This window comes from Strongylocentrotus purpuratus, unplaced genomic scaffold, assembly GCF_000002235.5.
Source record: "Strongylocentrotus purpuratus isolate Spur 01 unplaced genomic scaffold, Spur_5.0 spur5_scaffold_17, whole genome shotgun sequence".
NCBI lineage: Eukaryota > Metazoa > Echinodermata > Echinoidea > Camarodonta > Strongylocentrotidae > Strongylocentrotus > Strongylocentrotus purpuratus.
In genome coordinates this window covers 247,656-319,744 of record NW_022145602.1, presented here as the reverse complement: position 1 = coordinate 319,744, position 72,089 = coordinate 247,656, and the positions used below count along the sequence as shown (strand labels likewise).

Here is a 72,089-nt window from a genome sequence, read left to right as displayed (position 1 = left end):
AGAATTACAAAATTTGGTAAGTGTATGAATAATTTAGTTTTTTGGCCAATTTTTCTCGATCAAACTTGGGCTAATGACAATAATCTTCTTGAAGAGAGTTCTCTCACTATGCTATGTTTGATTTAATACTCTGATCATGATGTGGGGTGTGAAGAAAGGTGTCGAAGATGACCATCCTCTTCACACCAAGTGGTCATAACAGGTCACAATAGTATTTCTGAACTTGGTCAACCTTTGCGATCCTCACAACTCTTTTACTGCAGCAGCAAAACTATCCCCTCTTCTTATAATAATAATACTGTCTGGTCTATTTATCCTCTGTGTCTCTCTCCTTATTTATCTTCTTTTCCTCTCTTTCACCCTTTCTGGCTCTCCTTCCCCCCCCCCCCTCCCTCTTTCTCTCTCCCTCTCTGCCGGGTGCCCCCCCCCTCCTCTCTGTCTCTTTCTGTCCGCCTGTCTGTCTGTCTGTCTCTGTCAAGTCTGTCTGTCTCTGTGTGTCTGTGTGTCTGTCCGTCTCTGTCTCTTAGTTGCTTTCAATATCCATTTTCACTTTCGCTCAGCTAACATCATTAATATCATCATTGGATAAAAAGAACACTTTCAACCTAAATGCAACTACTATAACCAGCCTAAAGCTATAGCCAGAAGGGCATTACCATCTATTGCTGAACCCAAGGTAACACCCTTCTGGCTCTCAACAGACAAATATTAACCCTTTGCTTACTGGAACCGGGAGGTCCCTGTGTTAAGCCTATGGGAAGAAAAATGTTAAGAAATCAGCTGGTTAAAGCTACAGTGTACAAGTATACCTGTAGGCCCTATATACAAGAATATTATTCATCTTTGTAGAGTTATGTCCTTTATTTCTCCAACCCTTTTTAGTCCCCCAGTGAAGCACATGTAAAAGAGAAGAGATGCTCATGGTCATCCCTGTTCTCAATCCTGTCTCCATGGTAACCACCTGCCATCCTCTATGTACAGTCTCTCACTTTCCATCTTTCTCTCTTCCTGTCCTCGCTCCCTCTTTCCAGCTCTCCGCTCTCTCTCTCTCTGCTCTCTCTCCCTCAATTCTTCTCATCTCTTCTTCTTCTCTTTTCCTATCTCTATCTTTTGTCCTTTATTTCTCTCCTTCACCCTCTTTCTCAATGCAATCTCCATCTCTCCTACTTCCCTCTCTTCTCTCATCTTCTCTCATCTTCTCTCCTCTAGCTTCCTCTCCCTCTCCTCTCCTTTCCACTCCCTCTCATTTCTTCTTCTTCTCCTAGCATTCCTCTCTCTCTCTATCTTTTGTCCTTTACATGTATATCTCTCTTTCACCCTCCCTCCTACCTCCCCCCCCCCCTCTCTCTCTCTCTCTTCTCTCTTCTCTACTCTTATCTGGCTCCTCTTCCTCTCCTTTTCACTCCCTCTCCTTCTTTCTTCTTCTCTCCACTCTTTACTCTGTCTCTTGCGCCCCTCTCTCTCTTTCTCTGAGATCTCCCTCTTTCTATCGACTTCACCACACACCTGTCAGCTTCCCAAAGAAATGACAGACATCTAAATCAAAGGCTGACCTCTACTCTACATGTACAGTAGATGCACAAACACACAGTAGTCAAAGCCGATGCCAAAAGGAATCGTTCTGGGAAGCCATTCACAACAGTATGGTCTGTTAGTGTGTCATCTTGATGAAATGTAATAATAGAATTCTCCCCATCTTTTTCATTTTTTTCTCCAAAGTGCAATAATCATAATCATAAGAATAAGAGACTTGAGACGCAATTTAAATGTATATTTCAAGTGCAAATGCCTTAAACTGAATCACGCCGACCCCCTCCTTCTCTCTCCCTCCCTTTCTAAAGTTCCCTATCTCTCTCCCCCCCCCCCCCCCCCCTCCCTCCCTCTTCATGTATCTTTCTCCACATGTATTTCTACCTAATGAGCTAATGCTATGGATATCTGTTGGTCTTTAACAGAGTATGTGTATTTCAATATTACTTTGACCCTTCCAATCAGCATGCACTTCACGCCAAGAGAGGGCGCTAGACTAGACATTCTGGTTTGGAAACTGGGCCCCATTTCACAAAGCATGTCATCAGTGACGAATGGCACTTTTTATTATAAGCTACTGAAATCCTTGCTTCTGATTGGTTATCAGCAGATTTGTCACGGCTTTTTGTCAATTTTCATTAAAAAAAGGCTTTGTGAAACAGGTCCATGGTCAGTACAACTCTGCTCAGTGTAAGGAATGCAATGAATAAAAAGAAATAAAATAAGTCTGTTTGTAAGATTATTTTTCATACTCCAATATGCAATTTTTAATGGCTGATATCCAATAGAAAGACCATGTAAAGCACACAAATCGAATGTAGCAAAAGGATATTTTTGTCCTTTCTTTTTATTTGTTCTACCCCTATATGATACATGTGTGTAATAAATTATCATACATTGCAATAAAAAGATACATATTGTCTACAGTGTTTATAATTTAAAATTAAGATTTCTTAGATAACAGAATGCACTACAAATGACCAAATGATCTTGTGTAATATTCACATGATTTTTGCTCTTTCAGTTAATATGAATCAGTAAAGGTGAGTTGTAAAAGGTCACAACGTTTTTAGTCTAGACGGTTTCTATAGTTACTGATCAAAAGGTTTCATAACATTTGTTGGAAATATTGATCTTTATATATTACAATGCACTGCCCAGGTCTATACAATGTACATCACACAATACTTTACAAGGCAAGCCTATTGTCTTTCCTCAAAGGCATTGATCCATATTACATTTGCATGAGTTAACACCCTTGTGACCCCAAACAGACGATGTGTTTAACTTGTCCATTAACATCGTCATACATAGAGGTGTTGTGGTCGAGTGGATACATCGCCGGACTGTCGATCACAAGGTACGCGGTTCAAATCCCGCCACTGCACTAATGTCCTTTGGCAAGACATTGATCTAGATTTGCCACACTCCACCCAGGTGAAGTAAATGGGTACCTGGTAGGAATTTGTTCCTTGAAATGCAGCGCGCGTAACAGCTGCACTGCTAAAGCCAGAGTAATTATGCTGCATTATTGTAGAGCGCTTAGAGACTTCTGACAAAGTAAGTGTTAGGCGCTATATAAGCACTGTAATTATTATTGATAATACATTAGGCCTGAGTCATGTCGGGATTTTCATAAACCGGGTCCCGACGGCCTTGCACCGGTCGGGACCCGGTGTCCCGAAATCAGCTCGCAGGATTTGTCACTTGCCTCTATAAAAAGCGCATATCATCAGTATGTCCCTTAAAAGTGACATTTTTATCAGTCAAATAAATCAACACATGCATACCTCGGCACAGATTGGTATATTCTTCCATTTGACATTATATTCATCCATGATTGGCGATGTTAAGTGCCATTATCGTGCCTCTTAAAAGTAAAAAAACTCGAGCAAAAATATAAAGACTACAATCGAGCCGCCATTTTGATTTATGCAGGTTGAATAAATCTGGTCAAAAAATATGAATGTTAGAATAATAAAACGGCTTTCTAAAAAATTCTTCTGTACAATATACCGATCATATAATATTTTGAAGACAAAAATAAATATTTATCTCTTATTTTAAACATCGCATGCTTTTTTTTAAAAGCTGAAAATTACTTGGTAATCACAAGAAGTTTCGATACGAATAGCTGTTGCAAGGCAAGTTCAGACTAGTCTCGGAAAAATGCGCAGTGCTCCTCGTTATCTGTAATGCGTGCCAGAACGAACCCAAACAAAGACTTGATCGTAACGAGAAAAAAATCATTAAAAACTACGAGAGCACAATTGGAAAGATATACTGCTCAAAATTACCATAATCAGATACATAACTTGGACAAAGAATGCAATAATCGCCCAAGAAATGCCACAGAAATTGTGATAATCGAGGAGTAACTGGGTACATTTTTATCGCAAGGGGCCTGCTGCAAATACTCGAATCCTTTGTTATACTGCTTTTTACCGTAGAGGGCGGTATTTGCCTCGTGTTCAATTTAAACACGTTTAGATATATTGCAGCAGGCCCTTCCGATAATGATTGTACCTATAGTAACTCATTAAATATCACTATTTATGTGGCTTTTCTTGGACAACTATTGTATTCTTCCTCCAAGTTATGTATCTGCTTACGATAATTTTGAGTAGTTGTCTTTTCAATTGTGCTCTCGTAGTTTTTAATGATTTTTTTTCTCGTTACGATCACGTCTTTGGTTGGGTTCGTTCTGGCACGCATTATAGCTAACAAGGAGCACTGCGCATTTTCCGAGACTAGTCTGAACTTGCATTGCAACAGCTATCCGTATCGAAACTTCTTGTGATTACCAAGTCATTTTCAGCTTTTAAAAGAAGCATACGGTGTTCAAAATCAAAGAAAAAATATATATTTTGTTTTTTAAAAATTATACGATCGGTATGTTGTAAAGTAGTACTTTTTAGAAAGTCGTTTTATTATTCAAACATTAATGTTTCTTTCAACCTGATTTATTAATTCTGCCGAGAGACCCGGCCAGTACAGTAGCTAGCTAGCAGCTGGCAACAACAACCCCATGGGGGGAACTGCTTTGCAACCCATATTTATATCAGCAGTTCGGATTGATTCTGGATGAGCTAGAATACGATTGGTAACAATTAAATACTGAAGTTTTAGGGTGGATTGATTTTAGTGGTGTGCAAAACTGCAATTTCTTACATATTTCATTATTTTTTTCGGAGCGCCGGTTCTCAAAAAACGAAACCGGGACCCGACGGCAACGGTCGGGTCCCGGTGTGATCGACCGTACCGACTCAAGCCTATAATACATGACCCTGGCTTTTTCTCTTTTCTACTTTTACATTTAAAAAAATATGGAACATCTACTATTACTTCCTTTGTTAAAGATAAAGACCAGTTATGATCATGCGATTGCATTGTGAAAAAAACGTTGTGGAACCGATCAGAAAAGGTTGATCATGTACCATATAAGTATTGGTGTGTACTGCAAGGTTCTGGAATCATCAAAATGATAAGAAATTTGGCCCAGTCTTGGTAAAGTTACAAGCACTGTACACAGAAAGATGTGTATGGGACTCGCGACACGTGCGCAATATCTATCAGGTCCAAATAGATATAATAATTTACCAAATGTATCAATTACATGTAGTAGGCGGTTTCTCTGCAAAATTTGTATCATTACGTATTAGTCAAAACATATTCTTTTACATGATTGGTAATAAGAGCTTCCATTTTATTTTTTGAGAGGGGGGCGTTTCCAAAACTGATCTTTACCTTTAATAATCATGGCTGTTAATACAGTAATATTGAAGAAAAGTCATTTGCAAAGAGAATAGCCCATTTAACTGTCTTGACATACATGCATCTATTAATCACGCACACAAATAGTAGATCATAATCACACACACAAATATCATTGACAGAAGCTCATATATATTGACCCACGCATTGTCTGCATCGATGAGTCCAGCTACCAGCAGCTACCATCCAATTATCTAGCTAAGAGATTGCCATGGTAACCAATTATTATTTCACTGCCTGTCTCATCACTAGAGACTTCTTTAGTTCATATCATGTGTGAAGGATGAAGGCAGCAGCCAGGCAGATATTAAGGTGGCAGGGTTTAAAGGGAAAGGTGTAATGGGACGACATCTTCTTTATTACTGGTATTGTTCCCTCCTGAATGGCTAGTTCACATCCACACAGTTAACTGTCTAGGTTAGCCACAGCAGGTTCTTTTTCTTAATTAATGGCATGTGGAGATATCTGTATTTTTATTTTGTTTTACAAAAAAGAAGCTTTGAAATCAAAAATCAATAAGCCAACTTTTTATGGGGAGGGGAGCCAAATTATTAACATTTATAATTATGACATTGTAAAGCAGGGCTCCCACTTAGCTGAGTTGGAGCCTCGAGTTGTGGCGACCTGGCTCGATCTTATTGCAAGCCGTTTTATCATTAAAATATATATCAAAAAATAATTTTACATCGTAAAGCAATGGTAATTCTTAATATCAAGAATTCAATTTCGTGATATCAAGAAATATGTTTTAATGATAAAACTGCATGCCATAAGATCAAACTAGCTCACCACTATTTGTAGCTCCAACTCGGTCAGAACTGCCTGGTCAATTTGCAAAATGTATCCCCCCCCCCTTCCCTTCTTCTCTCTCTCTCTCTCTCTCTCTCTCTTTTCTCTCTGTGTGTCTGTCTACCTCTCTCGCTTCCCTCTTGGCACTCTCTATTTCGTCTCCATCTGTTTGTCTGTCTAATTTCTCTTTCTCTCTCTCCCCCTGTCTATCTCTCTCACACATACATCCAGGGACTCAATCACATCATAGACCTATGATCACATCCATGCTATTATACTGCACAACAGGTGCATCTGCCTTCAACATTAATACATGCTCCACATTTACGACAATTGATGATCGTTGCCGTAGCAACTGACTCCAAGGCAACCTCACTTTGGACTCAGGCCATCATCATATAAACACAGAGTAGCCTTCACAAAGAAAGTGCCAGACGGAATAAACCTCAACCAGTTTCCAATCTACTTAAATATACAGTGTGCATGGATGATATATTATTTGTGATTCAAATATAGAACTGGAAGAAAAAATATCATTTTCTTTATTGCCAAACTATGCTGAAGGTTCCTGCTTTCTCTACAATAAGTGTACATGTTCTATTGCCTTCAACTGACATGTCGATAAAGGCCCTCATGTTTCCCACATTATTTTGACAAAATACATGTACCAACTTGAAATTGATACTATAAAAATTATTTCTCATTTTCTCTGCCAAATCTTCCATAATGAAATTCAATTTTAAACATTTAATGTTAAGTTCTGATCATGAGTCTGGAAGCGACTTGGAAAAAGATTGTGTAAATGTGTAGCACTTAAGAATTGGATTTGATAGTAGTACTGTGAGGTTTTGGAATTATCACAATGATATGACAAATTAACTATGGTAAGTCTCGCTGAAAGTCACGTTCACTAACTCAGGACTGTGTCTATGGGACTATACAAACATGTGTCATGAATGTGAAGTCCAAAGTTCCAAACAATTCCAACTATTTCATGTCATAATTTGAATCAGGGCATTTGAAGAGCAATCCTTTTTAGGGGCCATTTATGCCATGATATTATTCCAAACTACCATGAATAGAATGAAAATGCTCCACATTATTTCTCACCTTTTCAGGTACTCAATCTCTTGCCATTACCTCTCATGTCTCTTAGTCTATGGTAAGACGAGGTAGGCAGATCAATGCATTAAAGGTAACTTTGTCTCAGATTCTGAAACAAAATCCTGGATTTAAGCTCACGCTGCGATGACAATTATGAACCTTTAGGTCAGTCAGGAACCCCATGATGGTTACAAGCTGATTGCCTTTCAGATTATCAGGATATTTATGATTGGAAATCGAAACCAAATTTTGCGTTTTCCTAACACTACAGTCTATTGGGGAAAGCGAGTATGGTAAAACCGGTCATTCAAAGATTTTTACTTTTTGAGGCACTTCTTGATCATTTTGAAGCGCAATTTTTTTTAGGGCTTCAATGTTACACCTGATAACATGTAGGGCCGTGCATCTCAGATATAACATTGTTAAATGATGCCTTTAATCACACTTCCCCCTGGCTTCAATCCTGCAGCTAATTCGAGACGATCTCACGTCCTGCCCCTTACCTCATTTGAATCAGCGTGACTTCCGTGACCTGTCAGTAACTAACAAGAAACCGTTTGGCGCTCATCATTAACCCAGGAAAGACATGATGCAGTGACGTTAGGTAGAAGTTTGTGCATTGATGAGACTCTACTGTAATAGGCACTTGCTTTCATTTACATTATGCTACGGTCGCAAATGTTCGTACAAACTATAATTTCGTACAAATCTCTGTTTTTCCATTGTCTTCCCAAATTTCCATTGTCTGAAAATCGTTTGTATGGCGTTCGTAGCAGTTCGTAATGGCATTTGTGACCGAGGCTTTAAGTAACGCAAAGGATATTGAAACCCCTAGCGAAATGTTGATGTTGCGTGATTACTACTTACAGATCCAAATACATGTAGATGTCTAGATTCAACATTAAAAATCAGGATTGCCTGCTTATTGAAATATCTTTTAATAGTTTGAGTCCATATAGTTCTAAAGTGCTGCATAAAGCATTCCTACGTGATTCCGAAGAGCTTTGGAAAGGTTGGTGATATAGCTATGGAGCGCTTACAGTGTATCAACTCAGAGTGCATTTCAAGGAATATTTTTACTAGGCTGAAGGTGAAAAGGGTTGCTAAAATGACAGCGGCAGTAAATACTGCAGTCAAGAATTTTATCTTTCTTCAAGAGAGAAAAAAATAACAATTAAAACAGGTAGATCTCCAGATAATAACATGTGCACACAGTCAAATGTACCCTTCCCAAGCCACTATAGTTGTGAACAATAGTCCTAAATAAATATTCAATAGCCAAATTTAGGGTCTTAAACATTTGTTTCATTATCAAATCTTGCTTCAAGTTTAAATATTGTTTTACAGGAACTACCATCACAGTGTCTATATGCTGAACATGTACCTGTTTCTGCTTATGGACAAAACAGATAGCTTTTTTCTTCTCCGTCCAAGCAGAGCAAGAACATTCAAAGGTAAGTAGTAGTCCATTTAAATAGAAGATTGCTGGGCCCCTTGTACACACATAACACACCTCACTGTGAAAGAGATTAGAGGGCATTAATAAGTGATTTATTGTTGATAAAAATGAATAAATCTGCAACCTCACATTATGATAAGAGTTGATCATGCTACCTGCTTAGTTCTATCCTGTTTGTGAGGAATTAGAGAATTATACCTTAATCCCTCAAGTGGACTATTTTACTAGAAGCTTACATGTTCATAGTAGGCTTCTACAGGTTGTCACTCTAGTACATGTATCTCAAGTTTGGGAACATTACCTAATCACTTACTTTTGGTGTAGTGGCATATGAAGGGGGTTTCAGGGGTTGCATGAACCCCCTCCCCTGCTGCCAAACCCAATCTAGCATATTCTAAGTACTCATCTAGTATAAGAAAATGTGCCCCCCTCCACCCTCTCAAGTACTCAAGAAGTATAAGACAGAAAATGTGCCTTGTTTCTGTCTCTTGTTTGTGAGGAATTAGAGGATTATACCTTGATCACTCAGGTGGACTATTTTACTAGGAGCTTAGATGTGCACACCACAGCCACAGGCTTCTACAGGTTGTCACTCTTGTATCTCAAGTTTGATAACACTGCCTTATCCCTTACTTTGGCTACACTTGTATAACCAGTGGCGTATCAAGGGAGTTGGAATGTGCCTCCTCCCTCCCATTAAGTTAGACTTTTGCCTGTTTTCTTTTTGTTTGTTTTTTCTTCTTTTCCTTCAAAACTTTCAAAAATTTAAGCACCCCCCCCCCCCCACTACCACCACCAGACACCCCTGCATACATGAACACATAAACACCATAGAAGACAATGTCGTCTTTTCAGAACCAGAAGGCATTAACTCAGTAATCTGTATAAAGGTACAGACTACAGTACAGTAGAGTCTATGTGTTATTGCCCTTCAGGCGTCCAACTTCGAACAGACAATATACAGCACAACTTCCGGCGCTAGTGTAGTTCCGTATCCATTTTTTTTTAGCAATTTAATGTTCATTCTTAGCAAATGAATTTTAGCCCAATTTTTTACTAATTTTAAACAAAATTATACGAGAAGTCTGCATAATTTTGTACTTATAGCTTCAGTTTGATGTGCAGGACTACAGCGTAGAGACGGTACTGAGCGACGACGTCGACATTGAAGCCCTAAACGAAGGTTTCCCGATGTTGAATGTGATCCAGATTCAGGTGGAAAATGCAATATATGATTATGATTAAAATTAGTAAAAAATTGGGCTAAAATTCATTTGCTAAGAATGGATATTAAACTGCTAAAAAAATGGATACGGAACTACACTAGCGCCCAACTTCCTACCTAGTCCTACTTTCAATCAAGCCTTGTTGCACTTCCCCGATCACATCAAAAACACTCATAAACAATCAGAAGTCTTTGGTCATTCAAAGGCAAACAACGAAAAACTGCCTTCTGAATTTCTAGAAAAATAATACAAATTTTAAAGACCTAGACCTAGAAAGATCTAGAGTCTAAATTTTCTCAAAAAATAAACGATGATGGCACTAAAAGTAAAACTAGGGTCTAGAGTCTAGTTAGTTAGATCTAGGCCTAGACTCTACTCTATCTAGACCCTACTGAGTAAAAGTAAAAGTAAACAAAAACTGACTAGGCCTACCGCATAAAACCATAAAATGCAATGCAAAACGACGGCTATTACTAGTACTATTAGTACTATCCTTGCTGTGTATTAAAGCCTGACACTGAGCATTTGAAACCTGACCTTCTTACAGTAAAGTGACATTACATCATCGTCTTTGCGCTGCTAATTAACCTGCGCCGCACGGCCTGCGAAAGAGTCCGGCGCTAGCGCTAGCCGCTCACATCTAACTAAGGCCGGAGAGAACTAGCGTCTGATCTGGCTTCTTCAGTTCTTAATCTTAATATGCACAATCTGCAGACGTTCGAAAACAAAATTAATCCTTACCAGGTAGAAGTTTACCAGCATGAACCGTACAGAAGCTCTGGGAAATTTAGAATAGATGAAGACCATCAAATTTACGAAACAGCGGCAAGCACTTCTTGTCAGGTCCAAATCGAAAGAGTACAATGTGTACACAAACGACTATAGGCCTATACACAAATTGCATACACGGTTCATGCATACGGTACGGCGGACTGGTGGCGCCAAAGATCTTACATAACAACACACGGACATAAACCCACGTGCGTGCACTGTATATCGTGCAATGCATGTTTCTACTGTTTTCTTTCTTTCTTCCTCTCTTTCTTCTTTTTCTTTTTTTTTTTTTCTTCTCCATTCTATTATTCTCTATTCTTTTCTGTTTTCGTTCATTTCTCTTCTTTTCTGTTTCTATTTTTTATTTCCTTTTGTTCTTCTTTTCTTTTGTTTTGTTCTGTTTTCTTTCTTTTATCTTTTCATTTCTGATATTTATACAGGGTTGCACAGGGGCGGATCCAGCCGACGGCAATGGCAAGAGCCAAGGAGGGGGCCGAATTCGTGAGAAAATTTGAAAATCGCGCCGGCCGATATTTTTTTTTTGGGGGGGGGGGGGGGGGGGGGGGGGAGGGGGGGGGGGCACTAATTTTTTTAATTTTTTTTCGGCCCCCCGAATGTTAAGATCGCGCCGGCCGATATTTTGCTCAGTGGGTGGCGGGGGGAGGGGGAGGGGAATGAGCACTCATTTTTTAATTTTATTATCCACCCCTCCCCCCCCCCTTTTTTTTTTGCCAGGGGAGGGGCCGGGCCATCTTCGTTTTTTTTAACAAAAAAGGTCAAATTAACGTGTTTTTATCTTTTTTTTGCCAGGGGGGAGGAGGCCGGGCCCTCTGGGCTGGGTGGCACATCTCACCAATTTGTTGGTCTTCCCTGAGGCCCTGTTTGGTAAGAATAAAACAAATAACAGCTAATAATAGCTAAATACACAAGCATATAAACAGGTAAAAATACAAATTAATTAGTATCCTCATGAAGTAACTCATCATTCAAGAATTGTCCTAGATCAATTACGAGCATTATGTGAATGGAATTTTCGATTTAAATAGAAAGTACATTAAAAAATAAAATAAAGTTTTTAGAAAACATCCAGAGGCCCTCCTCAGGGCCCTTGGTGGGGTCCAGGGAGCAGAGCCCCTGGAAGCTGAGAGGTTTTAGGCATTTAATTATGGTCAGATGAGCATCCAGGGGGTGGAGCCCCCGTAAATTCAGGGTTTTCGGCATTTAATTACGGTCATATGAGCAAATTTTGATATCTCATTTGTGACATTGGTATAGGTCACACATTTTTTTTTTCTTCTCTCTGTTTCTTTCTTTTTCTCTTTTTAAAAAAAATGAGGGGGACTCGAGCCCCTGAGCCCCGTCGTTCTGCAGGCCCTGACATTGGTTGGTACCATGTCATGTATTCATATTTTATACATCATCAATGCACGTCCAAACTGGAAACTTGTCTAAATAGGCATCCAGGCTAAGTGACTAAACACAAGGATTCACGGGGGGGGGGGGGGGGGCTACGCGCCCGAGCCCCCCCCCCCCGGCCTTTTTATTTTTTTAATATATTTTTTTTAGTGATTGCTCACACTACTCCCCCCCCCCCCCCCCCCCCCCTACTGAGAAAAAATAATGGTCTGCGCGGTTTTCAAATTTCCGGGGGCAAAAAACGACAAAAAAATTATGGTCACTACCCAACACCACCCCCCCCCCCCCGCCCCCCCATGAGCGCAATAAGCTTTCTCATCAATTCAGTTGAATTAAATTCAGTTCATTCAATTCCAATAAAATATACAAAACAGAACACAATCATGACAGAATAAGAGTATAAATTGATCAAGAGTACAAAATAAGGTAAAATGATCAAACAATAAAGCGATACATCAGATAACAACACAAGATAGAGCATTATTGGAATTGGGTGGCCATAAAAAACCATGAGGATTTGTCGAGACGACCACCCTAAATTAAGGTAAAATAAGTTTAATTGAGAATTAAATATTATATAGAAAATTTAAAAGATAATAAGGTACTAAACAATTACGAATATATGACATATTTTATTTAAAAAACTACATATTACCGCACAAAACCCACCACTGGACAATACTAGGCAGTAAAATCAGCAATTCAAAATTTCAAACACTTGTGATTAAGTACGATTTGACTTTTCTTTCAAAGGTATTCATTGAGTTAAGTGACTTTATTTCTAGTGGCAGATTATTCCAGATAACAGGAGCATGATGTATAAAAGAGAATAGTGCGTAATTTTGTATTAACCGTCCATAGAAGAACAGGCGTATTTTGAGTTGAGTCATGTGATTGCATTGTGAAAGAAACGGTGTGGAATCTATCAGAAAAGGTTGATCATCTAGTATATAAGTATTCGTGTGTATTGTAAGGTTCTGGAATCATCAAAATGATAAGAAATTTGGCCAAATCTTGGCAAAGTTACAAGCAACGTACACAGAATGATGTATATGGGACTACACGAGCACATGGCGAAAAAAACCTACCCCGGATTTTTACGAGTGTTTCATTTCATATTTAGAATATGAAGGCATTTGAAGAGCCATGCTTTTCAGGGAACATGTTTAATCTGATGTTCTTCCACCCTTGCATATTAAAAATGATAACGCTCACAAATTATTTGTTACCTCTTCCCAGAACTCAACGTACTTCTCTTTAAGTAAAAGTTACAGATGCAAAATTCCGCAAGAATAGTTGAAATCATCGCGTTTTTAATGGAAGTCCCTAATAATGGGTACCATTTTGGGGGCAAAATGACCCTTAGAAATGGGTATGGGTTTAAACGATTCAGCCGCACACCTCCGTCCAAACCAAATCTGAATTCTCCACCGGGGGGGGGGGGGGGGGGGGGAGGGGTTGGGGGGGGGGGGGGGGGGGGGCTGCTAAGCTCCCATTTACCCCTATATCATTGAGATAGCATCATAGTGAAGTAGAACACTCAAATCTTGTTCTCTTCTACTTATATTCTGACGCTGCACAGGAGGCGTTATTCAATGATCGCAAAGACCTTCAGGAAATCAATGGTACAAAGCTATGATCCACCCGGCGGCAGGGGAGGGGGCCCAATTCGTGAGAAAATATTTAGGGGCGAAACAGCCTGCCGGTGAATAAGCGGGTGGGGGGGGGGGGGGGGAAGGAGCACAATTTTTTTTTGGCCCTCGAAAATTTGAAAAGTCGTAACCCCCCCCCCCCTTAAACGCCAGGGGAGGGGGCCCATCTGCAAAAAAAAGGTAAAATTAACGTAAAGGTTAGAGGGCCCGGGCGCGAATTTTTTTTCCCAAACAGGTTTACCTATCAGAGTAAAATCCTGCCTCCTGATTGGTTCACAGGTATACGCGTCATGAATATTCACGAGCTGAGTTCACAGCACTGAGGCTGAGCTGCAGTACCTAGTATATGTATTACGCATGCGCGTGGACTTCAGTTTTGCTGGCCATTTAGGTGTACAAAATGTATGTGAGCTAGCTGTGGTGCGAGGGGATTTTTATTGGGGGAAGGGGGGAGGGTCTGTTTGTTTGTGAACATTTCTGGTTATTCTGGTGCTTGGTTTATATAGTTTTACACTGCGGATTTTTTTTCTCAAAGAGTTCACTTACAGTACACACACTAATATTCCAATTTCACACATAGGCTATACATACAAACACTATCTTTCTCTCTCTCTCTCTCTCTCTCTCTCTATAAACACAGACCCACCCACCCTCATGTATTTACAAACACATAAGCAACAAATGCACACACTAGCTGTCAAGAATACACAATAGACACACACAAGGGGTATGAATTATCTTATCAGGATGGTCCGACATGAGATGGTTGGATGTGGGTCAAAGCCACTGTGTTGCTCTGAGCATGATATCTTGACAAACATTTAATATTATCACCCGTAACTGAAACCAACACACAATTAATATCACGGTATTAGTCTCTTTTTTGTTCCACCAAGCTAATTTTTGCACCTTGCACAAATGCACTTCTCAACACGAAATATTTCACTAAATTTGTTTTGTTATTTTCACTCAAAATTAATTCAGCCATGCTCACTTTTAATCACTTCACTTATATCTTATTTAACATTGAATACAATGCAGTTGCATGGGTTGTTCTTTTATTTTGTTAACTCGGCAGAGGCCAAGGTCATGTTCAAGCATTTACGCTTACGACATGTGGTCTCCTGCTTTTTCCTTTTGTATGAAAGTTTTATTTTAAATAGAAACAAATTTTGTCAAACTTACATGTTATTCATTATATTTATTTGTATGTTTCTTTGTATTGATATGACAAACAAACATATCAGTGGTTCTGGTTCCTTTGTGACAGATGAACCTGGCCAAAGAAAACAAAGGACATAAAGTAATATATACAGGCTCTACACATGTCAAAGACAAGCTTTTCCATGCATGCAGTGTATAGCCTACGTACTATAGCTGCGCTGCATCAACGAACTCAAACTTGGATTTCGATGAGCTGCATGAGCAGCTTCGCCTTGTGTCACGCGCATGCGTAATACTACTAGTATCTTTCAGCTCAGTCATGAATATTCATGATGCGTATACCTCTGAACCAATCAGGAGGCAGGATTTTACTCTCATAGGTAAACCTGTTTGGGAAAAAAAAATTCGCGGCCCGGGCCCCTCCGTGGATCCGCCACTGCCTTCCGGTACCCTGTGCTGTGTATGTCGCATTAGCCAACTGAGCAGAATCATAAATCTGCGTATAAGTCATTAAGAAAATATTATTTAATATTGACTGTTTATCAAAGAAAGTAAAATTCCAAACAAGATCTTTTCACTTGACGCGATTAGCTTCCTTCCCCCAGCCATTAATAGGGGTTTTTCGTTTGTCACGTTGACATAGTCGACGTCTAATATGTGACGTCATTTCCGCGATCTGCGCATGCGTCGGGTCGTCTGGCGTCGTCAGGCCACATTTGCGAACCCGTTCATCGATGATTTGAGGTTCGTCAGAAAACTAGTGACCCGTCGTCAGAATGACGTCATCTTGCTACATCGCAGCGTAAATCAGAAAGTAAAAACAGAAAGAGAAATTGATAGAATGATTAAAAAACAAAGAATAACATAAGGAAAGAGAGAAAAAAAGTGTGATAGAATGATAAAAACAAAGAATAACATAAGAGAAGATGATAGAAGGAAAAAACAAAGGCTAACATAAGGGAAGACAGAAAGAGAAGGTGAAAGAAGGGAAAAAAACAAAGAATAACATAAGGAAAGACTGAAGAGAAAGTGTAAGAAGGAAAAAACAAAGAATAACATAAGGAAAGGCAGAAAGAGAAGGTGACAGAAGGAAAAAACAAAAAATAACATAAGGAAAGACAGAAAGAGAAGGTAAAAGAAGGAAAAAACAAAGAATAACATAAGGAAAGACAGAAAGAGAAGGTGAAAGAAGGAAAAAAAAAACAAAGAATAACATAAGGAAAGACAGAAAGAGAAGGTGAAAGAAGGGAAAAACAAAGAATAACATAAGGAAAGACAGAAAGAGAAAGTGAAGGAAGGAAAAAAAACAAAGAATAACATAAGGAAAGACAGAAAGAGAAAGTGAAAGAAGGAAAAAACAAAGAATAACATAATGAAAGACAGAAAGAGAAGGTGGCAGAAGGAAAAAACAAAGAATAACATTAGAGAAGATGAAAGAAGGAAGAAACGAAAAATAACATAAGAAAAGACAGAAAGAGAAGATGAAAGAAGTAAAAAACAATGAATAACATAAGGAAAGACAGAAAGAGAAGGTGAAAGAAGGAAAAACAAAGAATAACATAAGGAAAGACAGAAAGATAAGGTGAAAGAAGGAAAAAAAACAAAGAATAACATAAGGAAAGACAGAAAGAGAAGGTGAAAGAAGGGAAAAAACAAAGAATAACATAAGGAAAGACAGAAAGAGAAGGTGAAAGAAGGGGAAAACAAAGAATAACATAAGGAAAGACAGAAAGAGAAGGTGAAAGAAGGAAAAAACAAAGAATAACATAAGGAAAGACAGAAAGAGAAGGTGAAAGAAGGAAAAAACAAAGAATAACATAAGGAAAGACAGAAAGAGAAGGTGAAAGAAGGAAAAAAACAAAGAATAACATAAGGAAAGACAGAAAGAGAAGGTGAAAGAAGGGAAAAAACAAAGAATAACATAAGGAAAGACAGAAAGAGAAGGTGAAAGAAGGGAAAAAACAAAGAATAACATAAGGAAAGACAGAAAGAGAAGGTGAAAAAAGGAAAAAACAAAGAATATCATAAGGAAAGACAGAAAGAGAAGGTGAAAGAAGGGAAAAACAAAGAATAACATAAGGAAAGACAGAAAGAGAAGGTGAAAGAAGGAAAAAAACAAAGAATAACATAAGGAAAGACAGAAAGAGAAGGTGAAAGAAGGGAAAAAACAAAGAATAACATAAGGAAAGACTGAAGAGAAAGTGAAAGAAGGAAAAAACAAAGAATAACATAAGGAAAGACAGAAAGAGAAGGTGAAAGAAGGAAAAATCAAAGAATAACGTAAGGAAATACAAAAAGAGAAAGTGATAGAATGATAAAAACAAAGAATAACTTAAGAGAAGATGATAGAAGGAAGAAACAAAGAATAATATGAGGAAAGATAGAAAGAAAAATGATAGAATGATAACAACAACAATAACATTAGGAAAGACAGAAAGAGAAAATGATAAAGAATAGACAATGGAAAGATAGAAGAGAAGATGGAAGAAGGAAAAACAAAGAATATCATAAGAAAAATAGAGAGAGTATAATAGAATAATAAACGAAGAACAAAATAAGAAGTGAAAGAAGGAGAAAATGAATAAGCGCGTGCGGGGCCATTACGTCATCGTGTAGAGAACGTGTGTCAACTTAAAACGAAAAGGGTTATAAGGTATACAGGACGGGTGTCTGACGTCAATTTGCATCGTTAGAGGACGTGAACGCCGTCCTCGTCCACACAAACGAAAAGCCCCTACTATCAACTCGCAAAGTTTGTTCCCGTATCTGTGTGTTTGCAATTATATAATTACTCAACTAAGCTAACCGTGAAGATTCGCACTATCGTATTTGAAAGAAGGGTCCAGGGTGATTTTCTCCACTGCTATCATCGTCTATTCTTTAAAACAAGCCATGATGTGAATAAATTGGACATAATTAAATTAAATTAAATTAAATTTCATTTTCAATTCAATCTATTCAGCCAATCATTAAAAACAATTTACAATCACACTGGTACTGGTACAATTATAACATGATGACAGGCTATGGACCCCTGAGAAGCAAAGCTTGTAAATTGGGCCCATTAATATACAATTAAATACAAATATAATAAAAACATAGGCCTACTATAACAAGCAAAACAAAAAAGAGATGCATGTATATTCATACTTATTACAAAACAATTACAAATATCTTGCAAACACACTAAGCCATACTCACTCACACACACACACACACACACACGCACACACACACACACACACACTGCAATGTACTTTAAAGCATATTATAAGAGAGAGAGAGAGAGAGAGAGGAAGAAGAAGAGAGTAGAATATTAAAAAGAAAAAGGAAGACACATGAAAAATGCGAAACATGAGATTAAAACTTAAAGTCCTACCCAGTTTTACAAAATTTTGCACGTCTCGGGTGACGTTAACGGCAACAGGAGTAAGAGACTTAGATTTGGATATCTTTAAAGCTATCGAATGACATTGGAACGAAAAGATAACCTATACAGTGCGACCCAGAAGAAACGAAACCCAGAATTATCGATGTTTTATCATAACTTAATCACAATTATAATTAATAAATGACACATAATTGTAAATGATGTCTGATCGAGGCTCAGATTAGGCTCAAACCGGCATATATCGGAGGGCTTATCCGCATAATACATACAAAAATGCGTTTTTACATTTTGAAGGCTTTTAAAACTATCGTATGACATTACAGCTGAATAATGTTTTACACCATTTGAAAGCTGAAACTGTGCTCTTTAGCCTCATAATATATGTCACATGCCACTTATGTCTGGGTCTTACTGTTTTAGATTTAAGTTGAGGCTTAAACCGGCATAGAGGGACTCTAATCCTCACTTTTATCTAGGAAATTGACAAAATGCGTATTTAGTTTTGAAGGCCTTCCTACGACATTTTAAATAAAAAATTAATGATGCAAATATGAAATGATGATTTCAGTCTATGCTCTTGACTTTCATATAAGTCACATGCTAAAACTAATGTCTGTGTCTTCCAATATAATATCTATGTTTAATTTTGTTATATCTAGGATACTGTTAGCAGGGAGGTGTAACCCGAGCAAAGGGTCCCTTCTGTCGTTACCAGCCATGGCACGTGGAGCCAGGCTTGCAGAGGAGCAGCAATTGAAAATCTCTTCTTTTGCCACTCAATTCCCCGCGTACCGCCATCACACAAGACAAGACAAGTACGTTTACCAGAACAACAAACAATACATAATCATTGAGTGAACCCTCAACCCTTGTAAATTGAGTATCAAGTAAATGAACCACTATACCCAGGGGCGTCGCCAAAGGGGGGGGGGGGGGGTGTGGGGGTGCGACTCAAAACTTCCGCGCTTCGCGCGAGAGGGGGGAACTGATTTCAGACAAATGGGGCTTATTAAGAGTCGAAAAAGGTACAACGAATCGTCTTCTTTCTCTAATAATTTAATGAAACTCAAAACTTCCGCGCTTCGCGCGGGAGGGGGATACTTCATTCAGAAAAGGATTAAGAGTCGAGCACGGTTCAACGAATCGTCTACTTTCTCTAATAATTTAATGAAACTTTAAAACTTCCGTGATTCGCGCGGAAGGGGGGAAAACTGAATTCAGATAAGTTAGGGTTAAGAGTCGAGAAGAGTACAACGAATCGTCTTCTTTCTCTAATAATTTAAGGACTACTGCCACTCGGCTTAAGACTACTGCGACTCGGCTTAAGACTACTGCATACCAGGCTCTCGGATCGTTCGCCCTAGGCCTCTTCTTGAGTACGGGAGTGCTGTCTGGGGATGAGTGATAGAAACATTTTTACGTGCATAATTGTACACGTCGTCGCGTCTCGATACTACGGTACTAGTTTATGATTAAACTCTGTACCTGACCGGTAGGCCTAGGACTTCGTTCATGCCAGCAATATTAGCAGCACTAGATCTATGCCACCGTATTTATCGGCGTTGATCTCCGAAACTTGCAAGGAGAGAATGAAGACATGATGGAACAAGAAGAGGAAAGAGACCTCGACCTCCCGGTAGAAAAGTTAGATAGGCCTTATAGGCCTACTAGGGAGGATCCTGAGGGTGAGAAGGACATCGGAGATGGATTACTGATCTATGATTGCCCACCTTCCCAAGACACAGAACGTAATTGTCAGTGGCATTATCCACTAGAGTTCATACCAGTTGGTTGTGTCGAATATGATGATCATTACTCCGGGGGCGGAAAGTGGATGTTGTTCTACCCAGTGACGGAGATTGATGAAAAATGGGAGATGGCAAAGGGTTTGTTTGATACCGGCGAGCTGAGGGGTGTGAGGGGAATGAAAGTCTCAACAGCTAAGAAATATCCAAGAAGTTTCGATAATACCAAGGCATTGCTTACCATGTATTGTGGCCCGTGGACTGATGAACCGCTCATGAGAAAAATTGGGGCAAATCTGGCATTAAAAACAAAGTATGAGAGTAAGACTGGTTGTATGATGTACAAAACAGACGACCAAACTAGAGGAGGGACAAGGGCAACAGGTCAAGCTGTAAACCACGTTTACAAGATGCAGGTGCCGATGCCTAACGAAGGAACTACTAGCTCAGCAATGCTGGAACTTCGGATGTCCAAAGACAAAAGAGACTATGGGCGGTGGCATCGTAAACCAGATGGTGTTGAATATGACCCCTCAACGGGCGGGAAGTGGATCCTCTTGTATCCAGCGTCAGAAATTGATGATCGGTGGCATCTGATGAAGAGTCTGTTCGACGCTGGTGAACTGCACGGAGTTGGAGAAGTACAGGTTTCTACAGCAAAGGGCAATGCTGGACATCCTGACAGCGGAGTCATCAACGTCTATTGTGGACCGTACGACGACGAAGAGCTCATGATGAGAATAGGAAAGAATCTTGCGAAGAAGATGCAGTATAAAAACAGAAATGATTTCATGTTGTACAAGACAGAGGGACAACAGATGAAGCAGGGTAGAGCGATGGGCCAGGGACGGAACCATCTTTACGAAATAAGTTTGCCATGGAGGTATTAATAACATGAGATACATTTGAAAATAGTTCAAATGCCGATCAAAACTCCGTTGAAACCCTCAAAGTGTTAGAGAATTGAAGGAAAGTGATGGTGGTGTTTCATTTTTTACTCTTTGATCATTGCCTCTCAAGTATATGAATGTTTATTAGAGTTGTCCTTTAAGGCCATTTTCAAAAATATACATGTTTAGCGTCCCGCCCCGCTTCCTTTTTGGGGGCTGCCTCCCCTTTTTTTTTTTTGAAATTGTTATCTTTATTTTTTTTTAAAGAAGAAAAACATGCTAAAATGGATCTAGACCTATTTCTGATTTTAAAAATTGAAAAAAAAAATTAAAAAATAGCCTGACTGTCAGGGAAAATGTACCGAGCGGCCATTTTGAACGGCCATTTTAAAAAGAAAGAAGACAAAGAAAGGGCCTCCTCCTTCCTATTTTTCCAAAAACCAGGACGCTAAACATTATTTTTAAAATAATATTTGGCTTAATTTCAATTTAAAAAAAAATGTTTTAAATGATTTTTAAGATGTACGCATATTGTATAGGAATGAGAAGGGTCTTTGAACTTTCCTTCATATTTCTCTGAATGCTTATAGAATGGTGCTCTTTAATCAAAAGGAAATACAAACGTTGCTTAATTAAGTAACCTACGGTAATTAGATTCCACTCCATCGGCATGTACATGTAAATCAATTGTGATAAGTTGCCTTGATGAGTTGTCCCTTTAGCTTATAACAAGTCTCATTCCGTTCAAGACCCCCTGTAAATGAGAGGTTACTACCTTTAAAGCCCCACTGTCCTACTTGTAGCTACTTGCTCCCTCTATATAGAAAACTTCCCCAATCGGTGCCTGTTGGTTCCCCCATGATCCTCTCTTTCTTATGTTAGTTGAGAGCTGAGTTAATGAGATAGCCACCTGTCAGTGACCTCGCTGTGTGGTCTAATCCCTTCTGGCCCAGTAGTATTGACGGTCTTTAAGCATGTTTAGAGAGTTTTCTTTCCACAGGAACTCATCATTTCCTTTAAAGTGCTCTTTAATATTTTGAGGATAAACGAGAAAAAAACAGTTTGTAATGTTGGATACATGTTTCAGAAATGAACGTATATTTTCCAATCAGAATGCGTTATATGTAACAGTGTTAGAATTCAATGAAGTACAAGGTGTATTATTAACATGTCATATTTCCATTTTTTTTCTAAAAATTAAATCTCATTTATTTACATGTGTTGATATTTGTACTACCAGTATATCCGATATTCTTACTCCATTTAGCACAGTGCAGCTCGGATTTTCTTCAGTTCTAACAGTTTTTACATAATCTTGAACAATATGTCGTTTTTATAAATGTAATGCTTCCTGGGAGAAATTTCAATAGTTTAAACATATTTTTTCTGACTTGTTTTTCAATTACAGATCGATCAATCGATCTTATTTACTGGGTGTAAGCCACACATATGTTTAAACTAATATGTCGTTTGTTTCTTGAAATTGAAATTCAGCTTTTGGATGAAAAATTCATATCTTTGCAGTGATAACAAGCCATTTTGAATGGAATTTATATGACAAAATAAATAAATATAGACAACATTCAAACAATTTGATGCATTCGTAATTCACTTTATTTTTAACAAATACAATGAAAGCAGTAATTATCTTGTTATCTGGACAATTTGTTATGAACATTCCATAGTTATCTTATTTACAAGTTTACACAAAACAGAGATTCCCCAATCTCAGATAAATCAATTCAAACAAATCACAGGTTAGTGTGGGTTTCAAAATGGACTTTTTATCAAAGATGGGGAAAACCAGTATGATATACACATAATTATGTCAGTGTACAATATGAACTTATCCAGGTTGGGTAAACTATCTACAGGATGGGCGGGAAATCCTTCATCTGTACAGAAGCTTCTAGCAACACAGTTTTTGGCTAAGGTTCAGAGTTAGGTTGGTACTCTGGGGGGGGGGGGGGGGGGGGGGGGGGGGGGGGGGGGGGGGGGGGGGCTGGGCTTTATTATAAAAGAATTATAAACTTTTGATATAGTATTGGCAAGCCTTGCTATACAGTGGAACCTCATTATTATAACGAGTACCTTGGAACCATCGACATTATATCAGGTATCTCGTTATAATTATCTCGGGCCCCCCCCCCCCCTTGAGAAAAAAATCATGTAAAAACACGTGATTTTTACCTTTTTGGGGGGTTGGGCCCCCCCCCCCCCTGGCGCTCAAGGGGGGGGGGGGTGCAAATTTTTAAATTTTCGTGGACCAAAAAAAAAATGTACTCACTACCCCCCCCCCCCCCCCCCCCCCCCCCGTTGAATATGTTAAAATTCGAATTGCCCTCTTTTGAAGTATTTTCATTTTGTTTAGATGAGATGAATATGAATTTCCCCACTCTATATTGCAGTAAGACAAATGGGGTAATACTATTGAGTTGTATAATAACATTAGCACATTTTGGGGGAACAGTAAATTTTAATTTTGATAATACCCCAATGCTTCAAGATACTTTAAAAGTTACATTTTTAATGTGGGTCTTTCAGTCCAGGAATTCGTCTACAGTAACACCAAGAAAGGATAGCCGATGTACACGTTGAAGGGCTATGTTGTTAACAGAAATGTCATTATTGTCTCGGGGAACTCTCCTGTTCTTTGAACGAAATATGATAGTTTGTTTTCTCTTGATTGAGAAGTAATTTATCAAGGAAATTCTTGGCAACCTGTAAAAGATAAGGAAAGGGGGGGGGGGGGGGTAAGTTTGAACATTAATTTGGAAAATGTGTCTACTTTCATCCCCTTTTATCCTACCTCTACTACCAGTATAGAATGTAATCTTTACTACTATACCTTTATTAACCCCATACCCTACACCTTCTATCAGCCTACACCTTGCCTTTCTGCATTCATACTTCTCATACCTTTCTACTTTAAGCCCCATCCTTCTTTCAACAACTATTCTCCCTTTTCTACCTTCCTGTTTCTACTACCTTCCAAACTCTTACAACCCACTATGATCCTCATAAACCTCTACCAAAACTTGTAGCATCCTTCCTTCCATCTCACTTCTCCTATCTCGACTTCTATTCTTCCTCTACTACCACTCTCCATCTTCTTTATATCTCTTCTACCATCATACTTCTATACCTATCATTCTTGGTCTATCATCCATCTCTATTACCAATCTACCTCTCCACTCATCCCTCCTTTCATGCTATTAAGTGGTTTGAAAAATGCCCTCAAGCACTATTTGTTGCAAACAAATCAGAATAAGTAGTTCCCCGTTTTTTTTCTTCCTTGTTTTTCCCCCGTAATTGGCCAAACTGGCCATTTTTTTACATCGAAACTGTGACTTGCATATGATTTGTATCCATATGATACTAATTAAAAATGATTCCTCTATGGCCACCATTTCTTGTTCTCTCCCTCTCTGTTTCCCTCTACCCCCTCTCTCTGTCTTCTTTTTTTCTTTCTGTTTTCCCCTTTTTTCTGTTTGTCACTCTCTCATTCTTATTTTCTTCATGATCATCCTTATCTTGTCATTCTGCTACTGTTTCTGATTTGTTTTTTGTCTCGTTTAATTGTTTGTTTTTATGCCTCCGTTACGAAGTAGCCGGAGGCATTATGTTTTCGGGTTGTCCGTCCGTCCGTCCGTACGTCCGTACGTCCGTCCGTCCGTACGTCCCGTTCTCGTGATCGCGTTATCTGAAGAACCGATTGATGGATTCCTGCCAAACTTTGGTCATGTATGTATCTTGCAGAGCCGATGAACTGATTAGATTTTGGGGTCACGAGTTCAAAGGTCAAAGGTCACAGGGCTCATTATGTATGCAAAAACAGCTCGTGATCGCGTTATCTGAAGAACCGATTGATGGATTCCTGCCAAACTTTGGTCATGTATGTATCTTGCAGAGCTGATGAACTGATTAGATTTTGGGGTCACGAGTTTAAAGGTCAAAGGTCACAGGGCTCATTATGTATGCAAAAACAGCTCGTGATCGCGTTATCTGAAGAACCGATTGATGGATTCCTGCCAAAATTAGGTCATGTATGTTACTTGCAGAGCCGATGAACTGATTAGATTTTGGGGTCATAAGGTCAAGGTCAAAGGTCATGCGGCTCATTATGTATGCAAAAATAGCTCGTGAACGCATTCTCATTAGAACTGACAAATGGATTACTATTTAACTCGGGACATCTTGTAGAGCCAATGAACTGAGTAGATGTTAGGGTCATGAGGTCAAAGATCAAAGGGTCATATATGTATATGAGAAATTGCTTGTAATCACGATATTCTGAGAAACTGTTAATGGATTACAATTGAACTTGAATTTGAAAAATTTCTTCTGTTTTTGTTTGTAAAATTGCTCTATGACGGAGGCATCATTTCGACTGCGCGCAGTTGAAGTTCCATCTAGTTTATTGTCTGTCATGTTTTTTTGATTCCGTAATTTTTTTCTCAAAATTAAGTTATAAATGTATAAAGTTTAATTATTATTGTGCAAACCTACACCTAACAAGCATTGCTTTCAAATAGGTTTGTTTTGCATTTCAATGACCAAAACAATGTCCAAGATATTTCAATGCTCATTTCTGTTATATCATTGCGTTTATTATAGTCGTCATTGTTTATATCATGTGAAAAGAAATGAAAAAAAAATTCGCTCTATATAGATCTACTACTACTATTCTACATCTCTTAGCATTTCCTCCTCTAATACATGCCCCATTCCCCTTCTTTACCACCTTGCTTCTACTACCCTCTAATACATGCCCCATTCCCCTTCTCTACCACCTTGCTTCTACTACCCTCTAATACATGCCCCATTGCCCTTCTCTACCACCTTGCTTCTACTACTCTCTAATACATGCCCCATTCCCCTTCTCTACCACCTTGCTTCTACTACTCTCTAATACATGCCCCATTCCCCTTCTCTACCACCTTGCTTCTACTACTCTCTAATACATGCCCCATTCCCCTTCTCTACCACCTTGCTTCTACTACTCTCTAATACATGCCCCATTCCCCTTCTCTACCACCTTGCTTCTACTACCCTCTAATACATGCCCCATTCCCCTTCTCTACCACCTTGCTTCTACTACTCTCTAATACATGCCCCATTCCCCTTCTCTACCACCTTGCTTCTACTACTCTCTAATACATGCCCCATTCCCCTTCTCTACCACCTTGCTTCTACTACTCTCTAATACATGCCCCATTGCCCTTCTCTACCACCTTACTTCTACTACCCTCTAATACATGCCCAATCCCCCTTCTCTACCACCTTGCTTCTACTACCCTCTAATACATGCCCCATTCCCCTTCTCAACCCTCTTACTCTTGAAACCATTCTGTGACCTCATTAACCCTGTTTCATCTTTGATTCTCACCTCCTTTCATTTCCACCCTCCACATTTTGTTCTTTTATACCTCACTTTTCAGAAAATAATTCAATTTTCATCCGTTTCCCCTCATGGTAACTCACAACCATCTCCCTAAACAAATATAAAGAATGTCGGTATGATAGAAAGCAGGGGAAGATTCATGAGGGAGTTAGGTGTATAAGAGGAAGAATTATTAAGAGAAAGAGGATGAGAGGAGGGAGTATAAAACGAGAATGACTGAAGTGAAGAAAGGGGATTTTGTTGTATCATGTATCAGCAGAGATACGTATTGTACAAAGTCGCAATAACAATTATTTTATTATCAAATATCTTTAATATTTCTCTTCTCTTTATATGCATTCATACAGTAACATCTTCAAAGTACTTTTGAATCTTCCCATACTATTTCTTTGACTACAGCTCTCAAGTATTCCATAGGAATACAGCATCTATTGATTGACCATAAATTCTGCTCTCAAGTATAATTTCCTTTATTCGTCTTTACAGTTATCACTATAGGTTTGCATCTCATACCATTGGCAATGTGAGTTTATAACATTCATACATGCATGCATTACAATCTGTGAGGTCTGCCACCTTTTCGAATGGGTTTCAAATAAGTTTTTAGAAATAGTCTGAATATAGCTTGATCGAAGAAAACTACGTTCTTAACTACCGGTATACAAATAATAATAAATACCTATAATTGGAAAGTAGTTAGAACTTGAATATTTTATACTAAGTATTTGGGTTCCAGACCAGCCTTTCATAACCAATCCAAGATTGTTAGCTTAAAGAAGAAAAAAATCCTTTCAAATCCATTTGATAATTGACAAGAAGATTTACTTTTTATGTTATCAGGCAATTCAAAGCTACATGCATTTTGTCCCAAACATTACCAACTGCTACTAAAATTTCAATTTATCTGATAAATGTATCAAGTTGATAGCCCTACTGAAAGCAGATATCAGGCATTATATGAGGTAAACTGACATAATTGAAGTCCATTTTTGTCCACAACTCCACAATACTTTGTAATGTATGGATCACCGAATGACCAAATAGCATGGATTGCCATATTAATAATCATTATAATTTTGCAACATCTTATACTGAGATAATTCTTTATTGGAATAAAAGTAAATAAAATTCATCACTACACAACTATCTTCTCCATTCACTAATTCTACAGAAGTAAATATTTCATCACATAATAGGAACATTTTATGATACAAGAATACTATCTCTTATACCTATTTCATTTCATACCTTATAAAGCAATTCTGCATCTACACTATTGATTTCTACAATGTGTATACTCGCCTGTATGCCATGGTTTGGTGGAAATATTTCAAACACTTTTGTTGGTGCATTTAGGAGGTCGTTAATGAAATTAACAATCTGTAATCTTCTTCAAATGGACTTGAAATTTCTAACAAAAATAATTTTGATATTCTGGTAGACTGGGAAGATATTTCTCTCTCTAATTTATTTACTATTTGAGATTTGTCAAAATTGGCCAAAATAATTAATCTATTTTTCAACCCTCTAACTCCATTACATTAAAAGAAGAAAAACTAAAGTAACAAAACAATAGGAGACAGTGAAACACATACAAAAAATAATTTGACATTAATTAAAAAACTATTGTGTGATTAAAAGATAAATGATTAAAAATGGCATTAAAATCATGTTCTAATTCAACAATAGGCTATAGTGCATTAAAATAAAATAATACAGCAGTTATCATAACAATTTTGTTGATATATAGACGATTAAATGCTATAATTTTAAGCCAATATACCTAGAAACTAAGCCTTAAAGGAATTCTAAATCTAATAATAACTGAGTGATTATTCAACCATGACCCCATTTCAGAAAACTTGTTATATAAGTCACAATAACTGCATTTAATTGGCTGTGAAAAAAATTGTCATGGAATTTGGCACAGCCCAGATTTGGTACATGAGTATATTGAGGGATTAAAGGAAGAAAAATACCATTAGGCAATGAAGGAGGAACCTTACATTTAATTGAACTTGTATTTCTAGTTAGAACTATCAAACTCAACTTATATCATGAAATTATAGCAACTTAAGTCATACATTGGCAATTGCACATTTTGAATACACTATAATGAAGATTATCTGCCTATATTCATATAATATTGCAGTAATTAAATGTAAGCATTATTTATTCAACATTTCATAAAACTCAATTTTCTGCACTGCTAAAATGCACCAAATAATTTTCAAATATAACAGAAAATTAATTAGCAAGCCCATTGACTACTAAATTCTTTCATTCCTATATTCTTCCTACAGGAGCAAACCGGTTCCTATCACCAATGGCTTAAAGATATTCTATTTATATTAACAATAATAACAATAATAATAGTTTGTTCTTTTATAGCGCATTTCAGGACCAAAGGCCCTCTCAAAGCACTTTACAATGTACAATGTACGTTTACACAATGTAACAATTTTCACATTTTCAAATGCGGATGCCCTTTGTTAACATTCATGATAGTATAAAAATTATGAGGAATATATAGATATATATAGATATAGATATATATATATATATATATATATATAGATATATATATATATATATAAGTGAAGGCCATCATTTATAATCCACATGCATTCGTAAGGAATGAATCAGAACGAGTTAGCATCCACTTCTTTTTCTGAGCCTATATATTTCTGGATTACATTTTGCAAGCACATTGTATGTCCATCTTATTCAAGTCTTATCCTATGATGATTTAACCTGTGTGTAGTGCACATTAGATCTCTACAGCAATGCACTAGTAAGCTGGATCTGAAGCTGTTTCCTATCTTCTCTTCGTTTATCTTCCATGAGGCATCAAGGAATACCATTTTGTCTGACTCTCCAGTCTACCTCTACAGCTGCGACAGCTCATTTGAAATAATAGTTTAGTTCTTGTATAGCGCATAATACGTTATGAAATAACATCTCTATGCGCTTCCAAAGAGCTTTGAAATTTATTACCCTAGCTCTAGCTCCGGCAGCCTTATCAGTGCACAGTGCATTTCAAGGAATAATCCTACCAGGTACCCATTTACCTCACTTGGGTTGAGTGTGGCAAATGTAGATAAATGTCTTGCCAAAGGACATTTAGTACCGCGACGGGACTCAAACCGTGGACCTTGTGATCGACAGTCTGGTGACGTATCTACTCAACCACAACACCTCTACACCTCATACTTATTTGCACTCCTGGATAAGGGGAGGCAATGACTTTGAAGTGCCTGGTTTAGTAATGAAACGCTAGTAGATAGAAGAGGAAGATATTAATCTCTGCAGCAATGCACAACGCAACATGAATTAGCTAAGAATGTCCTCTATCATTCACTTTACACTGGGTAACAAGAGGCAACACGGTTGAAGTGCCTGGATTAGCTGTTCTCATTTACTTTACACACCTGGGTGACGAGAGGCAATACGTTTGAAGTGCCAGGGTTAGCAATGGAACGCTAGGACATAGAAGAGGAAGATATGGATAGCTGCAGCATATAACACCATGAGAGACCTTGGCTGAATACCACTAGGCACTGCACGCATGAAGCTTCTGTGAGAAAAGACAAACAAAAAGAAGCATTTTAACATAAAAAAATGCTCCTATATTTCATACAAAAATTATTTTAGCATTTATTCACCATCAAAGAATTGAGTGTCCTACCCTTCACCTATTTAAAGAAAAAAGGTACAATAAGACAGTGAAGTTTCTCAACCAGATTTTGCTGAAAATCATATCATTACAAATAACTAACAAATTATTATTCTCTAGACTTGACCGACCAACCCATCATCCACTTTTAAAGCCTATCTGCACTAGCTTGGCCAGGAGGGATTATACCTCCCTGCGTGGTCACTGACAGGTGGTTATCTCATCAAATCAGCTCTCAATTAACATAAGCAAAAGGGGGCAATGGGGGATCAACAGGTACCACTCAGGCATTGTTGGCTATATACCTGTAGAGGGCGCAAGTAGATACAAGTAGTGCAGACAGGCTTTAAAGAACACCTTAATAATTAATTGAATCTAGACTCTTCTAGATCCTGGGTAAAAGAGATTCTGTCTTAATTGACAAACTATCCAAAGATGTGATGTAATGTTTGAATGTTTTGAAATAATTGTTTCCAAGATGAAAGTATTTTAAAGATGAATTGTTGCACTCACCCTCTGCCTTTGAAACACCTCCTCAGCTTATTGGCCACTGTGTTACCATGACGAGCTATAAACAGATAAAGAGAAACGATACATTTAAGCTCTTCTCATCGACTATTGTAGTAGTACCACAGTAAATGATGTACAAGTTAGATATTGAACTTTTTGAGATGTCCAGATTTACTTTCACCATGTAATCATTTATAAACACTTGTAATTACTGCAAAACTAGAAATAATTGTGTAAATGAAACATTTACAGATTTCATAATGATTCACATTCATAACAGTGAATGCCACAAATAATTGAATCACAGTTGATAAAACAGTTACTCTTGCTACTTGTGAAAGTCTTGCTTGGAAAAGGGACAACTTAACAATTCACAAATGTTTCTAGTTTTACAATATTACAATTATTTTCACTGAACCAAACAAAAAAAGAGTTTACTCACTAAAGATGTTGACAATATCATCACAACACTTATAATAATAGTGACACACTTTTACTACCATCACAATCAGATTCAACATCACCATCATAATCATCAAATAAAAACAGCCAAAGTTTACTCACTCAGATGATGTCCAGCTTTGTATGCCTTGACCATCAGCTGAGTGTCCTCGTCATCAGAATCAATATACAGGCTGTATTCCTTCCTGATCGATGATGAGGATGACGAGGGATGATGATGGTGGGATGTTCTCTTCTGTTCTCGTAGACGATCCTGGGTGCTATTTAACGCATCCTCTGCAAAGACCCTCTGCTCTCTCTCATAACGTAAAGATGCCTTCAAGAAGGAATAAAAGACAAATCATATTGATTATACGGATCCCTTGGTAGAATAGCTGTGCTCTTAATATAAGGCACAGCTGAGCATAGCTATACATCCGTACAAAAATGGTGTAGTAGAAGACTTCTGTTCGATTTCACCTTAAAGCACCCCAACATTTTATGTTATGAACTTCTACAGCATTTAGTTTGAATAAAATGGAAGCAATTCAGTGATTTCACTCATTAAGATATGTGAGAAGTTAACTCAGTTAGCCAAGCCCTACTCTCAATCCTCTGATATTCAATAGAGGGATATATTTTCATATTTCTTAATGTTTTTGTTTAGTTTTCAAATTAATTTTCTTATTTCCCCCTATTACGGTGTATTATTTTCCCCCCATTACGGTGCATTTACTGCAACAAATGTTGCAGTAAATGGCCACACCTTTTGTTGAATATGATGTAAGCATTACAAACTTTACATTTCACATATCTATGTCATAAAAACACCCAGTTAGAAGTACGCGTAGGATCTTCGTTGCACACAACTTATTTCCCTTCATCCCCACTTACCATTTATTTACATGTTAAAAAATGGATGTTTTGTTAGAAACGTTTTTAAATACAACTACCTCTGTTTGTGCACATTCTTTAACGAGCATCGCCCTCTCTTGTTCAACACTCTCCAACCTGTGAACAGAGTAGACAAATAAAGAATATAAAGGGTTTGAACAGACCTTACAAGAAGACCTAAAATAGACTTGGTATTTACATTATCCCTGAAGGTTATCACTGTATTTACTGCTAAAATGTTTAACTTGACATAAGTTTAAAATACCTGGCAGAAATAAATTCCTTGAAATGCTGGAGTGCTGTAATGGCAGCCAGGCTAAAGCCGGGGTAATAATAGGTGCATCTCGGAATAGAATTTCTAGATAGACTGCGATACAAATGCCCATTATTATTATTATTTATGTTAAAATTTGTGCTTAAAACATTTCAGGTTTACTATTGGGTATGAGACAATTCAAAATGAGGGGAGGGGACTCATAAATATTTTTTTTTTTTTTTTTTTTTTTTTTTTAAATAAAGAAATATGAATGAATTTACTTCTATTTAAACTAATCTTTTATTTCAATTTATGGGTTAATTAGTCTCTTACTTCTGTTTGAGCATTGTGACTTCTTCTTCCATGACCCCATGACCCGAAGGAGGGAGGTCAGGGGGAAGGGTCATCTGTTCCTGGATGGGGGCAGGGGGTAGGGTCATCTGTTCCTGGACTGGGGCGCTACGCTGGACCATGGCCTCCTCTACAATCATTGGACGTTCTTCAACCTGGAAGTAGAAGGATAACAAAAATAAGAAGTTGTTATTATCTCAAAGTATATAGAATGGTTGTGAGGATTAAGAGAGAGAGAGAGAGGTGGGGGGGGGGGAGGGGAGGGGGGGGGGAGGGAGAGGATCACAGGTCAGGGCTGGACCATGGCTTCCTCTATAACCATTGGTAGTTCTTCAACCTAGAGATTCAATGTAGAAGAACATAACTGTCTTGTTTTAAAGCTTACAGGATGTTCATGAAGAGAAAGGAAGGAACAGGGAAGATAGAGAAAGAGAAAGAGAAAAGAGAAGGGGAGAGGGAGGAAGGATGGGAAAGAGAGAGAGAGAGAGAGAACGAGAACGAGAGAGAGATGACAAGATAGGTGTAAGGGTCATCTATCCCAAATAGGGGCATTACACCGAGGAGCGACTTGTATTTGTCACAAACATTTTATGTCATATTTGTGACAGTCAAATTTCTATTTTTATGAATATGAGCAAAATACACATACAAGTACATGTAAGAATCCAGAAGTAATGCATATATTAATTGGATTTTAAAATTCATAAGAGCAGACAGAGTACTCACCATTGTTCTACTAACGCTGATTTCCTTCTCCTCAACCTGCCTCAAGAGGGCGGTCTTATCATCTTCCAGACTTGTGATGTGACGCTCCATGTCTTTGACGTTACGTTCCATGTTTCTCAGATGACCCTTCATACTCTTGTTCTGTTCCACCAGACCTGCAACCCGCTGTGTCAAGGTTTCACATCTAAACATATAAACAAAAATGAACAGATTGATGAATATTAATAATAGGCTTCATCTACATGTTTACACTTTTTTCATTTTTTTTTATTATTATTATTTTTTTTTACTATTCATCAATTGAAGGATTTGTAAGGATTTCTTCAAATCTCTGAGTAAAAATACCCCCCCCCCCCAACCTGATTATAGTTGTAAAATGATAGAATATAATTTTTTACTTATTAATATCCTGGATATAATGATTGACTTGTAGGCATACATTTACAAAATATTTGTTATCCTTTAGATTCATATTGTACATGTCATGTTAGCCTTTATGCATTCAAAGATAATCTTTCAATTTTGTAATGTTTCTGAGCTTTTGCTCACACCTCAGAGAAGATTCCAGTAATGAATAGGATGAGTGTGTATCACCTAATAACAACATAAGATAATGTCTATGACCCTGAAATCCACACAAAATCTGTACATGGAAATAATCATCTTTTTATTTTTTCTTCATTGCTATCCCCACTCTTGTTCACCTTACAAAATATACCTTAATCTCATTTGCCCCTTTTCTCTGTCTTCTACCTTTTGTCTGTTATTGCCTTGGTCATGTTGGTCATGAATTTTGTTTTATATATTATACTTGTGCAAATGGCATCTTGTTTTTTAATATCAAAGTTGATCCTATTTTCAAACCACATTTGTATGTATTATTGCCAATATAAATTGTATAATTCAGCCATTTGGCTGCGAAGTACAATCATAATAAAACATTTTCAATCAATTCAATCAATCTCTATCTCTCTTACCGTATCTCCCTCTGATGGATCCCTTGTAATGCTCTATCTCTCTCTTCAGCTGACCGGGCAAGGTCTTCTCTCATTTTCTGTTCAGAACTTTGAAGTTTCTGCAACCTATGATACAAAAACACCAAACAACTTAGAGTAACTTTGTAATACATCTTCTGACTTTACAATACACTATTCTGCTGACAAATGCTTTTTAGTACTAGCTTGATGACTCAAGAACATGTGTTGAACCTATCCAACTCATATCTCTGAATTACTCTCACTTATTGAAGCACATAGAGACCCATTTGTGTTGTAAGTATGGTATATTGTAATAAATTACAGTTTCTGCATGGCAGCAAACAATTATAGGAGTAAAATATTCTCTAACTAATCAATCCACATATCAAGAAATTAAGGAAAAAGTTACAGGCAAGAGCTCTTTACTAGATATTCTTCAGCAAAGGTGATGTTTCCTAAGAGCCAATTTTTACAGCACAATTTGTCATTCGTAGAGGGAGCATCTTTTCAGATCTTTAGGATCCTAGGTCTCAACTTAAAGGGATCCGGTAACTTTGTCTCAGATCCTTTTAAAAAAATCCTTAATTTAGCTCATGCGGCAATCGTAATTATAAACCTTTAGATCAGTCAGGAATCCCATGACTTTTACAAGCCAATCTCCTATCTGATTATCAAGATATTTATGATTGGAAATCGAAATCAAATTTTGCGTTTTCCTAACAGTTTTTATAACACTACAGTCCATTGGGGAAAATGAGTATGGTAAAACCGGTCACTTAAAGATTTTTTACTTTTTTGAGGCACTTCATGATCATTTTGAAGCGCAATTTTTTTAGGGCTTCAATATTACACCATATCACAGACACTGATTTAATATTGTTAAACGATGCCTTAGGTACATAATATGATATACACAGAATAAAACCCACCTCTCATCCACAGTGCCTTGTTCCATTAACTGTTGCTCTATACCAAGTAATCTGGAAGACAATACCACCACTTCATCCTTTAACTCATCTCGTTGCTTAGAAACAACCACCGCTTCCTCCTGGAGCCTAGCATTCTCTTCCTGTTTGGAGTCAAAAACAAACAAGTCTTAAAACTTATTGCACCCAATAAGTTGCAACATTACATTACATTATGAATGCTTTGGGAACTACGCTTGTACAAGGCCCAAGGGCTTTATTTATGTAGTTCCCCATTTCATTTTCTAAATTTGTTTATGAATTATTTTGTATCTTTTGTATAAACAAAATTTTTAATCGAGAATGAAATAAATGAGAATTGAATTGACTTGAACATTTTTACAACAATACAGTATTGCTAGAATGGCTGGGAGACGAATGAGTAAATACATGGGCTGTTTTGTTATGAAAAAGGGTCATTTTTGACCAGATTTTATAGCCTCGGAACTACATATATATGAATATTTGTTATTTAAAAGTTGTTTTGTGGTCATTTCACAATGGTTATAAAGAAACTTTAACGCTGGCCATTTTTGTAATTCTTCATTAGGGAAAGTTTCTTGCTTGCAATACTTTTGGGATGTACATTGTATCTAGGCAATACATTTGCAATGACATGTTTCCTGCAAAGTTATGCCTCAGTCACACCTTTGCGCATTTGGCTTGCGTATTGCTGTGTATTTATGGCAAGCCATTTAAATATTAATTCCTATTTCTTGATATCAAGAAATGATTTTCTGTTGTAAAGCAATGGTAATTCTTGATATCATGAAATAGGAATAAATGTTAAAACTGCTTGCCATAAATACACAAGCCAAATATGCAAAGGTGTGACTGAGGCATTAGAGGATCATGTTACCTTCAATGTCTCTCCATCTTCTCTCAGTATGCTGCCATCATTCAAGGCATCTTCAAACCGTGTCTGCAGAGCTTGCATCTCCATGACGACGGATGTCTTCTCCTCCTGGATCGCCTTCATATCCGAGGACATCTTGTCACCAAGACGTTGGATCTCATTCCTTCCCGATGCCTCTATCTCAGCTATCCTCCTCTCCATCTTCTTCTTCTCTTCCCGTTGTTCTCTCATCTCCTGTCCGACCTCGTCAATCTCAAGGTGGCAGTTCTCGAGTTCCTCCTGAAGATCTAGGTTCTCCTGAGAGAGACCCGTTAGATCCCACTCCAGCTGGGCTTTCTGTTCCCGGAGCTGCTCAGAACCCTCGTTAGAACCGTTCAAATCCTCAAGCTGCCCTTGGAGATCTGTGACCTCAGTCTTCGCCTCTTTCAAGGCTATATCTGCGTCCTGAAGTTTCTCTGCAGCGGCTGTAAGTGTACTATCAAGTTCAGAGTTCATGACCTTGAGAGAGTTACGCTCCGACGTAAGCTTCTTAATCTCTACATTCACACTAATCACTTCATCGTTGACCTTGCGTAACTCATCCGTCAGTTCCGCAACCTTCTTCTCGTACCTAGTGACATCCGTCTCATATTTCTCCTCCCATAGTTTCTGCTGTGCTTCCAACTCTGTCTCGACTGACTTCAACTTCTCCTTCAAACCATCACCTTCTTTTCCTCTTGATTTCACCAACTCTTTAAGTTCGCTTCCTAGCTTGCCTCCCTTCTCTTTAGCAAGTTTCAACCCTGTCCTCAGCTCTTCCAACTCAACCTTATTGATTTCATCTTCGTCCAATAACCTCTTCACCTCTGCTTTCATGTGCTGGTTCTCATCCACCAACTTTGCCCTTTGACCTCTCAATCCATCAAGCTCCTTCCTAAGCCCCTCCCCCTCATTCCTCACCTTATCCAGATGTGAGCCTGACTCTTCTACAACTTTCCTCAATAAGTCGCTCTCTCTCTTCAAATCCTCTCCCTCCTTGGTCAGTCTCTGACATTCCTGCTTCAGATGAGCAGCTTCTGATTCCAGGGATGACTGCTCCTGCTTGCTATCGTCACTCGATGACCTCAAGATCTCAACCTCTTTCTGCATGGCACCCATACGACTCTCTAGATCCATCTCTCGTTTGACGATGCTAGTAGTCGTGTCCTCCTTCTCTTGCCTCAGGGTCTCCATGTCTGTCGAAAGCTTTCGCTTGGCTTCTTTCATCTTCTGAAGCTGTTCTTTGAGCTTCTCGCTCCTCTGCTCAGCTCGAACCTTCAGACTCTGCTCTTTCTTCAAGGCCTCCGCTAATTGGGCAACCTGACGAAGAAAATAAATAAAAACACAAACAAATATAAAATGATATAATGACAAGAACACAAATAACGAATATGACTACTTGTGAATTGCAAGAATGAGCAAATGTGCACATATTCTATCTTCAGAATAGAATGAAATGTGTAAGGATCAAACAGGGGACAAAGAGAGTTCTCACTCTCTTCCTGTTTTGTCCCTTTTTACTGGTTATTTATACATTACCGTTAAGTAAGAACCATATCAACATAATAATAATATTAATATTGGATATTTATATAGCGCACATATCTACACTGAAAGGTGCTCAAAGCGCTCCAATATTACCCTAGCTCTGCTAGGTTACCAATTTCGGTGCTCACAGTATTCAAGGAATTCCTTTCTACCGGTCCCTATTTACTTCACCTGGGTGGAGTGTGGCAAATGTAGACATGTATTGCGTTTAAGAGCATTGCAACGATGAGCTTAATTCTAAGGTACTTTGATTTCTGTATTTCAAAGCCAAATTAATTAGGTTCTTTTTCAGAGGGTTCAACTGCGTTCTTTTTTTTCTTTTTTTTAAAATTTTTTTTATTGGGTACTCAAAAATAACATAAAAGCCAACTGGCTATTTACAATCATGTACAAGAATGTGAAATGACAAAAACATCATATAGTCCACTACAACTCAAATACAAAATTTTTAAAATGGAGGCTTAACTTGCCATATTTGGCTGCAATTACATATTCAGATTTAGACTTAATTTTTATCAAAGATATAAGACCATGGAAATTTGGTTTCTCTTTCTTAAATTTGCAGCAGTGAGTTCAACTGCGTTCTTGATTATGTTTGATTAAAACTTTGATATTATTGTAACTTTAGGGAAAGGCCTGATGAACTGATAATTGTTCATGGATCTTTCTCATGTCTCTTTGACATGACTGTAATTGAGAGAATGAATACTCACTTCATTCATGGTTGCCTCCCTCTCTTGCTCCATCCGAGCCAGCTCCTCCTTAGCTCCATGAAGTGCAGCCTCCAGGTCTCTGTGTGCATCCATGGATGTCTCCATCTCCTTCATCTGCTCTACCAAGGCTCCTTCCGTCTCCTTCAGGATGGTCCTCTCTTCCTGAAGCTCCTCCAGTTCTCTCTTCATCTCACCGTTCTCTCCTGTAAGTCGAGCCGTCTCATGCCTCGCTTCATCAAGTTTCATCGTCATTATCTCTTTTCATCAATCTGCTCCTGCAAGGTTCCTTCTTTCTCCATCAATGCAGCATTCTCTGCCTTCATCTTACCCAGAATATCTTCTTTCTCCTGCTGGAGTCGTCCAACCTCTGCTTCCATCAATCCTAAACTTTCCCTAGCTTTGCCAAGCTCTGCTTCAGAATGATCCAAACTTGACCTGAATCCTTCAGTCATATGCTCCAGCTGCTTCTCCATTTCTTCAAACTTAGTTGCCTGTTCTTCCAACTGAAGGGTCAACCTGGATAAGACATCTTCTTTCTCTTGACATCTCTGCACCAGGTCTTCCTTCTCTGATGCTATTGCTTCCAGTCGTTCTATATCACTTTCTCTTGCTGATACAACTTCTTGGAGCTCTGCAAGTCGCTGTTGGCTTGTTCCTTCCCTCTCACTCAGTATTTTAGTCACATTGTCCAACTCACTAATAGCTTCATCCAGTTGCATGGATTTGTCTTGTATTTCAGATTTAAGTTGATTAATTTCAGCTTCTTTGTCATCTAAGGACGACATCATGTTCCTTTTCCACTCCTCTTCATCACCCATCTCTGCTTCTTTCTGAGATAAAGCCTCCCTCAAATGCTTGAGCTCCTCTGATGTGTTGTGTAGCTCTGCGGCTGTGTCCTGTAGCTCTGCGGCTTTGTTCTGTAAGACTGATTCATTCTCAGAAACGAGTCTCTCAAGTTCAGAGGCTTGCGCTTGAAGATCAGAGACTTGCGCTTGAAGTTCATCGTTCTTCCTCAAGATCTCTAAGAGCTCCTCCTTTGATTCCCCTTCTTCAGCTCTCCTTGAACTTTCTTCCTCTTCTCTCTGCTGGACGGCAATCCCCCTCTCCTCTTGCTCTCGTTGAAGATTCGCAACCTCCGCCTCTAATTCTCGGTTTCTCTGGTTGGCGACTTCAAACTTTGTTTTCATATCTTTGGCTTTTGCAAGGAGCTTACCATACCTCTGTTTTCCCTGCTCTATTTCCTGCTTCAGCTTCACAATCTCATCCTTCTTCCCTGATCCTCCATCTTCTTCATCTCCGGGTGCTGTCTGCATCATCTCCTCCGCCTTGTTCTTCTGAGATGCGATCTCCTCCTGGAGGCTTTGGATCAAGGAATCTTTCTCTGTAAAGCTCTGGCTCAACCCCTCCAAGGTCGATTCCTTCTCTGCTAAAATCGTCTGGAGGTCCTGGACGACCTCATCCCGCTGCTGGAGCTCTGCGTTCAAGGCATCAACCTTCTCATTGACATCAGCCAGACTACGATCCAACATCTCAGATTGAGCATTGACGTCTTCCTCTCTGGACATCATAACATCCTTCAGAGACTGGACAGCTAGATCTCGCTCTTCAAGTTCTCGTCTCATCTTATCCAACTTCTGCTGGTATTCTTCTGTTGCCTGGGTGAGGGAATGAAGCCGCTCTTCCACAACTTCTTTCTTACTAAGCCTTCTCTCTGCTTCCTCTATTGTTGTGGTCTGTTCGTCTATTACAGTGGATTGTTCTTCTATCTTTGTAGAATACTCTTCTATCCTTGTGGACTGCTCAGCTACGGTGCTACTCAATTCTTTGACTTTGACTACGGCCTTCTTGAGCTTCTCTTTCAGGTTTTGGATGCGTTTGTCCAGTTGTTCCTTCTTGGAGGAAGAGTCCTCCTCCATAGCTTTGATCTTCTGGTCTCTCTCCGTAATCTGTTTGACAAGTTCTGCTGTCTCACCACTACTGTTAGCCATGGATCCCCTCAATGAAGTCAACTCCTGTTGCAGATTGCTTTCCTTCTCATCTGCATCCTGACTAAGCTTCTCCATCTTTTTCTTGAATAGGTCCAAGTCATCCGTTAGGGTTGCCATTTCTCCTTCTTTCTCATTCAATCTGCTCTCCATGGTTGTCTGCTTCTCTTCAAACTCTGCTTCTGCTTCTCTCCTTTCCTCCTGACTACGAACGAGGTCTGCCTGAATAGCGCTCAGCTCCTCATTAAAGAGCTGCTCCCTATCTGCCTGCTGTACTCCTACTCTTTCAAGAGCTGCTTTCCTCTGCTCCAACTCCTCTGATATCCTCTGTTTCTCCATCTCTAATTGGTTAAAATGTTCTTGAAGTTGTCCTCTCTCCTGCTCCATCTCAACAGCCACCTTGTCCTTTTCCTCTTCAGCATACCTTAGCTTCTCTTGTAGCCTTTGAAGTTCTTGTGTTGAAACTTCTTCGTTCTCAATGACCTTTTGAGTCAACTGTTCTACAATATCAGATTTCTCGGCTAACCTTTCTTCTAAAGATTTCTGGGCAGTTTCCTTTTCTATCAACTTCTCCTCTATCTCCTTCATGGCAGTATTCTTATCATGAAGTTCATTTCTAAGTGAATCCAGTGATTCCTGCAATGTAGTCTTCTCTTTTTCAACATGGCTCTCAAATCCAGTCTTTTCATTTTGTGCTCTTTGAAGGGATTCCTGCATTACTGTAACCTCTTCCTGTTTTTGCTTCTCTTTTTCATCTAAGGACCGTCTCACTTGAGCTACTTCATCTTCTTTATCCACTAGCACCTGGTGTAGGCTAGTGATTTGATCTTTGGCTAGAGTGAGCTCTTCCTGGACTTGCTCTTTCTCTCTGCAGACAGCTTCTAATGATTTCTGCATCTGATCCCTTTCTTCTGCACCATCTAAAAGTTGTTTGGCAATTTTCTCGGTTTCCTCTTTCAGCTTCCTCTCATCTGCCATTAGTTCTTCAATCTTTGCCTCTATCTCTCTAATTCTATTGTCCTTCTCCATAACGATGCTGTCCTTTTCTTGGCCGATCCTTTCCTTCTCTTTTCTCTCCTCATTTGCATCCTCTCTGCTCTTTTCAAGTAGCTCAGTCATCTCTTCTTTCAACTTCAGGAATTCTCTCTCCTTCTCATCCTGTCTCCCTTGCATAGAGGCAAGTCTTGTATCATCATCCTCCTTCATTTCTTGCAGTCTTTCCTGCAGGGTTACTAATTGATTGTCCTTATCATTAATGTTTGTTTGCAGATTCTGAATGTCTTGCACCTGTCTTTGGGAAATACTTTCCGTCTCATGATTAGTGTCTACCAGTCTTTTCATTTCTGCTGATCTTTCCTCAACATCTTTCTGCAGATCTGTGATTAGATTATCCTTTTGTGCGACTGCATCTTTAAGACTTTCCAGATCCTTCAAACAAGATTCAAGCTTTTCTTCCAACAATTTCATATTCTCTTCAGATTTGGAAGACTTCTCTTCAGCATCCTGAAGTTTTTCCTTTAAGGAGGATATTGTGACATCTCTTTCCTGGATGTTCTGATCTTGTTCTTGATTTTGTTGCATCGTTTCATCCAACTTCACTCTCATCATCATAAGGTTTTGGTCTTTCAACCCAAGTGCTTCCTCCAGCTGTTTCTTGTCAACATCTAGAGAAGCAACTATCTCTTCCTGATGAGAAAGCTGTTCTCCTAGCTCTGATAACTCTACCTCTAATTTCTTAACCCTCTCCTGGAACTGTTCATTTTCTTTGGAGGATACTTGGAGCTTGTTAGTCAAATCCTCTGACACCCTTTCAGCCTCCAACCTAGCTTGATTCATCTCTTCCTCCTTGTTACTTGAGGCTTTTTGCAATGATTCTACATCCGTTATTATCTTCTCAGAGAGTTGCTCCTTCTGCTTCTGAGTGTCTTCTAACCTCATCTTCAAGTCGGCCGCTTCTTTCTGAGATGTCTCTAGGTTATCCCTGAGACCAGAAACTTCTTGATTCAGTTTGATCTGAATCTCAGAGGACTCCTCCTTCTCTCTTTTAAGGAGCTCCTGGTATGAGTTCTCCTTGTCCTGTACAAGCTTCAAGGAATCCAGGAGCTGCTCCTGCAAGGAGCCTGCATGTTTCTCCTTCTCCTCCAACTGCTTGGAGATCTTTTCTAGGTTCTCAGTGGCATCTTGAGAATTCTTTTGCAGCTCATTCCTAGCCTTCTCTACCTCTTCCTGTAGGTTCTCCACCAGCTTCTCCTTCTCATCAAGACCTCTCTGAATGCTCATCAGCTCCGTCTCAAGCTCTGCGATCTGCTGGAGCAGCGAAGACATCTTAGATTCGTTCTTCCTTCCCTCTTCACTCTGTCCTTCATTCATCATATCCAACTCTCGATCCTTCTGTCCAACCGTCGCCTCAAGGGATTCAATCTTATATCCCTTCTCTGACACCTCTCCTTCAAGTCTTTCAACAACCCTGGTCCTCTCCTGTAACTCTTCACCCAGTTTGGTAATCTCTTCCTCTTTCTCTTGGCATTTCTGCGCAAGGTCCGTCAGCTCTCTTTCCCTGTTCTTGATGGTCGACTCTAGGTCTGCTTTCTCTGCCGCAGATATAGAGGTTTGGTTCTCCATCTGGGAGATGGCTTGATCTAGATCCATCTGAAGCATCTCAAGGTTTGCCTCGGCCTTCTGCTTGCCTTCAGTCAGCTCTGATATACTCTCCTTCAATTCTGATATTGTGCTCTAGACAGGACAAATGATAGTGGGAAACATAATGTTGTTAGTGACTGGGTACAGGTGTATGTGAGCCATATGCGAAAGGGGCAATATTCATAATGTTTCTAAAGATGACACCATATCAACTACAACTGCAACAGGCTGAACTACAACTACGGTACATTCTATGATACACAGGTGGAAGTACTCGTCTCAAGAGGGCAAACAAAATGAATTCAAGCACCTCCATCACTTTAGTGATGTTTAATTTAAAATAAACAAAGTGGGACGTCCATCAATGTGAATACTTGGGGGTCACATGTAACAAACTTAACTACAAACTTTTCTATAGGAACAGAATAGGACCCACATGGAACACAAGTCTGACTTGGGTTCCATGCAGGGGTTATATGTTATTCTTCAATTCCTTCATACTCTTTATACCATTAGCCCATAGAATGCCAGGTAAAATTTGATTTTATACTTTCTAGCTATACACAAATTATTTAAAGGCATCGTTTAACAATGTTTCCAGTTTCACAAATCTGAGATACATGGCTCGACGTGTTATCAGTGCCTATGGTGAAATAATGAAGCCCTAAGAAAATGCGCTTCAAAATGATCATGAAGTGCCTCAAAAAAAGTCAAAATCTTTGAGTGACTGATTTTACCATACTCAATTGACTGTAGTGTTATGAAAATGAAATTTTGATTTTCACTCATAAATATCTTGATAATCAGACAGGCGATTGACTTTTAAAAGTCATGGGATTCCTGACTGTCCTATAGGTTTATAATTATGATTGCAGCATATTAAGCTAACTCCAGGATTTTATTTAGAATCTGAGACAAAGTTACTGAGTCACTTTGAGATATCACTTTGTAAGATACTGACCTCGAGTTTGACCTTTGAATCTGCTGCTTGCTGGAGGTCAGAGATCAAGGATGTAATCTGCTCTTCCTTCTTCTCAAGATTCGCTGTCATCCCTTCCTTCTCTCTCTCCATCTCAACCAGAGATTGAAACTCTGTCTCCATCTTCCTCTTCATCTCTGCAATCTGGTCTGAGAGGTGGACGGTTTTCTGCTCCAAGCCTGGATGGTCAGAAAAGATAGACTCTAAGTTCCGAGCATGAGAAAGAAAAGCTCCCAGCTCATATTTACAAAACAGCATAATGTGATTTACATTATACCAACAGAGAAAGATTTTCATAATTATTCTTACTAAAGAATAGCATTGAAGAAAGATATCACAGTCAGAGACCGGTATCCATCTTTCTCTTCATCTCAGTCATCTGATATTGATACTTCACATTTATATAAAAATCTAGGAAAGCTTGAAATGCAGAGAAAGTGTTAAGAAACTACATGCTTCCAAATGCCTTAGTCACACATACAACACTGACAAATAATCACATTAGCTCTATGGCTAGGATTCGGTTTGGAGTTGGCTTGGTGGTATGACTAAGTTTCACTTTAGAAATTTAGAATATTGAAAGTCTATTGGTATGATGCCTGTCTCACCATCCTTTTCCTCCTCCAGTTGAACCATCTTCAGCTCAGTAGTAACCTTCTCCTCTGACAAGCCCGCCCTCGCTTGTTCCGTCTCTGCCAAGCTATTGTTCGTCTCTTCCAACGAGGCCTCTAAAGACTTGATCTTCTCGTCTTGCTCAGCCTGAAAAATACATAATTAGTGTTTATAGGTTGTGCTACTATTCTTCAAGCAGGGTTCCCAGAATTTCATTTAAAGCCTATCTGCACTAGTTCGGCCAGGAGGGATTAGACCTCTCTGCGTGGTCACTGACAGGAGGTTATCTTATCAAAGTAACATAATCTCTCAATCAGCATAAGAAAAAGGGGATCATGGGGTACCAACGGTCACTGCTCAGGCATTGTTTGCTAAATAGAGGGCGCAAGTAGCTATAAGTAGTGCAGTGCTGATTTTTCCCTGATAGATTTATGAAATTGTAGGATCAATACTGGGACCTATTTCCAGTTTGAAATGTCTTCAATTAACCCAATGCATACTGGAACCGGGTGATCCCTGCACTAAGCCTATGAGGATGAGAGAATACAGGAGTCAAGGGGTTAACAGTGAAAATCCACTAAAACCAATCAACAAGTGGAGATCCTGTTCGGACATGTCAATCACTACTTTCTTTTGGGGCAAATGGCATTTCCTGATTTTCTCTAGTTTGAGTAATTTTTCTCAATTTTCATGATTTTCTCTGACTGGAGAAAAGAGAACCCAGATTTCCTTTGACTTTAAGGCAAAATGGAAACCCTTTCACATGTCATGGATATAGTGTATAAGATCACTTGAGCTACATTGTTCTTTTAAAAAAGAACAAGGAAAGTTTTTAAAGGGCCATTTAAACAAGAGAAGGAGCAGAGCAACATTTCTACAGCGTATAGCAAAGAGATTGATGTGTACTTATTGGGGCCAATGTTGTAAAAGCTACAATTTGTTATCACCCTTCCCCCCCCAAAAAAAATGCCCCTTGGAATTGAATGACACACAAAGGTTTTGATGCTTGCAGTGCATGCAATATATGAAGGGGGCAAGCAAGGAGGAGCTTGTTAGTTCATATCTAAAGGCATAAAACAGGCACACATACAATACATGCAATAGTTTTAACATATAGGGATAACACTGATTAAATGCCATGGGGTAGTTACATATACAGCACAAATTAAATAAATTGAATGAAATAATAATTTAAAAGGCCTTATAATGCACATGTATATCATTGGATGTAATAAAGAGTGATCGAAATAAGGAACTAATGATATGACAAACCCCAACGTATATAACTTTCAGAATAAATATGTGAATTTGACGTATACCAATGTATCATGTAAACTGGTGTAATTTCAATCTTAAAAATTGTTTTAGAAAATTATTAAAGGATGAGGTCAAGTTTCCGCTCATAAAGTATTGTACTAACTTTCATATCGTCTGTTTGTAGCCAGAAGGGCGTTAACTCATATACCTGTAACACAGAGTTAATGCCTTCTGGCTCTGAACAGATGATATACATATATTTGCTGACATTACCACCCAAATATATAGGAATTAGTGCAGCAATGAAAGATGCTTGTAGGTTTTTACTTGGATTTGGGATTTTTTTCAAAGGTTGTGTACTACGTGCAAGCATGTGCGTTTGCTCAGTACTGTCAAATCAGAAAATGTTCTTATTTACAAACAGAGCAATTTAAATGGCAAGAACTTTGTGTGGTCATAACCACTCAGTATCTATGGTTATATAGTGTACATGTACATTGTTTACTGGTAGAAGACTCTTTGTGATGGACTTTTACAGTAGAGAGGTCATGTAGAGAAGCCTAAGCCGACTTTGTCAACACATGGTCAGCATCCTGATATTAAAACTATATAATGGAAGGTTTCAGTATGACATGACAATTAAACAGGTTGGTGAACATGCATGTTATAAATCAACAAGAGTTAAAAGTTAAAGGTATATTAAGGGTAGAAAAGTTCTGGAAAACCATAAAGAATCGTATTAGAAAGAAAACAAGTATTAGTTGAAGAAATAGTATTGTTACATATTGTTCTCCTTTGATAAAGTTTTTGGTAGCTTAGTTTCTTTTTGATGAAACTTGACATTTATAATCATTCATTTGCAGCTCAAGATACACTGTATGTTCATACTAAATACAAGTGTAGAAAATGAATGCGTCTAAATTTCTGCACTGATTTGGTGGTGTGAGAGAGGATTTAAACAAAACAAAAAAGGATTACAAGGACATTTCATTTCATGAAGGAGATGAAACCAAGAAAGAAACAAGGAGAATCAGCATGCACGGTGGAGTAATATTAACATGACAGATACAAGTACTACATTGTACATGTAGGTCCATGTTATTGGCGATAATGATGGGATTGATTGTTTGTTTTACAGGACTTGTTATTAAGAAGAGGAAAGGAATGAAATGACTGAAAGGAAAGTGGGGGCAGGGGAATTGAAAGAAACACAACTTGCAGCTACATGCAGAGGATGTGTGGTTAAATAAATAAAGGGGAGCTAGATATGAACTAACAATGGGAAGTGTAAGGGAAATGGCATGATTAAATACCCAATGACTGTATTTGTAATGAAGTTTTAATAGGTAGCTTATTAAGGCCATCCCCGGGAAATATAAAGAGTGGCTACTGTAGATAGGTAGCCATACTAGACCATATCTACAACAAACATTTACACTAACAGAGCGAGACAACAAGGTTGACCACTACATACAGCTGGAATTCATAAAAATGTAACTATAGCCTATGTAATTAGTTGAAATGATACAACCGTAATGTGCATCAAACATCTGTATAACACACAAAATATACATGTACATGTATATGGGGTGTTGACCTTTTTAACATCTACTTAGATGTCCATTTGGTTCATGTATGCATAAAAGGGTTATTTTCTGGGCAGATCTTAGAGGCAGTTACTGATGCACTTCTAAAAGAAACTAAAGAATAGAAAAAGAAAAGAAAAGTATTGGAAATAGAGAACAACCCAACAACTGGTGAGGTAGATATGATAGCAGAGAGACATAGACTGAAAGACATACAGATATCTATATACCTACAGCCAATATAGTTAGAAATTAACTGACAGACGGACAAATACATGTTTTATAAAAGCAGACAGATGTTTGTACATGTAGATCAATAGAGAATTAGCTTTACCTAATTACCAACAGATATAGGAACACATACATTAGACAGATACATAAACAATCTACGCAGACAGACAGATACACATGCAAACAGAGGAACAGACATACATGTACATGTACCAACATGTAACAGCAGACACAAGATCACTGATGCAAGCAGACAAACATACAGACAGACATACAGACAGACATACAGACAAACAGACAGACAGACAGGCAGAAAGGGACATGCAGATAAAAAGAGAGACCTAAATACCACCAGGCCCTCTAATAGCAACACAAGACATGTACTGTAAAAACCAGAAACTCCTTTTGAATTGATCAATGAGGCCACTTTGGCAAAGAGAGAGGCCTTTGTGGACTGCAAAATTGTTGCTCAATAATTCTACGGCATAAAACTTGTGAATCTACAACATCTGAAAATATTGTGAAATTCACAAAAGCTGCAGCCTAGTGTCTGGTTTACAACAGATAATGACGATGACAGGCAGATATGCAAACATACAATGCATGTACAAACAAACATACAACTACATGCATGCAGATAAATAGACACACAATATACAGAGAGAGAGAGAGAGAGAGAGAGAGAGAGAGAGAGAGAGCGAGAGAGAGAGAGAGAGAGAGAGAAAATCAGAAAATTTAAAACTTTTCATTTTCTTATTTGTAATCCCTGTGAAGGCAGATAGTCAGGCAGCTGGCCATTAGCAGGCGTGCATACCATAGAGCAAATTTCTGATAACTCACATGTTTGACTGCTCTAAACATGTTATTCCAATCTTTATTAACAACAGGGATTTCATGTAGACTAAAAACAGAGGAAATGGATTGCAACAATTTAATGTAGGTTCATATCAAATAGGCACATTTATCGCTAACTACCTTCTGAGTAACGCAAGGACACGCATCCATGTTTAGCACTTATGCCCTTCTGCCAGCCAAATGAGAGAGAAAGATATATACACATACAAACAGACAAGCTACTTCAGTTTTCTCATTCTCAATACAGATACATCTAGACAGGCATACCGACATGCAAAAACAGACATACAAAGAGATACAAACAGACAAGCATGCAAGTTTTTGTTTTTTTCTTTCAGAATGCTGACCATGTGTGACTGTGATGATTTTCTAAAGTCAGTAAGGTCCACCAGACGAGACTCGACACTGACCCTTGATTTCACTTCCTGGTCGCATCGCTCCTCGGCATCGACCAGCTTGGCACGGACATCGTCGACCATGGAGTTGAGTTCATTGATCTTGTCTTCCTCAGCCTGGTTGTGGTTGATTTGATTCTGAATTCAAATTAGAAAAGACTTGTTAAAGAAGGACAAAGATTCATATTATATATTATTATATTCATATCTATATATATCATTATCATCATCATCATATCATCACTATCGTCAACAACATCATCACCACCATCATCCCCATTATCATCATCATTGTCATTATCATCATCGTCATCATTACCATCATCATCATCACCATCATCATCACCATCACCTACATGTACCTGTTCAACCTGTGCAGTAAGCTCCTCTATCTTCTCTTCCAGTTTCATCCTCTCTTCTCCTGTTTCTTGCATCATCTTCAGAACCTCTCCCTTCTCCTCTTCAACCATCTTGATCTTATCCTCCTTCTGAATCAAAACCTTCTCAAGATTTTCTGAAGGAGGAACAAATAATTTGTGATACAAAAAAAAATGTAATAAAAGAGTGTAAATATTTCAAGGTGTCAAAAGGGTGAACAAATGAAAAATTAGCACTGGTAAATATTGAAGTTTCTCATCATCATCATTTATTCAAGTCAGCATTCTGAAGTGTAAATAATATTTTCAATAATGATAACTCTATTAGCTAACAATTTTGATCCTACATGATGCTATACACTTCAAACCCCCTAAAAAAAATCACTGAAGTAATAAAATTTCATGCGTAAATGAATGGCAAGGGACCAAGAAATGATTTGAAAGTCATTGTGATTGGATTTAGCATGTGTGCACCTATAAAAAGGCAACTGGCTGGAATGCTCCCCAGCAGAGTGGAGAATGTGTATTGTCATGTGCTGAATGGAAATACAATCCAGTGACGGGTAATAATACTGTAAGCACTTTTATTAAAGTTAAGGTGCTGTAAAAGAGGAAGTATCTATTTAAAATGACTATTATTACCAAAATACTAAATTACAAAAATTATTTACCGATTTGAGCTTTGGTCTCCTCAAAGTCGACCAGTCTGAGTTGTAGGTTTCCTTTCTCATCTTCTAACTCTGCGACATTATTCTTCAGATCGTTCACCTCCTCAACCAGGGAATCGACCTTCACAACAAAGAAATAAGACAAAACTAAGTCCAATACACACTGTAATATGCAAAATCATAATGTAATCTATAGCGAGCAATGACAATGCACATGCTGAGTCAGACTTAAATAGCAATTTACATGTACCAGTACTTGTAAGTGAACATGATTTCGAGCAAATATTGTTCATCTGTGGAATGTACATGTACATGTGCAAAATGTGTTTTGCAGAGCATTTACAGAGCCCCATGCCCATGTATGCACTATGCATACATGTAACTGGAATGTTTTGGCTCATGTCACAAGGAGACAAATAAATATGTCTTTTGTAAAATATGATGCTGCTGATATGAAAATATTTACATGTACATGTATGTCAAAAGACATGTTGTACATACTGTTTTCTTGATAATTAAAATTAGTTACACTCACATTTTTATGAATTGTTCACTGTCTATGAAGATTAATCCTTATAAAATCAATGCATACATTTTCTCCACATCTTCAGAGGAATGTTCAACTCTCATCAGAACACATTATAATGTAGTCATGTAGTCCATGTGATTTCCTGCTGACATGACATGTACATCTAGATGTATTACAAGCTTTGCATTCCAATTACAACATAACACTTTATAGATGAGTAAACAATAACCAATGCAACGTCATCAGCACCAAAGTTATATTTGATTAATATTTTCACATGGCAACTCTACTCATAGCAGATGGTTGGTTTTCCCTCTCTCTCCCTCTCTCTCCCCCCCCCCCCCCTCTCTCTCTCTCTATCTCTCTCTCTCTGTTTCTCTCTTTCATACAAATACCGATATAGGTTAATGTATGTCAACAACAAAGCCATCAAGGCCATCAAGGTCATCAAGGGGGGGACATATTTTTTTACATGTAAGGTATGAAAGAGAGTTTTGCATGATTAAATATTATTATTAATGAAAGTTATTCCCTGGAACATTTAGCATGTAGACAGACACAAGCACCTTTTTTACTAATTTTTACAGTGTTTAGACATGTAAATATTTACTGTTGTACATTTCAGTAACTCAGGCTATGTGCGTGAAAAACAACTATTTCAGTGAAATCCAACCTGAAGAGCAAGTCGTTCTGGTGGAAAGCAGAAATATATTTATATTCAGGGAAGCAGATTGGTGAAAGTCAACATAATTCAGACAAACAGTCACTATGATATAGCAACCAACAACTTTCCCATTTGTTCTCAAACACGAACAGAAGAAAACAGATCTTTAAAATAAATATTTGATGCAGTTAGAGCTTTATGTTTTGGGAGAATCCAAAACAACATGCTATTCCTATCTGGAGCCATGCTCGAGGCAAAAAGCACTTTAACATAAGAGAGAGAAAGAAAAAGAAACCCCAGAATATAAATCATATCTTCAGTACCAGTAAGCATTTCCCCAAAATACTTCAAAGTCGACTGGCTTCTTTTTGAGATTGCCTTTTGTATATATTGATTAAAGCTTCAAAAGATTAACAACTTTCTTATTGTTTGTCAAATTTTGTTCAAATTTCACCTAATTCTTGCTCTTATTTTTCATTCAATTCAACTTGGTAAAGGAATGAAATATCTTTTATAGAAAAAAAATTAAATTCTGATGAATACAGACCAATGGGGCGTTGCAAGAAAGTTGCAATTAATTGCAATTCCCCAAAATCAAGCGCAAGTCATGTGATCAATTGCAAATTTGCAATTGATCGCAACTCAACCGTCTTGCAATGCCCCATTAGTAAGAAAGAGAGAGGAGGGGGGGGGGGGGGAGAATAAAAGCTAGATTTTGTTAACTCAATTTAATTATTAAAAATTTAATTCTATCAAAATCCTAGGAAATTTAGGATACTAGTGTGGGGCGTTGCAAGAAAGTTGAGTTGCAATCGATTGCAAATATCAGTTGCAAATTTTGCAACTTGCAATTAATGCCCCACTAGTGTGACTGAGTTATAAGATACTGATCTTACACATGCTCATACCTCAAGCTGCTGGTGATCCATATGAGAAAACACATATGTGAAATGACCTTCCATTGCTGATACAGTTTTTGATAGAAATGTCATCAAATGCCATCCAGATATCCACACAATTTCCACAAGTTTGACAATGATCCAAAGTGTCAACATATTCCCGCTACATGTAGCACTGCACACGAGAATGCAAATTTCTCAAAACACTTGCCCCTTCACTTACCAATCAGTTTTATATTCCAATATACAGTATACATACATGCATGTATAAAATACACAACGCTGTGTAACCAAAGCTTGCATTCTTAGAACACACTTGCATACATATGAAGTAGTTCACATATGACAGGTGTTTATAAATCCTCAATCCAATTTGAATAGAACCTCATGTATGTCCAACAAAGGTATGTCCAACGAAAGAAATGGTCTTAAAATGACTTCTTCCAGAACACTATGGAGTGTTCATACAAAAATGTTCTGAATACATTAAAGGCCTGGGAAAAGCTGAATCAAATAACTGCTACTGCATGCTTCAGGCATCCAGAACTATCAATGTGAACTTCCCTTTTGTTAAATGCATTCCAAGAAACTCTGAAGACTAAGAACTGTTTAGATTTAAGAAAACACCTGTTCTAAGTCATTGTAATTAAAATCAATGCAAATTTCTTTTAGTTAGTTGCATACCTGTACCTGTAATTAGTACATGTGTGAACTGGTGCCATTTTTGCATTGCCCAACCTTTGTATTACATGTGGTTTGTTTACATTGCAGAAAACTGTGTCAACTTGTAATTTAAATGTGTGAGAGAAAGCACAGGTGTCACTGTTCAAGCTACACCACATTCCAAATACATGTAGTAATTGTAAATAAACCAGATGGAGTTTGCACATATCCAATATGACTCCTAAATTATATCCAAAGATCTATAATATAAATATGGCTAGGTTCCCTCTTTGCATAGATCTATGAATAATCAGTACCATCAAATACAAGGTGCTCCCTGAAAGGAATTTGAAAGGAATATTCCAATCTGCCTATCTTGGTGCAGTTACATTTAAAAAAAAACAATGATACAAAACTTTCACTTACATGTTGAATCGACGATAAACAACATGGATGAATTGGTTTAGGACAAGGAATCACCCTTTTTCCCATCAAAGACATCTTCAAATTATAATTTCAAGTGGTTGACGGGATGCCCAGAGGAGTCGAAAAGCATTGTAAGTCTAAATCTTTATTAATACTTTTTAGATTTCCTACAAATAGGACCAATACCGCTGTTTAAATCGTTTCCCAGTGTAGGAGCTCCCTGGAGTTGACCCTTAGCCTACACCTCAATTACAACCCGTAACCCATAACCTTAACCCTTAAACCCTGTACCCCTTTATAAAATTAAGCCTGAAGCAAGTTCTGCACGAGCACATATCAGATCACCTGTTTACCGTGTCCTATAGATGTAAAGAAAGCTTTTATTCAACTCACCTTTTTCAATCCTTGAAGCTCTTCCTCCAGAGCCTTAACCTTGTTCTTAGCTTGGTTCTTCAACTTGTTAAACTTCTCCTCTGCCTTGGTCTTGAAATCAGCTATCTCCTCTTCCTTCTTCTCCTTCTCTTCCTTCACTCTATCCAACTCAGTTCTTCCTTTCTCCAACTCTCCTTCCAGCTCTGCTAACCTACTTTCCAGATCAGTCTTCCCTTCAGCTTCTCCCTTGATCTCTCCATCTTTCTTCATGATTTCCTGATTCAATTCATCTAGTTTTGATTTTCCATTCTCTACTTCTTCTTCTAGTTCTACTATCCTTTGTTCAAGTTCTGCCCTTCTATGCATGCCTGTCCGTTCACTCTCCTCACCTTGATCCTTCAATCCATCACACTCTCTTTGTGCTGCATCTAAGTTTGTCTTCCCTTCTTCAACCTCTCCTTCTAATCCCTTAATCCTTCTTTCAAGATCTTCCTTCTCCTTCTCCCTCTCCACCTTCAGCTCCTCCACCTCATCTTTAGTCCTTCTTAACTCTCCTATCCTTTCCTCAACTTCTCTCTCCAGTTCTCCAACCCTTCGCTTCAGCTCTTCCTTCTCTTGAACTCCATCCTTCTCCTTATCTTCACCCTCCTTCTTCGATGCCTCACTCTCTGTGTTTGCAGTGTCGAGCTCTGATTTAGCCTGGGTCAGCTCTGCTTGGAGTTGCTCATAGTTTTGAGCCAGAGTGTTATACTGTGAGCTAGCTTGGTTGTAAGCAGTCTCGTACTGCTTGAGAGCAGTCTGTAAGGCAGTGAGAGCATTCATCTTCTCTGTGTTGTCAGAGTCTAACTTGTTTTTGAGTTCTTCTGTTTCTTTTAATCTGGAATTCATCTCGTCCTTCTCTTTCTTCCATGATTCTTCCTAAAATGGACAGAAAAAAGGAATTATAGTACCATGACTTTAAAAGCTGTGTACAAGTTTGCTATTGCAAAATGCATCTTTTATTGTTTATAATTTTCATACTGTGTATGGCTTGTGCTGAATCAGTATCATGCATCATCGTGATTATTATTATTATTATAAATGTCAGTTTTATCACCACCATCATCGTCATGTCATCATGATGACCACAACTATTATCATCATCATCATCATCGTCATCATCGCCATCATCATCATCATCATCATCATCATCTGCATCATCTGCATCATCATCATCATCATCGCCATCATCATCATCATCATCATCATCATCATCATCATCATCATCGCCATCACCACCACCATCACCACCACCATCACCACCATCATCATCATCTGCATCACAATCCCCATGACGACCATCATCATCTACATGTATGTCACCATTACAATCAATATGATCAGAACAGTATCTTACATTCTCCACAAACTGTTCCTGCATGGCTCTCATCTGTTCTTTGGTGATACCAAGTTTCTCTCCCAGAGCTGTCATGCTCCTCTGATGATCCATGTCAGCTTTCTCCTTAGAAGCAATCTCCTCCTGAAGCATCTCAATCACTTTGGTCTTAGCATCAAGGTTCCCCTCCGTCTCCTGACAACGACGTTCAAGATTCTAAGAGAAAAAGAAAAACATGATTATTTGTTTAAAAATTTAGAAAATTAATGAAAAAAATAATTATGTAAAATTTTGACATTAAGTACGACCAAGAAACTGAAAATAAGACAAGTGAAAATGCATTGAAAACGGCATCTTCTCTTGGAGCATTTGAAGCACTTAAGTAAGCATTGGTCAAGTCCATAGTTTTCAAGTTGTCCCATACAAGTCTAAGGCATTGTTAATCTTTCTATGTCTCACGCACTACCAAGTATCGTGGAGAAAAAACCACATAAATTGTTATTTTCCTTGCTGTTTATATCTCGGTGACAGTAATGCCATCTACTTAATACAACCCTGAGGTACACTGAAGTACATGATTAGTAAGTTTATAGGACAGAACACCTTTGACACATCAAGGGGACTACCCTCCGTTATTTCTACAGTCAAACCTGTCTATAGTGACCGCCCAAGGGAACACAAAAAGTGGTCTTTGTAGACAGGTTCCTTTAGTAGATGTTTTAATGAGAAACCGTTTTAGAGGGAAACAAAAAATGTGGTCTTTGTAGACAGGTGGTCATGAAAGTAGGTTTGACTGTATCATAAGTTTTTACAATTTCAGACCAACCAACCTTGATGAATTCTTGTTGCTTAGCGTCTGCATCGCCTTTCTCCGGACTCTCATAGATCTGAAGCTTCTCCTCCAGCAATGCCTTCTCCTTCTCGTACCTCTCCTTCTCCTGCCTTAAGAGGGCCTCCTTCGCTTCTAAGTCGTCTGCTAGCTGAGTGATTCTCTCGTCCGTTGACTCCATCTTGTATCTCATGTTCTCCATCACCTTGTTCAGATCTTCTATCGCTTTGTCTTTCTGGTTGCACTCCTCTTGTACGACCTTCAAAATAGGGCATTTTATGATTTGTTTTACATTAATTAGGCAAATGTCTTTGTCTTTCTGGTTGCACTCCTCTTGTACGACCTTCAAAATAGGGCATTTTATGATTTATTTTTACATTAGGCAAAAGGATTTGCTATGTCTTTGGCCATCTGCTTGCACTTTGCTTGCAGAACCTTTAAAATTAAACATACATATACAGGTACCGGGGTATGTTTAATTTGTTTTACATCTATAAGGCAAAGGTGTTTGCTATGGCTTTGATTTTCTTGTTGTACTCTTCTTGTACGACCTTCAAAATAGGGCATTTTATGATTGTTTCACATTAATTAGGCAAATGTCTTTGTCTTTCTGGTTGTACTCTTCTTGAAAAACCTTACAAATACAGGAATATATTTTCAGAATTAGGAGTGGTAAAAATAATGACATTAAATTCAAAATTAAACACAGCAACAAAAACTCAACAAATAACGATGAAGACACTGCACAGTGCAGCAACAAACTGTTATACCACAAACACACAATGAACATATAAAAGTTATTCAAAAGGGTATGAAATGGTGTGAGGGATTGATGGGAAACAAGAATACTATGTTCAATATTTTGATAAATGCAAAAGTATTCTGAGCAAAAAAAAGTAAAAAAATAGATGATGGTGTGAATAATCGGATGGTTAGGGTTAGAGAAATGCAACGTGTTATTTCCCTGATCATGAAGCAACATGCATGTGTTATGAGGTTCACTGAACTATAAATCTATGCATCAGAGATGAAATATAACCCATTATATACCTCACTTAAGAAATCCAGCCATCTGATTGGTCGAATTGCATTCATAAACTTCAACTGTTCCTGTAAAATTCTCGGTAACCATGCATAAAACATTTCAATATTTTTAATAACCATGGTTATTAAAAAAAGTTGGTCAGCCTCCATGGTTACCCCATAGGTTTACATGTTAAAAAATGGTTTGAGCGATGGAGGATGCCGTATGTGTGCGAAGGATTGGTCGGTAATTTCAATACAATTGAATCTCGATCGATCTTACCGACAATTTTATCTTGCATTGTTGACATGAAGACGAAAATAAACTTCCAAAAACAAAAAAACAACATCTGCCGATAGATCTTGATCTAAGTTCGTGCCAATATGCATTGCAAAAGTAAAAGAAGAGTCCGTATATGGAGCTTTTGCGAAGCATTCATCACACGCGAAGCGAAGCCGGTTTCAATCCATTTTAATGTATATATTGGAGAAAACTGCCAAGCATGTTAACGGCGGGCCATAGCCGAGTGGTCTAAGCGTTGGTTTTCGGTACACCTCCTGTTGTACGCAAGGGTTCGAATCCCGTCTTCGACAAAAATGATAAATATTTTTAATTTTTCATTTTTTAGTCTATTTTTTTTCGGCATATAAAAGTATTAATGACTGCTTTAATATTCGAGAAATAGTTGTTTTCATACGCTCTCGGGAAGGTTACAATTGGGCTATTCCCCTCGGCAAGCCTCGGGGAATAGCACAATTCTAACCTTCCCTTGAGCGTAATAAAACAACTATTTCTCTCAAAGCAGTCATTAATACTATACTGATATCTTCAAGAAAGTTAATGCAAAAAATGACAAACGGCAAATGGCAAATACATGTAAATTAAAAAGGTAGATCACAAGTTCAAAGCAGCTGCGGTGTAATTGTGCCTATAAGCTCAGATAACATTTCTTAGTGACTTGGATACGACCCAAAGCTGTACATTAGGCCCACTAGGATTTTCCATGCAACTACTTTACCTATATTTTTAACTGAGAAAAAGCTGCAAATAACCACATTTAGTTACTAAGAAGATACATGTATCCTTACATGTATATTGCCTTATTTGCCTCACCTCTAAAACAATTCATTAGCACCTCTCGACGTTCTACTCCCAAAACTACTCCCCCATAACATTCGACACGAACTAAACTAAATGTTAGATGAAGAGCGTGTTACGGTGAAACTGCTACATACAAGAACATGCCTAACTGGTTTTGCATTGCTTTTTCTCAAAGGACATACAGGTAAAAATGTATCTCAACTGGCTTTGTAAATAATTGCAAATTACAATCATTAAGACTACACTATACCTACATGTATAAGTAGTTTCTACTTCTGGTCAAATGGTAAAACTACATCTAAAGCAGGTAAAGTCTGAAGTCTTACACTTAGCAATGGGTTACTGTTGAACTGCAAACCAAACCAAACCAAACTCTGCAGACATCAACCATGTGTTATCTCATAATATCACCTTAATGGCCCTATCTCTAGAATACATAGAAGTAGTATTCTACTGTTGGTACAACTAAAGCTAAAACAGGTAGCAATAGGTTACTGTGGAACTGCAAACCAAACCGAACTCTGCAAATATGAACAGTGTCTGAAGCATATACAGGCAGCAGTGGGTTATAGAACTGCGAAGTGCAAACCAAACTAAAATCTGCAAACATGAACCATGTCATAGTCTCACCTTGATGGCCCTATCTCTACCCTCGATGACCTCTCCTTGATCCTGGGTCATCATCTGAGCCCCATGGGTCTGGCGCTCCAGAACCAGGACCCGCTCACTCTGTTCCATGATCAGTTGGTCCTTGCGGACTAGCTGTTCCAGGACTTCTTGGTACCTGCCCTCTTCCTCACCTAATATTCTCTAGGTTATCAAGATTACAAGGTACATTTACTGTAGACCTATCATCAAATATTTGGCTTTGTTTAAACCTGAGAAAGGATCTTGTAGAAACTTGTGATACATCCTTCCCATGACTCTGTAACTCTTTGCAATTTATATACATTTGCCACACTCCTCATCTCTATCTTAATATTGGGGGCAAATATGGAAGTCCTATGAATCATGCAGAAATTTTGTATGATTAAATTAAAAAAAGAAATTAAAAATCATGCACTGAATATTTGTTGTTGAGAAAGATAGAAATTATATGATCAAACATGCATTTTGCTACTATCCTTTTTTAAAAATGAAAAGTGAGTATTATGCCATTTTATTAATGGTACTTGATGATACATGCATAATAAAAGAAAACATATGAGAATGGATATATGTATTACTTTCATTTGATAAAGAGGAAAGTTAATACTTTGACTATGAAAGGAATAAGTACGACACTTGACAGAACACAAAACAGAACACAAAAAACAACATTTAAACATGTGAGGATACTTTTGTTCAGGAATGTATAAAGAAGTGAATGTAGTATTTTGGTTGATTGCAAGGTGGAATAAAACAAACAACCCAGATCAATGATCAGTACCCAACCATTGTATTCCATGCATAGATATTTTTTGGAATTTAGAAATACTGGTACCAAGTACCAACATACAGTGAATAATCATAAAATCTATCATATGAATTGCTGACTTTTTCATGCATAATTCATAAATATGAAACCCATTTAAGAGCACTTTTTTAGAATACTTTTTTCTTCTTTCTTTTGCTTTCTTTCTGCTAGTTCATTTAAGTTTGTCATTTGTTTTGCTGTGGCTTCTACACATAAACATGCAGCCAATTGGACCCCCTAAAATGTATCAATTCCAAACTTGTTTCACCCATTCCCTTGTTACCTCTAAGTCTGTTATCTTGCTCGTGAGTTGTGTTGTAGGACCCGTATCCATGACGACGGCAGCACCACCGCTCCTAAGAGCCTCCAGCATCGCATCCCGTTTCTCTATGGTTTTGTCTTTCTCCTGTAGTCATTGAAGAATGAAGACACAAGACTATGCTTCAAATTTAGAGCTCTACTTCATCTTTCCAATCAATCATACTGGTCTTAAAGATAAAGTTGAGTTCTGGTCATGTGATTGCATTGTGACAGAAACGATATGAAATCGATCAGAAAAGGTTGATCACGTTTTATTTTGTTGATTTTAAGCTATTGAACATGTTGAATAATTATACGGAGTTAGACAGTACCACCTGTGCGCTTAGAAATGCCTGTGAAAGCGCCCTATAAATGTAATTATTGTTGTGTTGTAAGTATTGGTGTGTACTGCAAAGTTCTGTAGTCATCAAAATGATAAGAATTTGGCCCAGTCTTGGTAAAGTAGCAAGGACTGTACACAGAAATATGTATACGGGACAACACAAACATTGACTTTACACACACCATGTCATGTGTCAGGTCACTTTATAACATGTACGTGGTAAAGTTCACCAATACGCTGTTTCATCTTACCTGAAGTTCAGCTATTCTATTCCTTTCCTGTTCCTCCAGCTCATCAATCCTCCCTTCACACTGCGCTACCCTGCTATCTCTCTCATTCAGTAGCTCCTGCTTAGTGTTCACCACCTCCTCTAGTTTACTCCTCTTCTCAACGCTGTCCTTGAGGGCTCTTTCCTTCTCATCAAGCTTCTTCTTCAAGAGAAGGAGCTTCCCGCGACTCGATGCGTCGTCTCCTCCTCCATCACTCTGAAATCAGAAATTAATCAAAAAGAAAGTTCTGATTGTTGTAGGAGTGAATTAAAGACATGTAGAGATATTAAAGAGAAGATTGAGTTCTGGGGAGAGGTGAAATTTCGAATTCTAATCGTAAATATCTTGATAATCAGACAGGCGATCGGCTTGTAAAAGTCAAGGGATTCCTGACTGACCTAAAGGTTTATAATTATGATTGCAGCATGAGCTAAATCCAGGATTTTGTTTAGAATCTGAGACAAAGATATACCCAATCCCATTAACTCTCTGCTCACTGAGACCCTGATCATACCTTTGCCTCTGAGCCATCACCACTCTTCTTGGCCGCCTCTAGCTGAGAGGTCAGGGTCGTTATCTTAGCCTTGGCCTGGAGTTTAAATTTAGAAAGCTTTGCGCTAGACTCAACCAACTCCTTATCCTTCCCTCTGATCATGTCCTTGAGTTGTGTTACAAGGCGGTTCTGTTCTTCCAGTTGATCCTGAGCGTCCGAGGTGCTGACGAAGCTTGCGTCTCCCGCTGACACAAAGCTTGCATCCCCCGGGGATGACGTACTGCCACCCTGTTACAAAGAGGAAAGATATTGTTTAAACATCTTCATTTCTTCATTTCGTTTATTTCCATTTCCAACCAAATAAAATAAAGTACATGGGATTGCTTTGTACATGGTAAAACAATGAAACTTAACGATATATATTCGTAATTGGCCACAATTTACAACAGGCATATAAAACAGGTTGGTCATGGGGGGGGGGGGGGATGCTGAAAAGCTGGGCTTGTAGATTGCAGCCCCCTATATCTTTGCTTATGTCCTTTTAGGGATTCCAGTTACATCATTATGTGGGACAGGGATTCTTCTAAAACCTTATTTTTTTTAAATTTTGTTTTACTCATAAATGTAATTTTCATTTGTTGCTACTACTCTAACAACAACAAAAGGATCTGAAATGATAACGTAAACATGAACAGATAATAAACTGATGAGGAAAAAGATGCAAATCTTTGTGAGAAGCCAAACATTTTGAATACATGTTGATATTACTTTGAAGAGATAAGTTGTTTAAGATAATTCTCATGAAAACATACTGGTCTATATTGGTCTATATTTATTAAAACTTTACTAAGCTAGTTCTTGAGTACAAATTGTATTGGTTGTCTTGACGTCCATAAAACTTCAGACTAATTTTGCCTCTCGATCGGTACCCCATATTTCTGAAACAGTTGATTCAAGGTCATCTAAGTATTAGCATTAAAAACCAAGTTACAATAGGTACCTGACAATAACCTTAATACACAGATGACCTTTGACCTTTACCTGTTGAGCTCCCGCTCCACCATCTCTTGTAGGCGTGTCCCCTTGGACATTCTGCATCATATTCGACATGCGCCCCCACATGGCTGCGGTGGTGTAGTCCAGCTACTTAATTAAAACTATACAGTAAGAAAAATAGAACAGAAAGAAGGTACATGTAACTGTTAGATTTAACTTTTGTAAAAAAAAATAAATATCTGACTTGATCTAATTCTAAAGAGTAAAAACAGTGAAATGCATTTTTGTCTGTTTTCAGTAATAGAATCTAGAATTGGTGATTTTTGGATGTAAAGTGAAGAGAACGTATGTATGCACGGTAGTGCGTACTTTCTCTTCGCCGGTTGAATCAACGATACAAACATGGAAGAATCGTCGGGGTAGGACGAAGAATCACCCCCTTTTCCCCATCAAAGACTTCTTCAAATTATAATTTCAAGTTGCCAGATAGATGCCCAGAGGAGTCAAGCAACCTTGTAAGTCAAAATTGTAATTACGCCCTTTGCATATTTTGAGATAATGTCGCCCAACCCGCTGTTTGAATGTTTTTCGATGCACCAACTGAAGCTCTGACGCCTCGGCATCGCCATCGCCCATCGTAGCTTCCTGGTCCTGGATCTAGAGTTAGTATATCCACAGATAAGAGAATTGCACAGACATTGGCACTCTAACTGTTAGAAGTAAGTTAGATATTCCATGAACTAACGAAGCTCACTCTTAAGCGGATCTGGGCTAACTCGGACCCTAACTCTAACCCTAACCCTAAACCTAAACATGCAAAAAATGACCGTTTTTACAGCTGGGCCGAGTTGTCCCCTGGTCCGAGTTAGCCCGACTCCTCTTAAGCCATACATTTGTAATAATAAAGGGCAAACTGGCCCATCCATTCACTCTGCATGCATGCAGTCTGATCTGCAACCCGATCACACAGAATCTATACACCGAGGCAGAGTCAGCACATTCATTTGCACAATGAACACAGACTCAGTCTCCACGAATCACATCAAAACACACCAAATTCAACGATTTTTTACGGAATTCCACATTACCCTCGATCTTATAGCATAACGTTGAACATACCTTACTGAATGTTGCATAAACACCATCTTTTCATAATAAAATGAAGAATAAATCATTAAAAACGCAATGTTGTCCTCAAGTTCAGATCGGCTAGTCTTTACTGCAGACGTCAAGCTAGACACGTCACATATCAGTTTTTGTTTACATTATATCGCCATCTACGGTCACATGATTATATGGCAAGAATGAATGAAATTCTGGACGGGAAAAGCATACCAGGAAAGGGGATAATAAAATCCGAAAATGCATGAAATATTTATATATATGTTTATATATATATATATATATATATATATATATATATATATATATATATATATATGTTTATGTATATGCAAAATAACGTCATCATAAACAAATGAGAGAGAGAGAGAGGGAACTGGTTAGCTCATGTACATACCTTACCGAATGTTGCATAAACACCGTCTTTTCATAATAAAATGAAGAATAAATCATTAAAAATCATTAAAAACGCAATGTTGTCCTCAAGTTATGTAAAAGTATGATTTATTGTTTAAAAAAAATGTAGTGCTGAGTTTATTAATGAGCAATGTGTAACTAAAAATTTGTTGAATTTGACCTATGCTCTATATACTGTACATAGTTGTAACCATGTGAAAGAAGAATTTCCACTCAATGTGGACAATAAAACAAATCAATCAATCAATCTATTAGGCAAACTATTTACCTATTGGTCAATACATGGAAATATTAGACGAGATAGGCCTAGTCTAAAGTATTGGTCAAGTCATAGACGAGTCCAATATATTTGCATACCGAGTTAAATTTTTCCTGTATTTGCTGAATTGCGCCGTCCAATAATTATAATCATTATTCCGAAATGATACAGATAGGCAGAGAGAGAGAGAGAGAGAGGGAGATAGACGCACTGAGGGCTGAAAGGAATACAAAAAAAAACTCCCAAATGTTGATAACAGATTGTATCAAGAACTAACATGAGTTCATTGATATTCTATCCATCGTATAATAAAAATTCGGAGGATATTAATATGTTTCTTCCTGCTACAGTCTATAATTAACATCAGTATTATAACTTTATTTTGATATAATCATGTCAGTGCCTTTCTCGAAAAGCCTTTTAACTTCTATGATAATCCTTTACAATAAAGGAAATGCTTTCTATTGAGTAGATCTAAAGCACGGTACTATTTGAACTATTTATAACAAGTTGAATTCGATATCTTTCAATTAAGTGGTGCTATGTCGGAAACACTATGATTACTTAATCTTATATTACCAGCGATTAATAAATGTTCCTTTATTACCACACCTATATACTTTGATTTTCAGCATAGTATAATTTTTTATGTAGATCTGTTTTCCAGTGCTGTATAGTTTTAAATCACTCACGCATATATTATTTTCCTTTCTCAATCACTTTGCTTCTAAATGACCTTCTTGTGTATTGAAAGTGCTTGTAAACAAAAGACGAGAATATGCCTGCCTCTGCGAGGTATATAGGGTAATTACCTTTTTATTTCATTCCTTGTTGTTATGTCAGAAAGTCTGAGTATGTACGAAAGGACGTTGTTCTCACTATGAACATGACTGACAAAGAAAGCGGACAAAAAATACAGTTCCTCAGGTAGACAAAGGAACATCCCTTCACTGCTATTATGTAAAAATGTGTAGAACAGGTGTCACATGCATATTCACCTTTTTACATAATAGCAGTGAAGGGATGTTCCTTTATCTACCTGAGCAACTGTATATTTTGTCAGCTTTCTTTGTCAGTCATGTTCATAGTGTCTGATGCCAGCTATTGATAACTAGGTTGAATTTATAGGCAAGCCCCCTATTCATTGGTGAGGCTGGGAATGTGATGCATCCTGAAAAGACCTGTTTACTATTAAACATATTCGAATTATATGCATAATCTGTTAACAAAGGTTGTTCGACAACCTCTAATTGCATCAATACCATGATTATAGTTTGTGAGCAAAAATATTATCAATATATTATAATTTGGTAATTATCTTCGAAAGAATAACAGGAGAACATACACAAATAAAAGAGAAACTAACGTCTGTCTGTATAGTTGCAATTTCTCATCTTGTCTACAATGGTTTTAAAATTTGAATAATCGCTAAACTCCTGATGCAATTTGAACAACCCATTTTTCTAAAACTCACTTTTGAACTCTTTGGTTTTCTGTTTATATATTTTATATTTGATTTTTAATTCATGTCAAACTATGTTCATTGTAATTGATATGTATATTTTGGTAATTTTGCATGTTTTATCTGTGAATTGTATCGCAATTCAGCCTATAGAAGATATTTTTTAATAAACCTTGAATTGAATTGAATACACATCTCTGTCTCCCCCATCCCGTCTCTCTCTCTCTCTCTCTCTCCGTCTCTCTCTCTCTCCGTCTCTCTCTCTCTCGCTATGTCTGTCTGTCTGTCTCTGTCTGTCTCTCTCACTCTCTCTCTCTCTCTCTCTCTCACACACACACACACACACACACGCACGCACCCACACACACACACACGCACGCACCCACACACACACACACACACTATATCTCTCCCACTCTATCTCTTCACCTCTCTCCACCCCGCACTCTCTCTCTCTCTCCGTCCCTCCCCCTCTCTCTCTCTCTCTCTCCCTCCCTCCCTCTCTCTCTCTTTCTCTCATTCAAGGTGCTTCTTGTCCCAATAAGAACCGAAAATGTCTTATATTTAATCAGTTAATAATCACTATAAGCCAACAATCTCATTTCAAATCTTCCCCTCAAAACGTTTTGCTAAACAGACGATGACAGGCTGTTCCCTTGTAGATTAAGTATTACAGTGATATTGAATACACAAATTAAAGGAAAATAAGGTTCTACCATGAGTGACGTGCAATGACTAAGGAAGTACATAAACACGTTTTTAATGGATTTAGTAATTTCTTTATTCAAAATAACACAATATTTTTGGGGTACGGTCAGATGATTGAAAGTTATAACGATAATAGTAAACAAGTTTTATAATGTGCCATGTCTGTCGAAATTGACACTCCTGGCGCAGTTGTGAGAAAATGGTATAAAGGAGTAGGACCTATATACTGTCATAAATTGATTAATAAAATTAAAAAAATAACAACATGCAGGACATCTAAACATACATTGATAATGTCTTTAGTGACATATAATTAAGGTTTTATTACAATATTGTAAACTGAATGAAATTTCAGTCTTATCAAATCCAGGCATCGTTTTTTTTTGGAGAGCGCCAAAGTAGACGCCTACTCAAAGGCGCTGATGTGACTGACTGAAGATAATGCAGCATTTTGCCATCCAATATACTAATCAATGGGCCCTTAAAGGGGAAGGGGTGCATTACATAACATCCAAATTTAGGTGTATATGGAGCCTCATTTCATACAGATTGTGGTCATTATAATTATTACATGGTCGTACATGTCGATTATCCGGATAGTAACATAAAACATGCAATGTTTTTGATAATTCTTTAAAGACTGAGGTAAGACAATATTGAAGGACGAATATATACATGTATAATGGTAAGTGCTTTTTATTGTCTTCTTTTTCTTAAATCCGAAGGCAAATGTAAAAGCTCTATTTTTTTATTTATTTATTATTATAATTTTTTTTTTTTTTTTTTTTTTTTTTTTGGGGGGGGGGGCATCTGGACCCCCCCACCCCTCCCCCCCCCCCCGTCATGTCCGGTTCTCGAAGATCTATGGATTTGGGCGATTTGGGCCAGGTACAAGCCCAAATCTAGCCTCAAAACAACCAACACTGGATCCAGACCCGTCATACATTGAAGCTCGTATCTTGTATGTGCCCTGTGGTTTAACGAAATGACAAAAGTTAAAAAATGTCAAACATAAGGATCATCTGGATACGATTTTTTTGTTATTACTGACAATGTTGCACTATACTCTAAAACTCATTCCTGCTAACGGTGAAGTAAATACATAGGCCTACATAAATACATACATACACATTGATATTTATTTAGCGCCTTTACATAACATGCTCAAAGCGCTACATTAATAAATAAAACAGAATAATTCCTTAAAATGCTATAGGGCTTCACGAAAGACATGCTAAAGCCGGAATAATCAAATTTAATGTTCAGCGCCAGGAGTGTCAAGTTTGACAGACATGAGCGCTTTACGAGAACCTACTATTATTATCATTATGGTAACCACTACTATACAGAGTGGATTCAACTATAATTATATTCCACTAAAAACGAAGCGATACCTAATATCACTCTTCAAAGAGTGGATTTCCACTAGTGTATGTATAAGGTAGAACGATTGAGATGGTACGCACCCTGATCAAGTCACGAATAATCTGATGCGGTAGATCCCTCTCTCGTATCTCGACCAGCAATGGGAGATCGCTCCTCGTCACGTACGAACCCATGGTCGGAGGACAGGTGCAGGTGAATCCGTTGCCGATGACCTCGGCTGGGCATCCCTGGCTCTGCACAGTGTTGTTGATGATACTACACATGTCAGTGCGGCTACAAAATAATGAAGGGGGAGGAGATTAAACAACCATAACAAATACAGAGTAACGTGGATGATAGGAGAATGGAAGACAAGGCTTCTTCAATGCATTTCTTTGTATTTGTTTATTAAAATGTTGTCTCTTTCTCAACACCCTATTTCGCTCCTCTCTCTCTCTCTCTCTCTCTCTCTCTCTCTCTCCCTTTCTCTCTCTCACCCTCTCTACCCGTCTCTTTTTCTTTTCTTTTTTCTCTCTCTCTCCCTTTCTCTCTTTTCTCTCCACAAAAAAAAAAAAAAAAATTAAAAAAAATTGAGAGAGCGGAAGGGAGATATATCTTGCATTTTTTTTTCAGCGTTATATGATAGGTATGTTTGAAACCACCAGAAAGTGGGAATTTTTTTGTAAAACTGTTAATTCATTTACGAAATCTTTGACAAATCATTGGGTACGTGGGGAGGGGACCTTGCCCCTCTGTAACGCTATCCCTGGATTTTTACAGTAATTAACAAATGAAGAAGAGAAGTGATAGTATATTATCACTCTCACCAGTGGCGTAGACAGGTTCGTACACCTGGGGGGATGACTCAGGGGCGGATCTAGCTTTTTGCTTAGGGGGGTGTTGACCAATAATGACGATGCGGAGCTTCGTCCACGAGCCGCAAAGCGGCGAGCCGATTTTTTTGGGGGTGTTTATTTGAACCCCGTAAGTGATGTTTTCCTGGCATCTATTAACACAATGGAGACCATAAAAAGCAGTGCATGATAATGTCTTTTTAAATCAAGTAACAGTTAAATACACAGTTATATCCAGAGTTATCATGTGTTTGGTTAAGTTACCAGATGAGTTGAATATCTTCTCACAATATTTGCACTTGAAAGGGTTTCTCTCCAGCGTGCGTTCTTTTTTCTTTCTTTTTTTCCTTCTTTTTTTCCCCCTTTTTTGTTTTGTTTGTTTTTTTGGGCCGCCCAAGGGGGGGGGGGGGGTTAAACCCCCTTACCCCCCCCCCCCGTAGACCCGCGCCTGTTTAATCTTGTGGTTATCTTGTGGTTTCCAAACCACAAGATAACCACAAAATACTTGTAAGATTTTCTCTTTTTTTACCGTCTGAATTGGCTTTCACCGTGTGAATGCGGATAATAACAATAAACACAATTACAATAATGATGAGGATTATTATTATCATCATCATAATTATTATTATTATTAATATTATAATTGTTATCATTATTATTATTACTATTATTATCATCATTATGACTTATTAAGTAAGCAAATATCATTCCCCAAAACCTGGGGGGGGGGATGATTGTACATGCCATCCCCCCCCCCCCCACCTTGTGAGGTGGGGGGGATGCATCCCCCTCATCCCCCCCGTTGTCTACGCCCTGTCTCTCACCATTGCTGTCCAGGAGGGCAAGGTGGTGTCACGTCAAACCACGTATGTCCCAAGAAACCGAAGTCAACACGTCTAGATACCGTGATCTCAGCCGACATCGTCTGCGAGATATTACGAACGATTTCGACGTTGACTGCGATGCGTATCGTTCCAGGCATGGCGATCGGTTGTGGTGTGACGGAAACGCTGTTGAAACGAAGAGCCGCATTCCGACCTAAGAATAAATATAACAATTAACATGATAAGCATAACAATGAAGAACGTTATCACTATTTGAAGGGGGACAAAGGGGTAATTCCCCTTTCCTGACAGATTTTCAAAAAAGGGAAAAATTCATCAACATTATTATATGGGCAATGATAACAGCTTCAATTCATCCTGTTCTTTAAAAAAAAAGAAGGAAGTTATCATATGTTTCATTTTACTTGTTTTGTAAATAGTATGTATGTATTTCTGAAGAGGTAAAGAGAAAAGAAGAAAAAAACTCACCTCCACAATCGGTCGCTGTGAATGCGCTCCTCACAGAATTCAAGTTGATGTTAAATATTGCCTCGGTAGACCGCGAAAACACAGTCACAGAGAGAAAAACAACCAGTGACAATCTGAACCACATGATGATTGATAGAGGGCGTTCCTGCAAATGTAAAAGACAAAGTTCAGAGGTTCAAATCTTATTCATTTCATATAAAAACAATAGATCATTACAATATTATACATTTAAAAAAATACATTCAATCATACATGTTAACGGTATCAAAGAGACCAAATTAACCAGTCGAAAAAAAGAAAAGGGGAACTAGAATGAGGCCAAAAGCACGGCGTCAATAATTTATTTCACCCTTTTTCTTTATAAAAATGAACGGTTGCATATATTGCTAGTTGTCTACAGTTCATCGACCCCGAACATGGCAGAAATCAGAAAAACAGATTGTAGAAAAATCTGTTCAGTGAATTACAAAACATTAAAAGTAGGTACCAATTTCCAGTGGCAGATTTTGCTGAGGGGGGGGGGGGGGTGGGTTGGGGTGGTGGCATAGGGTTATGGTGTATGGTTAAGGTTGTTGCTTTTTGTTTTGTTTACTTCCTCAAAAATGTTCATACCTGCCACCATGCCGCCCCCCCCCCCCCCCCTCTCTCACCTCTCCTCTCTGTCCCATTGACGGCCAATGAATCATGGATCCCCCACTGCTATTAAAGTGCCATGCCAATTCCAGCTCGGACTTACAATTTATGATTTAAAATAGCGGGATACAAACATCGTTTCGGCCTTGCTATATTTGATCGGATATGGATACATATCCGTAATTCAAAATCCACCATATCCGTTTAATTTCATGCTGTTTTGAATCGACCAAGATCAGGGACGAAGGTCAATAATTGTACCGTACCATGGTGAGAATTGTACGACTGACAAAAAGAGACTGATCATCCTTGCACTCCATTCCATTTTATTATATAGGGTTACGAGGGTGACAGTGAGCACTATTTTTAATATTTTTTGCCCTCGAAAATTTGAAAATCGCACCGCCCCCCCCCCCCCCCTTGAGCACCAGGGGAGGCCCATCTCCAAATAAAGGTAAAAATAACGTGTTTTTACCTGTTTTTCACAGGGGAGAGGGCCTGGGCCCCCGGCTCCCCTGGATCCGCCACTGCCTTGCACCAATATGCCCATAGTGGCACACCTTGAATGCATTAAATACAAATCTGTCCTCAAAATGTAAGATTTTCAGCTTACTTTCATTTTTGCTTAACAGACAATTTCTTTTATAGGAGTGCCTAAAACAAATGTTAAGAGCCGAAAGAAATAACTTAAAGATATAAGCTTGAGTTTCTGGTAATGTTAGAAAATAAATTCTCACAGAATCCAACATAACTTACACTGAATGTTCAAGATTACAAATACATGACATGTGCCAAACGATTTTGATAGAAAATGTATAGGGGCTGAATAATGAGCAAAGAAAGATAAGGAAATCAAGGTAATATAACGTATAGGCCCAACACCATGTGCAAATGAGAGTTGTGGTTTTTATTTAAGATGATTTCCAGCAGGTTTTGTCAGTTATAGGTTTTATTTTACTGGTTCAAACAATCCAGAATGAATATAGTCATGTTCTCTCGACATATTATGATTCACATACCAGAGCTCAAGGTAAGCTCTAAAGACTAAACACCAAATGAAACAAGTTCCAAATAATCAATAACATAAATACCTTCGAATGTTAAATGACTAGATTGTGAAGTTATAATCCATGTCAATTCCTGCTATGTCTGCAGCGAATTCTTTCCGATGATGTTGATGATGACGCATTTATTATAATGATAAGATGTACTCACCTGATTTTGTTCTTCAAGCGAAATGGTTCACAAGCAATGATATATGTCGACTGCAACTGAACAGAAGAAGGAAAGAAGTGAGAGTTCGGACAGAGCAGGGATTTGTAAACTAAACTTTAAAGACCATTGACAGCTATAGATCACGATACCGGGCATATTTTGGACCCCCTATAGATTCTAATTGGATCTTTCCGTAAGGGATGACGACGATTTCCTTTCGATTACGCAGAAAGCTGTCTGTCATGGAAAGCACAGGTAATTGATACTAATGCAGATAATGTTTAATTAGACAAGGGTAATTATGTGATTACTCAATTTAATTGCAGATTACACATAAACTGTTGTCCTGCTGAAATAAAAATTGTATCAGAACATTCAAGTTCTGAATATTGAGTTAGAATGTGGTAAAAAGAGAGAGAGAGAGAGAGAGAGAGAGAGAGAGAAAAGAGAGAGAGGGAGAAAGAGAGAGAGAGAGAGAGAGAGGGGGAAAGAAAGAGAGACAGAAAGAGAGAGAGAGAGAGAGAGAGAGAGAGAGAGGGGAGAGAGAAAGAGAGACAGAAAGAGAGAGAGAGAGAGAAAGAGAGAGAGAGAGAGAGAGGGTGGGGGAGAGAAAGAGAGACAGAGAGAGAGAGAGAGAGAGAGGGGGGGGGGGGGAACAGTATGATAACTTATTCTAGATGTTTGTTGCGAAGGTACAGGATTGCATTTCAAATTGCTAAGCGGGACAAGCTTTCACCCATTTCACTCATAAATCCTCCTATAACCTACAAACTTCCCGCTATATTTGTTTTATGAAGTTATGTTATTATGAATAGTTCTCCTTTATTCCGCCGTTCGGTGACCCGTTTCACAAAGCCTTTTTCCAATGCCAAATTTCCAGAATCAGTCACAAATCTGCTGATAACCAATCAGAAACAAGGATTTCACTATAGCTTATAACAAAAACTGTCATTTGTCAAAGGTGACAAGTTTTGTGAAATGGGTCCCTGAACTATGATACATCATACAGAATTGTAAATCATTTGAAAGGTGCTTATCCTAAAAAAGGGGCCAGGAATATGCCAAAATTGTAAATATTTAGGCAACAATTTTATTCACGAGGGGGCAGGTCATAAACTACACGTCTGGCTTCTCTTTCATGAGAATGCAATCTTCGTACCTCTTTTCG

At 38.2% G+C, this 72,089-nt stretch overlaps 3 protein-coding genes across 7 annotated transcripts; all 3 read right to left on the bottom strand.

Moving 5' to 3' along the window:
• Window positions 1-29,341: 29,341 nt before the first annotated feature.
• LOC115925129 (myosin heavy chain, clone 203-like) lies at window positions 29,342-38,525 on the bottom strand. 2 transcript variants are annotated; one of them, XM_030988370.1, is made up of 10 exons: window positions 38,250-38,525; window positions 35,974-37,308; window positions 35,079-35,218; window positions 34,150-34,254; window positions 33,173-33,356; window positions 32,429-32,601; window positions 31,896-31,956; window positions 31,069-31,282; window positions 30,508-30,562; window positions 29,342-29,895 (listed from the first exon to the last, which is right to left on the bottom strand). In XM_030988370.1, the coding sequence occupies exons 1-10, from the start codon at window positions 38,499-38,501 to the stop codon at window positions 29,787-29,789; spliced, it is 2,628 nt and encodes an 875-aa protein (XP_030844230.1). In that variant the 5' UTR covers window positions 38,502-38,525; the 3' UTR covers window positions 29,342-29,786. The 2 variants fall into 2 exon arrangements, with proteins under 2 accessions (XP_030844230.1, XP_030844231.1); XM_030988371.1 differs by having other exon boundaries at window positions 31,899-31,956.
• On the bottom strand, window positions 38,437-63,116 carry LOC576978 (putative leucine-rich repeat-containing protein DDB_G0290503). Of its 4 annotated transcripts, none has more exons than XM_030988367.1 (15): window positions 63,093-63,116; window positions 61,619-61,734; window positions 60,599-60,865; window positions 60,067-60,300; window positions 59,456-59,578; window positions 58,347-58,526; window positions 55,593-55,850; window positions 54,784-54,978; window positions 53,409-54,305; window positions 49,838-49,955; window positions 49,152-49,303; window positions 48,742-48,927; window positions 44,462-44,612; window positions 43,836-44,032; window positions 38,437-42,967 (listed from the first exon to the last, which is right to left on the bottom strand). In XM_030988367.1, the coding sequence occupies exons 2-15, from the start codon at window positions 61,697-61,699 to the stop codon at window positions 38,501-38,503; spliced, it is 7,506 nt and encodes a 2,501-aa protein (XP_030844227.1). In that variant the 5' UTR covers window positions 61,700-61,734; window positions 63,093-63,116; the 3' UTR covers window positions 38,437-38,500. The 4 variants fall into 4 exon arrangements, with proteins under 4 accessions (XP_030844227.1, XP_030844226.1, XP_030844228.1 ...); XM_030988366.1 differs by lacking the exon at window positions 63,093-63,116 and adding an exon at window positions 62,693-62,813; XM_030988368.1 differs by lacking the exon at window positions 63,093-63,116 and adding an exon at window positions 62,693-62,813 and having other exon boundaries at window positions 48,805-48,927.
• Window positions 63,117-66,397: 3,281 nt separating this feature from the next.
• Window positions 66,398-71,096, bottom strand: LOC764009. Its single transcript, XM_030988365.1, has 5 exons — window positions 70,922-71,096; window positions 69,074-69,218; window positions 68,585-68,798; window positions 67,008-67,200; window positions 66,398-66,511 (listed from the first exon to the last, which is right to left on the bottom strand). Exons 2-5 carry the CDS (start codon window positions 69,195-69,197, stop codon window positions 66,404-66,406), a joined length of 639 nt encoding a protein of 212 aa, XP_030844225.1. The 5' UTR covers window positions 69,198-69,218; window positions 70,922-71,096; the 3' UTR covers window positions 66,398-66,403.
• Window positions 71,097-72,089: the final 993 nt, after the last annotated feature.

Bases quoted from the DNA above. Each gene is read 5' to 3' on its own strand.
- LOC576978 (XM_030988367.1), bottom strand. From the start codon at position 61,699: ATGTGGGGGCGCATGTCGAATATGATGCAGAATGTCCAAGGGGACACG. The intron at 55,851-58,346 runs GTGAGACTATGA...CCTATTTTGAAG, and splicing joins GTAGAGATAGGGCCATCAAG to GTCGTACAAGAGGAGTGCAA. The intron at 48,928-49,151 runs GTACATGTAGGT...ATTTGAATTCAG, and splicing joins TTACTGCACAGGTTGAACAG to AATCAAATCAACCACAACCA.
- LOC764009 (XM_030988365.1), bottom strand. From the start codon at position 69,197: ATGTGGTTCAGATTGTCACTGGTTGTTTTTCTCTCTGTGACTGTGTTT. The intron at 67,201-68,584 runs GTGAGAGACAGG...ATTATTTTGTAG, and splicing joins TGCCCTCCTGGACAGCAATG to CCGCACTGACATGTGTAGTA. The intron at 66,512-67,007 runs GTGCGTACCATC...GTTAAACCACAG, and splicing joins TTATTCGTGACTTGATCAGG to GGCACATACAAGATACGAGC.
- LOC115925129 (XM_030988370.1), bottom strand. From the start codon at position 38,501: ATGACGATGAAACTTGATGAAGCGAGGCATGAGACGGCTCGACTTACA. The intron at 34,255-35,078 runs GTGGGTTTTATT...TTTGTATCATAG, and splicing joins CAAGGCACTGTGGATGAGAG to GTTGCAGAAACTTCAAAGTT. The intron at 31,957-32,428 runs GTAAGAGACTAA...CTCTGTTCACAG, and splicing joins GTCACAATGCTCAAACAGAA to GTTGGAGAGTGTTGAACAAG.